Source organism: Thalia democratica, chromosome 3 (genome assembly GCF_965202585.1).
Source record: "Thalia democratica chromosome 3, ktThaDemo2.hap1.1, whole genome shotgun sequence".
Classification (NCBI taxonomy): domain Eukaryota; kingdom Metazoa; phylum Chordata; class Thaliacea; order Salpida; family Salpidae; genus Thalia; species Thalia democratica.
Genome location: NC_139167.1, coordinates 14620046 through 14692134, shown reverse-complemented (window position 1 = coordinate 14692134; position 72089 = coordinate 14620046). Strand labels below are relative to the sequence as shown.

The 72089-nt window shown below is 21.9% G+C and overlaps 1 protein-coding gene and 2 long non-coding RNA genes across 3 annotated transcripts; 2 read left to right on the top strand and 1 right to left on the bottom strand.

The window, feature by feature from the left end:
* Window positions 1-6568: 6568 nt before the first annotated feature.
* On the top strand, window positions 6569-7640 carry LOC145832056 (uncharacterized). The gene is made up of 3 exons (XR_014369721.1): window positions 6569-6670; window positions 7041-7127; window positions 7442-7640. It is a non-coding gene; the product is annotated as an uncharacterized LOC145832056 (long non-coding RNA).
* Window positions 7641-13615: 5975 nt separating this feature from the next.
* Window positions 13616-15135, bottom strand: LOC145831917 (uncharacterized). The gene is made up of 3 exons (XR_014369694.1): window positions 14990-15135; window positions 14663-14749; window positions 13616-14067 (listed from the first exon to the last, which is right to left on the bottom strand). It is a non-coding gene; the product is annotated as an uncharacterized LOC145831917 (long non-coding RNA).
* A 10804-nt stretch (window positions 15136-25939) lies between these two features.
* LOC145832007 (uncharacterized) lies at window positions 25940-27907 on the top strand. The gene is made up of 5 exons (XM_082939367.1): window positions 25940-26027; window positions 26245-26394; window positions 26667-27160; window positions 27288-27398; window positions 27763-27907. Exons 1-5 carry the CDS (start codon window positions 25943-25945, stop codon window positions 27841-27843), a joined length of 921 nt encoding a protein of 306 aa, XP_082795493.1. The 5' UTR covers window positions 25940-25942; the 3' UTR covers window positions 27844-27907.
* The last annotated feature ends 44182 nt before the right edge of the window (window positions 27908-72089 follow it).

Sequence of the window (72089 nt, the reverse complement as noted above, 5' to 3'; positions counted from 1 at the left end):
GCCATAACAATATTGTTTGTGTTTATTTAAAAAATTTTAGATTCTTTAAGATATCACTAACTAGGTTTTAATCCCGAAAATTTAATTCAAATTTATTTTAATTCAATTTAAATTTAATTTAGATTTAAAAGTTACATATATAACGCAAGATAAGCCCTTACTAAATAGCATTAGTTTTTAATGACTGAAGTCTATACGATTTTATTTTTAAATAACGAAAGTTCAACACTTACACTAAAACTAAACATTAGCTGTTTTTTAAATAAAAATACCTTACTTGCCCTTTTGTATAAATTATTTTGATACTTTTTTTTACATAACAGTAAGTTTTTTTTTTGGTTTTTTTTAGTAAATAACATACTAAAAATTTTAAAGATGATTTTTAAACAATTTTTTTAAATTTTTAGTACAGTAAGTTTTAACATATAGTGGTTGTATTAGTTTTGAAATAAAATATTAACAGAAAATAGTTTCTTTTAACTTATACTGTTAGATTATATTTAAATATATACTAATTTAGATTTTAATAAAGTAATAAATTCAATCGATTAAAAAGATATAAACTAAGTTTAGTATTCTATATGTTTTATTTATGTTAGTTTCAAATTACACCAAAATAGGTTATTAGCGACTTATAAAAAGTTTAAACATAAGTATATTCAAAGCAAAAACAACAGCAAAATTATAAAAAAGTGTATAAAAAAGCAAAAATAAAACTGCTATTACTATAGTTCTCAATGTACTTCAAATAGATATTAAAACGATTAACAAAACACAACTTAGATAATTAGCATTAAAAAAAATCATGCAACGTTTAGGCTAAACAAATAAGCAAAGAAAGTAAAAGCAAAAGTTTTTCTTAAATTTACAAAACATATAAAGTTTATAAAACTTAAATTAAAAAAAAAAACTAGAATGCAAAAAACAAAAATTTTCAAAAATAATAGTAAAAGTTTACAAAAAGTTGCAAAAATCGTTATAAAAAGTACTTTAAGTTTTTATTAAATAGAATAAATTGTAGTTCCTAGCATTTTTTTGAACTTTTTGAAGCTTTTTTCAAATAAAATCCATTTTTGTCTACACACCAACACTTTGACTTCCGACACTGTGAATAAAAAAAAAGGATTAAAAGTATTAAAATAAAATGCTTTTATTTTATAGCCTGTTTAGCTTTTGTACGTATACATTCAATTCTAATTTTATGTCTTTATAGTTTTAAAGATTTTTTGGGTTTATGACTTTAGAGCTTATTTTAGCTGTAATGGTTTTAAATACATTACTTTGCTATTCAAAAACAAGTTCTTCTATTATGACTTGATAGGTATTTTTTAAACATAAAATATTACTTAACATTTGTTGCTTTTAGTTAAAACTTTGATGGTTCATAAATGAAAAATTTAACGTAACAAAAAAATTAAAATAATGTTTTTATTTTAATATTTTCTTGAGTTAAGAAAATAAACTTACCACTTTTTTAGTTATTGAATAAAATCCATCTTTCGTACAGTGAGGTTTCCAAGACTTGATATTTTTATTTTTCTTCAAATACCTTCTGTGAGATTTGCAAGGCTTCTGCAATAACATTCAGCTTAAAATGTTCACTTTTTCACAGAGTTAAAATAGTTTTGATGAAACTTTCAATAATTATAAAAAAACTTCCACAATTTTAGTAAAGTTTATATTTAAAAGTTTTACAAGTTTACTACTCACTTTAGATTTTCCAAACTTTTTAGGCAGCTTGTTTAATTTATTAGTTTTATCCTGATGTTTCAAACACTTTTTTCCATTCTTTTTGTTACACTTTTTCTTGTTTTTGTGTTTTTTATTTTTCTTTTGAATTTTCGAAGTACGTATTTCTTCTAAAGTATGTAAATATTACAACTTTTTTTTAATCAGTAAAAGTTTTTATTGTACTAAAATTAACCATTTTTGTGAGTAGTGGATAAGTTTAATTTTTAAAATTTTTGTGTAATTTTAGACTATTTTTATAGAAAACCAATTTAAACAACAAGCATTTATTTCTTGACCATTGTTACTTATTATATTAACTAATTACAGCTGTACGTCAAACAAACAAACCTTGCTTTTGATCAGCTATACTCTGAACCAACTCCATATCTTCCAAGGTGAACTCAGTGCACACATTGACGTCATAATTATCCATGCTCTCAGGCAAACACAGGGTCCCGTTCTCACACGGATCCAAAAACGGATCACATTTACCGCCCACTCTAACCACGCAGACTTGACATGGTTTTAGCGTTTCGTCCAAGGTCGTTTTCACCTCACAACCGGGCCTGGTCAAGTTGGGACAAGTGGAAGTTTCGTTTTCGTACAGTGATAATGCCAGGTCGGTGTAGTTTTTAGAGAACACGACACCGATGTTGTTTTTCGATGTTTCATTTGGTGAGTTTGTTCCTGCATCTTCTAAGGATATGGTCATATGAGTTGATATGGCAGTCGAACAAAGAGCAACAGAGAGCAACGTGAACAGTGCTTTCAACATCTTTTTAATGTTTAACTAAAGTATCTAAAGGCTTTAGTAGTATTTAAAATAAAGTTTTTTTTAAAGTAAAATTAAATTTAATTTAAAAAGCAACTTAAAAATTTAGTTAATTACATATTTTTTTAATCATGAAGTTTTACTTACCCTTTATTAAAATATTTTTGAAACATATTTTGTATATAGAACAATTGGCTTATAAAATTATACAGTTTTATGTATCTGCTTATCTTATTAGTTAACTATTCTTTGTAACTTTGAATGAAACAAAGCATAAAGCCTAGCGACTAATTGATATAAGTTTAAAATGAGAGTTGTACTTTTTTTACAAAAACTCTTCTTTTTTACTATCGTTTAATTTCAAAAAATTCACTCATTTATAATGTTAACTGAATTATAAAAAAACAGTAAGAATTTGTTAGATAGCACTGTTTTTTTTTAATTTTATGTAAAGAAAGTGGAAAAAGCGTAAAAACTACGATTTAGTGCTAAATAAGAAAAAAGTTTTTTGTTGTAATTAAAATTCAGATAGGTAATAAAAAACATTATTTGTGGCTTCAAATTGCTCTGTTTTGAAAGAATTAAAATCAAAACTATAGTTTTCAAATAATTATTAAAATTTTTTTTTTAGTTTTTAGTATCTTAACATTTTAAAAAATTCCCATAATTTATTTTCTGTATATAAGAATAATACTTAATTATATGAAGTATAACTACAAAAAAATATTAAATTATAGTTTTATAAACTTAAATAACAAATTCAAAAATATATTTCTATGTACCTTACAAGTATATATAATGATAATAACAAGCAACGTGTTAAAAAAGACTTAATAGCTTACAATCACTAATAAACAAAACCTGGCGAACAAAAAATAAAACATTTAATCAAATAATAATAAAATTGTTCAGTTATTTTTTATTTCTTACAATGGTCATATAAGAAGTTAGATTTAAATATTTTATATAAGTAATATCAAACAGGTTTTGTTTTATTGTTAAGTATATCTATATCTATTTAAATTCTATTTATTATTATTTAAAATTTATGTTATAAAGTTTTAGTTTCAGTACATTTATTACTTCTTTTTTATATGCTACGAGTATCTAAATTAAAATTTTATAACTTAAGATCCAAAAAATATAACACTTTACTTTTTTTTTTGCCTTTTTTTTTATTGCAATGTAATTTACATTTAGTATGCTTTACCACGGCGCCTTATCAAAATTAAAATCAATCCTTTCTACGTAAAAAAATCGTATTTACTCATTTCAATAATAAATATAAAGCGTCTTATTAAAGGTTGCGTGAACTTTGAATGTATTTTTGGAAAAAGAAAAATTTGTAAAAGATAAAATGCAAATTTAAAGAAAAAATTTTACTCTTTTTAACTTTATTGTAGGGTCAAACAATCTTTTTCTATTGAACTGTTTTTACCTCTTTCTACGTAAATTTGAAAGTCTAATACAAAAGGTTAATCAGTTTAAAAACAAGTTTGTATGTAAACTAAGTAGTTCATTTTTAAATTAAAGCATTTAGTTTAAATGTGTTTATAAAGCATTTAGCAGTTATACGAAAATTTTTAATCAGTATTTTATTAATTTTTAAATTTTTATACTATTGTTTATCTTTAAAAGTTTAATTTGTATAGATTAAGTTACCACTTTCTTTAACGTAACTAATGTTCTATAACCACAATGTTGAAAAATTTAAACCATAGTAGATATAGAAAAACCGTATTCAAAAAACTGATCTAAAGCTTCTTGTAGCAACAACTAAATATAAAATTTTAAACTTGTACACTCTTCAGAAAAACATACTCTAGTTTAATTGATTATAAACTTCTTAATCAAGCAAACCTAATAAACTACTATTAATCTTTTAATATATTTAATTCAATCAAGTATTGTGAACTGTATTTATTGTAAATTTGGATGCTTTAATTATAGATATAAGTATATTATTAACAAAGGAATAATTAACAAAGCCGCTTTATAAAGTAACAAATAACAAAGTCACAATGAAGCTTTATGTTAACAAAGTAACAGTAAACAAAAAAAAAAAAAACAAAAGCGATAGAAATATATTTTTAATAAAATAACAACTAACAGGAAGCAAAAAATATCAAGGTCACAGGGCTTTTCGTTAAGTTTAATGGTATACAATCTATACTTGTGTACTAAAATGCCGAAGTTATTGTCTTGTATTTTGTTTTTCAACTTTTTAAGTACTGAAAAAGCTTCTTATTTTTTGTCAACCTTTAAGTTTAAACTGTTTTAGTTTTGAATTTCGATTAAACTAATAAATCAAAAGAAAATGCTTAATACGTCATTTTTGACAAATAATATAAGTTTAGTATAAGCACATATTCTAAATACGAAAAATATTTATCGCAAGTTAAAACTAAGCGGTTTCCAAAAATTTAAATTCTAGTTTTGTAGCCGATTTTGAGTTTATTTATAAAGTTTTATAGTAATTAATTACTCATTCAAAACACTTTCAATTTTGATAGTACGTTACAGGTTTCGAAATATGAATAATGTTTCCACTTTTGCTTATGCAAACTTTTATAAAACTATAAAAACAGTTTACTGTTTTCAATTAATTATGTTAACTATTATTATTTTGTTTCACATCGTGATAAAACGTTTATTAGGATTTATATTATCAATTATACTAAATAATAAGTTATGCGTATTGTTGTAAAAATTTCGAAACATACATTTATGAACGAAAAATAATAGTTTTATTTAAGTAGTTTTTATTTTTGTTTAAGAAGGCATTAAAAATAAAAAACAAATTTTTGTCATTTAAAGCATATAAAACTATAAATGTTCAAATAAAGCTGCAAAAAATAATGATAAAGTTATGTAAAGTAGTTTTAAAATTAAAAACACAATTTTTGACAGAATACAAAAACTTTTTTAAGCAGTCAAGCAGCAGAAACATAAGTATTCTTTAGAAAAATTACAAATGTTTTTATGGTTTAACATAAATTTTTCTTAATTTTTTATCATTCTTATGAAATGAAATTATGTGTTCTTTATCATTGTCAATAGAACTTGTTGATTAAAAGCTTTGTTTATTAATATTTTACCTAAAAGGATTTTAAAGACTTTTGACTTTTGTACTATTCTGTTTTAAAACTATCAATTTAAAGAATTATAAAGTCTTGAAAATTGCATAAATAGCACTGTTAATTTTAAACTATATATGCGAAATATAATGTTGCTGTTATAACGTTAAAGTAAAGATGTGCAGAAAAAAAAATATTTGAAAATATATTTTTAAATACACAACTCCTTCTTAGAACAAAGCTTAACTGCAATAGTTATAAAAAATGTTATTAAAAGTATTTCGGTTTACAGATTTTTTATTTAATGTGCTATGGTATAATGAAATTGAACAAAACAAAACAACGCGTAAAATAAAGCGTAACTAATATATTTTTTAATTTCAGGAACAAAACGTGATCAAAATGTTTTTATATGTAATAACCTTTTTAAAAATCAGACATGTAAGTAAATTTATCATTAATTTCACACAACCTAAATAAAGTTATTAATTTACTAGAAATTAAATACATAGAATAAAATAATATGTTGTTTAACAGATCTGTTTTGGAAATATAATTATTCAAGTTTACCCAACACTTTTATAAAACTTTATAATGCAGCTTAGTATGAACTTTTCATAATAACTCATTGAATGAAACACACAAAAATTTTATAGGAATACTAACTCAGCAAAGTATTATTAAATAAAATTATTAATCCTTCACCTAGTTTTAACACATGTATTATCTTAACTACGCGTTTAAACGTACATCAAACTGAATCATAAAAAGTAGATGCGTATACTATTGAAACCATTGTATGAATCATAGCTGAAGTTATTTATAACTTAAAACAAGTAAAATTATTATTAAACAAACTTACTATCATTTTTTCTAACTTCAACTACGCGTTTAAACGTAGATTAAATGAAATCATACAGTATATTTAGCATCATAAAAAACTGATATAAGTATAATGGATTTTAAATTATCTTATTTCATACATACCTGCATATCTAAATAAGCTGTAAAACTTTCAAATATTACAAAACAATGAAAATTTTTTGGGTTGCCTCTTTAGTTTTGATGATCCTTAGCTCTAGTTTTGCAAGTGAGTTTTAGTATTTTAGTTTTACAATTTAATTTACTTAAAATACAAAGTATGGCAAAATATTTTACTGTATTAACGAAAAGCAAAATATCAACAGAAAACAAAAATTAATCTATGATTTTACAATATCTAACAGTTTAGGTATAAAAGTTTATTTTAAAGAAAAAAAACAACAGTCGTTTTAGTAAATTTTACTAGCATGCAAAAGATTTTAAACATAACTGTGTTTTTATTGATTCAAAGTAAATTTAAGTATATTTAAGAGATTTTTTTAAATAGTCAAAATAATGTTGTACAGCCGTTTAAATTGAACAAATAAGCATAAGTGTATAAACTTTTATTTAAAAAAAATATATATGAATATTTTTAGAAAAACCTGTTCTTGATGTTTGTAAAATAAATGAACAAACTGGCAAAAGGTTCGATTGCAGCCAACTAAAATCAAAAGTAAAATTCTGTAAGTTTTTATTTAAAAAAAAAATTAAATATTTTTTACTGAATTGATATTTATAGAATTTACAATGTACTTAAGTTTTTACTTTACTTGTTACTTAAGTGATAATTTGATAAAAGACTTGTAAAGAACAGGTAAAACGTGAATACAGTATGTTTATATAATACACCATGACTGGATTATGCAAGCTTAATTCAAAATTGCTTAATATAAAACCCCAAAACTTGTTTAAATGCTTATGATTTTTCAAAATATTTCAACTACTTAGAATCAAATAATAATAATATTCTAACACATATTTTTTCTATTTTAAACAGATATATGCCGATATAAACAAAAAAATTGCAAAAATGAAAATGTATGGGAATTGTTTGGAAAGTAGATAATGCTTAAAAGTTCAGTATCAAAATTTAAAAAGTAAAACTATTTTTTATAAATTGTAACATACTCATAAAGACTGTTCGTAATAATAAAATAATTTAATTTATATTTTTACAACCTTACGTCTATTTTAAACATTTCAAAACTTAGTTAATTACTCAGTTTGTTTTTCAAGATACTGTTGTCTTTTTTACTGTTTTTTTTTACTTTAATTCTGTACTTAACTTTTAAATTTTATTATTATTATCTTTTACAAAAACAACTTTATCTATGCAAGATTTTAAATAGAATTGTATTTAAATTTTCTATATTTAAGTTTTTTACTTTATCTTAAACTATATTAATAAACAAGCACATCAAAAAACTTACTACTAACTGTTTGAGACAGAATTTTATTAAACTAAGCTTTATTTTAAAGACTTATTCTAAAACATAAAAATTTTATAAGTGTTTAAAATCTTTTAAACTTAATTTAATCATAAATTTAATAAAAAAAAAAAAAATGAAATAAAAATACTACAAAATTTCAATAAACTATTGTAGTTTTAAAATTAAACTTAAATCTTTTTTTTTTCGTAAATGTTTTCCGAATGTTTATCGTATCAAACTGAAGAAATTTTCTTTTCCAATTTACCTAAAAACCTTTGGTTTTAAGAATTTAAAGTTTTTTACTTAACTTACATTTGTTTTGTAGTTTATAGAAATTAAATCTCATTTTAATGTACATCGATCGATTGTAGAAGACAACAAAATCCATTACATTTTGGTAACTTAGCTGTTTAAAAGTTTTTTTAACAGAAATTTCAATTGCTTCAAATAGAAAACGATAAAATTTTATATAGAAATTAGCGATAATAGCACAATAAACATTAATCATACTATCATTACAAATTTAAAAATCTTTACTTCATTAAACATTTACTTAAGTGTAAACTGCAAGTTTACTTTTTGTTTTTACGTCACTAAATTGTTCAACGATAAAAAATGTATTTACTAAGTAGCTAAGTTCAATATTTTAATTTATTTTTAAAGTTTATTGCTTGATTAATTGACTAAATATAGACTTTTAATGCATATAAAATGAATGGTTTTTGTTAATCAAAATCGTTTAAAATTATTTGATTAAAATAATTCTAAGGGGTTACAACCAGTCTGAAAAAATTGTTAAATATTTGTATATAAAGATATATTAAAAAAAATTGTTTCGTTGTACTTTCTATTAAGAATATTAAATAGAATATTTTTATTAATGGTATCGTTATTAAATATATAAATGAAGTAGTTTTACCTATTTTTTCAAAAAGCTACGGCTATTACTAATTGCATGAAATTTAAATACATCTTTACCAATATGAATAATTGATTTGGCCTTATAAATTAAACTATAAGTTTAAATACAAAATATTATTTTAAACGAATTTTGTCATAAAATTTAGCTTAAACCGTGTTTACGTAATTCAAATAAAATATATGAATTCGTATACGGCTAATTTTATGTAGCTTACAAACAATTCTAACTCCTACGAAAAACTACTGCAAACTTTTGATAATTTTTCCTATAAGAAAGTACTTCGCTTATGATTACTCAAACTTTTTTTGTACTGAACTTAAAAAAGTTGTAAGTATTTTTGCGAACAAATGTAGTACATAAAGCTTTATTATTTAACAAAATTAGTTTTGAAAGATTAAATCAAGTATTGTGTTTCACTGAGTTTTTTATGAGATTATTATTTTTTATATTTTTATATTTAAACTATAAGTAATATTTTAATAATTTTTGACAAAACGTATACGTTTAATTAAAAGACAGAGTTTTCTACTTAAAATAAAACAAAGTGAGAATTACAAACCAAAAACTAGTTTTTTTTTTACCATTTAAATCAGTAAAAGATTTATAAGCTTTCTTATTTATTTTTTTACACTATTCTCTTAATCAAAATTGCTATCAAACATAGTAGTAAATAATGTTTTGAGAGCTAATAATACTTTATTAAATTTATTTTAGTATTTTTTATGTATTTTTAGTCAATAAATAAAAACAAAACTAGTATGAGGTCTTTCGTAATTTGAAAAAAAAATTGTACAGCATAAAGCTTTGAATAGTTTTGTAAACTATTCAAAGAAACATGACTATACAATTTGTTAATTACAGATTAATATGTATCTCAAATTAGTTTCTTAATAGCTTCTGTACACAACATACAGACAAATGCAAAACTTACAACTGAAAAATATACACCAGGTAAATTTTTAAATAAAAGTATTAATATAAGTAGTTTAAGTTGCTAAGCAAATACATTTATTGTTTATAGAACGACAAAAGAAGTGTTCAAAATAATTTGTCCTACGACTTGGTGCACAAAAAAACCTTTTAGTTATCAAGTTGCACACCACTGTGTCGCACTAAATACATATAAATTTATTACTCTGTTATTTAAAACGATGTAAATATTTCAAAACAGTATTAATACATACACATTAAAGTTTGAATAATCTCATCTAAGTTTTTAATCAATTTGATTTTGTACTTTATAAATTACTGTTGTACTTATTTACCGTTTTAAGGTGAAATAATGTCAGCAGTTTTTTTAACATATAAAAAATTCAAGTTTTAAAATTACAACAAACAAACAAATCGTATTATAATTAAATCAGAAAACATAACTACCTGTATTTATAACTCAATAGATAAACTTATTACAAATATATTAAGCATTTTAATAAAACTGCTTAAAATTTACTATTTACTTTAATTTTTTAAGTGTTTAATGTCAGTAATTAAAATAAAAGTATATAAAAATTTATTGTTTTTTTACAAACTAGATAGACTTCACTATTAATAAGATATTATAGATAATTCCACATGTGATTCAACGGTAATACAAATGTAATTGTGGTGAGGTGTGTTTGCCTAAAGACCTGAATAATCCCAATAATTATGCATGCAGAAATTTCAGTAGGAAACAATTTGATGCTGTTACAAGAGAAAAATCAAAGCTTCTAAGCTTGATTTAAGTTGCTTTTCTAAGTTTTTCTTTTAACTTTAAATAATGTTATATTAAAATGTTAAGTTGTTGTACTAATGTTATATAGTTTAACTACAATATTAATATATTTAAGCTTAGTGAAAATCATTAAAAAAAATTACAAAAAAAAAACAGTTGGTTTTATTAATTTAGTAGAAACATTAACGAAACAATTATAAACTGTTTTTGTTTACTATTTAGAAAATTTTTATCTAAACAATATTTTTTCAGAATTTTAAGAAATAAAATCCGCAATGGAAACTAATGTATTTAGTACAAAAGTTTGATAACAAAGACAGTAAACGTTGGTAAAAGAAAATATGTTAATAAATTACTTAGAATCAATACAATATACAGCAGAAATATGAGAAAAAATATTTTAATAGAACATATGGTAACAATACAGTATTGATTCGAAACTGGAAAAATAAGTATCTTAATAGAACATTTAAAACAACTCAATACTTAGAAAACTTCGGAAAAATAAAAACTTAAGTAAAACAGCTGTAATCAATACAATACTGAGTAGAAAATGGAGAAATAGTTATTTTAATAAATAGTTTAGAAATAATACAGTACTAAGCAGAAGTTTGAGAAAAAGTTATTTCAACATACTGTTTGGTCCTGCTTCTAACAAAATCACTAAAATGTTTTCAAGGGTAAAATTAAATGTTTTTGCATCTAAAAAATTTTTAGTCATTAATTAATTCTGAGCAATTTTTATACAAAAGTTCAACATTAGTAGGCACATTTTTAATACTTTTTAATAATTAAATTTCACAGTTTCCATATGTTTTACACTAAAGATTTCTGAAAACGGTTTATAATAAACAAAGAAGAGTTTGAGAACTACATTGCACAAAATAGGGACTTTACTCAACTAATAAACAATCTGTTAGTGTTTGGATAAGATAAATAACTATTTATAAAAAACAGTATAACAGTATAAAATTTCAATAATTTTTAACTTGTTTACTTTTCTACAGTAAGCTAAAAAAAGATAATGACTATAAATTTAAGTTGTTACTTTAAGGCGCCTTAAGAAAAGCTTAAATAAGAAAAACTTTAGTCTAAATTAGCAATAAAAAACTAAGATTGAGTAATTGTCTTTATTTCTAATTGTGATGAACAGATGTATTTAGTAATTATTTTTATTGATTCATTTTTAAAAGGTATTTTAGTTCAAAACTTTACAACAAAAGCTTTGAATGAAAGTTATTTGAAAATTGAAAGAAAAAGAAAATTTTGATTTTAATCACATTAAGTTCATAAAGTTACTTATGAACACTTATCAACGAGTATCAATTATCTAAATATTTATGTGAGAGTTTGAAACTAAATTTTTAAAAATCGAAATAAAACTTGTATTTATTTATATAACTTTACTCGTACATCTTTTTCTTACACTGATTTTGAAATTTTTATAACATTTTTATTAAACTTTTTACACCAAATAGAATATATCTCAGTGCTGAGAGTCAAGATGTAAATGTGTTGAAGAAATGGGAAATTACTTAAACAAAAAGACAAACTCATTAAAGAAGTGTTAAAATTTCTTATTGTAAGTTATATTTTATTAGATTTATGTTTTTTCGAGTTTTTGTCTCCTTAAACTGTGCTAAAAATTGTTTTTTGATAAAAAAATCATTTAGAATTTTAATTTATTTGAACTAAATGGTAACATATTCACTAAGATTACTTACATTTAAGTTTAAGCACATTTTATTGATCTATGTCTTTTATGCAATAAGTTACTAAACTAAATAACATTTATCTCTTTTAAACCTTTAAATTTTGAAGATTGTGCTTTAATTTTAAATTATTTAATAAAATATTAGTAGACATTTATGTTTATGCATTTTAAGTTACAAAATAAGTTATCTTATCAACTATTTATGTTACATTTTTTTCTACGGTTATTTAAAGAAAAAAATGTTTTAAGTTATTTTTTTTCGTATGTTTTCAATCAAAAATAAAACAACTACAGATTTTTTCATAAACATTAATTTTTTACGAAAATAAGTATTTAACACGTTAGCTGATTTGTACACAAGCATTTAAATGTTTCATATTAAGTGTAAATTACATGAACTATATGAATTGTTCCAACAATGATTTTAATTATCATTTTTAAGTGTAATTTAAGTTTCATCTAATAGTATTAACGTTAGGTAGTAAAATTAGTTAGTATTATCTTTCATTAAAAAACATTCATGATATTATATTTATTCTATAACATTTAACTATAAAAGTTATAACTAATAAATTCTACTAATATGATCGCTGAAAAGATTTTATACCAGAATAAATATCTAAAATTAGCTGATTAAGCAATTGTTTGTTTATTTTATTGTGATGAATACATTACACTTATCATTTTAAAAGCTTTTGCTAAAAGTATACTTTATAATTAAGAAAATTTTGACAAAAATTACAATAAATTCATATAAAATTTGTTAGTAATTTATTTGTTTAAATTATAAATATATATACTAAACTTATTTACCACATAAAAAATTTTGCTAAAAATAGAAAGTTTAATCTAGTAAGAACCACTAATACTCTAAAATAGTAAATATAAAATTGTACTATAAACCGATTTGGTTAGGTTAGTTTATGAATAACATTTTAGAAAGATTTTTTTAGACAACTTTTAAGAAAATAAGTCTAGCTCAGTTATTTTATAAAAAAGTATTTTTTGTCTTTTAATTTTTCTTATATCCACCACAAATTCAATAATCTAATATCATAGATTGTATAAATTTAGGAATAATTAATGTTTTTTATTTGTTTCTGTAGTGACAAGATAAAAAAATCCACTAAAAAGTGTATTTATTTAGTATTTTTTGACTAACTATTTATGCATCTGCATATTTAAAAATGTTTTTTTTTTATTAACTATTCGAAATTACTTATTTTTAAAAGAATTTTTACATTATATGGTTTGTTTCCAATGGAGATCGTCAATGCTGGTTTTAGAAGTATTTTTACATAATTTAAAATTCTTTATTTATTTACTTAAATGTTAACATGAATTAATATATAAATTAATAATGACAGAAGTATCTGCTTAGGTTTGTCAATTTATAAAGTTTATTCTGAGTACAATGTAATAGAAACTTTTCAGTACGTAATTTTCTTTTTTATAAACGTTTTATTTTTAAAGAATGTATAAAGCTTATAACTAAAAAGAGTATAGAAATTTCTTTAAGTAAAGGTTTACAATGTATAAAGAAGCTAACATAAAATACAACATTTCATACAAATTTACCTTTAGGCTTATAGCAAAAAGTTACTATTTTACTTTTACTTTTTATCAATACATAAAATATTTTATACAACAAAGCAAAAAGAAAAAGTATTGTGTACAATATTAATTTTTTATATTTTTATTTCCTTGTTTTATATCATTTTGCTTCTGCTTTTTACTTTTCTTTTCTTATCCTTTTTATCCTTATTAGTTTCTACTTCTTGAACTCTGTTCAGAATTTGATTGTTGGATCTACAACTAAATTGCTGTCTTAAATAGCATTCACCTGTTTAAAATATATACATTTATTATTTTGCGAAATTCAGTTGTTAAATAATGAATCACAACAAGATTCGTATTAAGTGATTAGTAAAATTATAGTTGACTAGATTTTTAAATAATGAATTTAAGTTTTTCTTTTACAACTTACTTGTTAAGTACACACATCTTTACTTTAAAAACAATAAAAATATTTAATAGTGACTTTAAAATTGTTTATTAAGTAAATTATAAAAATTCTTGAAGAAAGACACTTAAAATTATTTTTATTAATTCTACTAAATAATTAAGTTTTGGTTTTACAGTAGTTTTGTAACGTTAGACAATATCAAATTGTATTTGTAAAGTTAACAAGTTTATGCATTATAATCTATTTTATACCAACAAAAAATTTTAGTAGTACATTTAAAATTTCAAAGATTTAGTTTTACTTCTTATAGCTTCAATAATGTTTTAATTATGTTAAACTTAACTCCATTAATACATAAAGAAAGTATCAAATTTTTTATATAAACCTAAAATGAACTAATACGTACACAAAACACGTTGTTTAAATATGTTTTAACAAAAAGTTAGTTTAAACTTCTCTAAAAACAATATACCTTTGTATTTTTTGTTTTTAAGTTGTTCACAATTGAAAACAAATTGACCGTCCCTGTTTCTGTCACATACATTCACCTTCTTTTTACCTTCAATTATTTTTAAAATATCAAATTAATTTTACTGAATAATCGCAGGTCAAAACTATATGAAACTGTCTTAAATAAAACGTTTGTATTAATAGTAAAGTGTTCTTATTAAAAAAATATTAAATACATTAATTAAGTGTAATCGTTTTTTACTTGGTAATAATTTAGCTTGTACTTGCTTTACAAAAAAAAACAGCAAACAAGTTTAATTATAATTGTGTGTATCACAAAAAAACTTACTTTCTCCTTCTGCATAACTAGCAATGGAAACTAACAATATAAAAACAGTCGAAAAATAAAATTTCATGTTCAAATTCAAAACACAATAATATTTTTTTCAACCACCTGCTTTGAAGTAGCAATTGAATGAGTCTTTAAACAACGTTTTTTATACTATGTTTTCTACAGAGTTCGCTAGTTTCTTCTAACTTTTAATTTTATTCATTTTTTTACCAGCAACTTAACGTGTCATTTTTGAATAGACCGTATTATGAAATAAAGTTTCTATAGAAACCATAGTTTCTTCTATTAGAAGAAAGTTGTTTTATTACGTCATATTATATCCGTTTTAAAAGTTTGATCAATTCAGTTTTGTGTTAGTGAATTGAGTGTTTCTATTGAGGGTAAAAGTTTTACCACAGTCAAGTGTTATCATAGTTCAAAAAAAAAACTATACTTGTTTTTCTAAAATAAACACATTTAAGTTTTCTTTTCATAATTTTACTAAAATGCCTAAAGAAGCAGATAACATAATTGTGAAAATATAAAATAAAAAAATTTCTAATTTTACACATTTAACCAATGTAGTCAAACTTAAGTTATTTTAAAGTAGTAAATACACTGTAAATTTAAAAAAACCATATACCTTTTTTTAATAATTATCTAAATGAATAATTTTATTATGAATCTGTAGAACTCATAAACTTATCATACTTTAAGATTTGTTCACCACAGATGTTATACACTGAACTACCTTACTTAGTGAATCATAAAACCAAAAATGTTATTATAAACTTTTATGTCGTGCAGAAAGTTAACTAAATGTAAACATAACTTTTTGAATGAAGAAACTTTAAACAAAAATAAAATCTATTTTCCTCTACATGACAAACAGCTGTTTAAAGTAACAGTATTTATTACTTTGAAAATAATTGAATAAACTTGTTTAAACAATGAATTTAATCCAAATTTTTAAGTGCAACTAATAATTACTTTTTGTCCAAAGCTATAGAGCTATTTTAAGCAACTTCGTTAAAAAATAAACACAAACCAAACAAAAAACATAATTTATTACAAACTGATTAGATAATTAAGTTTTACCTTTTTTTTTTAACCAAGAATACCTAACTTGTCTGAATAAGAAAAAAATTAAAACCGAATAAAAGTTAAATAAAATATAAGCAGCGATTCATAGTAACAGTAACTATAGATTTTAAATAGTTTTCTTAAAGTAAACTTTCTATTATAAGGTCAACAAAAAAGTTTTAATTGCACTAAAAGACTTTATTCTTCAAACCTAGCAAAAAATAACTTTTAATAGTTTAAGTACATGAAATAAAACAAACAGTTTTTTTTTCAAAATTTTACTTTAAATTTATAAGTATTACTTTTAAACTAAGTTTTTAGTTTTAACTTTTTACTCAAACTTTATTAAAGAAGAAATAGCAGTCTTAAAGGTTTATAAATATTAACTAAAAAGGTAAAAACATATTTACTATATTTAAAAAAAGGAATGTTATTAAAATCTTATTTACTATTTCACTAAATCAATAAATGGTTGTAAGTTTTATATATTTACAATTTTTTCAGCTATACAATTTACAGCAAACTTTTGTTACTTAAGTAGTTTCTAAAATTATCCTGAAAGTTTTTAACAAACTGAACAATCTGTTTATATATTGTTACTGATACATAACGCCTATAACTCGTTGAAACGTTTGCTAAAAACAGATAAAAGTTAGTCTAGTGTAAACTACAAATATTTTTACAAATAACAAAACATGGTCATATCTAATTTGTACATCTAATTTTGTTTTACGTTTTAAGCCTTTATCTGCTTATTTTTCTAAAACTAAGTGATGTAGTCTGGAAAAAGATCTAAAACTATTAACATGTATTAAGGTTAAGTCAAATTTGGCTTCTTAAATTTGTTTATTGTTTGTTTGAAAATTACTTACTGTTTAAACAAAACTTAAGAGCTTCTAATAAGCTAAAAATAGCAAAAATAACATTTGTCTACATAACAGACTTGGTCAGATTAGTTTATTACTAACGTTATTACAAACTTTTTGTATATGTTATCAACAAAACGTATTTTAAACCAAAATTAGACTAAAATTGTTTACAATTTGACGTAGGAAGAATTATTTTTTATTTTGACTAGTTGATAAACATAAAAAACTTTTAAACAACATTTATACTAGTTTAATAAGTTTACAAGTGATTTTTACTTTTAGTTCACTTTAACTTAGCCGTTCTGATTATTTAATTAAAACATCTAACATAGACTAACGCATATTAAAGTTTTAGCTAATAATAAAATTCATAAACGTTACTAGAAAATATTTTTTTAAACTGTCTTTATTTCTACCTAAAAAACATAAACATTTATAATTTATAAATGTGAATAAGATTTTACTTAGTTGTTAATAAATAAAACACCTAGTTTTCAACATAAAAAATATCTTTTAAACTTATTTGAGAAAGTTGAGAATAGCAAATTACATACTATTTTTTAATTAAACAAAATTTCACAAAATTTCACATATGTACTTAACAATACAAAATGAATTTGTTTTAAAATATTATGGTAAATTAAAATAAATTACCTAAAAAAATTAATACGTATACACAAAATTGTTTAGATTTATATTTACAATTTGTTTATAAAGTTTTAATGTTACCTTTAACAAAAACTACTAAAAACTTTTTTAAACTAATTTTTATACTACAAAGAATTATTTTTAAAGTTTTACATAATAGAATCAATAAATATTATTTATTCAAGTTAAATATGTGCAATTTGTAAACTTCAAATTTTATTATTTACCTAAAAACTCTTGTAAAAATATTCTACACTAAGATTAAAACTAATTAGACTTAAACATAGATACAGCTTAAAAAAAACTCTAAGTATAATGATTAACTCGATATTGTTAGATGTACAGTGATTAATTATAGAAAACAACAATTCTTTAGTAAATTAACTTATTTAGTTAGTTTAAACATTTTAACAAAAAATACTGTTTATATATTAATTTTATTTGGTTACAAAAAGATTATATGGTACAAGTTCACAACTAAAACATATTTGTGAAAAAGACACACTGAAAATTAAAAATTTTGCTTAAATTAATTTTGACCTTCTGTACAACTTAACAAAAAATCTAAATGGTTACAAAATCTTCTTTTAATTAAATTTGAACAAAAGTACTTTGAAATTCAAACTTTTAAATATCTTAGTATTAGTAGTATGTTGTTTTTTATTTTAAAAGAAGCTAAAAGTGTACTTAAATGTTTTAGAAACAAAGTTAAGTTGAAAAAACTTTAAGAAACGTAAAAGTAACTAAAACAAGAAAAATTTTCAGTGTTATAACTAATTTTCAACATTGATATCGAAGCGTGAACAGTTAGTATCATACAAAACACAAATTAGAAAAAAAGATTGTCAAAAGATAGTTTACACTTACATAACTGACTTTAAAAAAATTAATACTGTAAAATACTTTAATTAAGTTTAAAATCCTTGACAAAAACACGAATATTAACAAAGTCAAATACATAGTTCCACACTATCGATTTTTTACGGCTGTTTTTATTAAATTTTGGTAATTTATAATAGTTACCAGTGGCGTAGCGTGGTATTTTGGTCAGGGGGTCCGCAAAATTTTTGAATTTATATTAATAAATAATTTGTTAAGTAAAATAAGTTCGAAGTAACTGTTTTCAAAATATACTTATGTTTTACAAAATTAAACAGTTAAAAAAAAAGTATAAATTTCATTAGAATTACTTATACTTGCACAAATGTAAACTTACTAAAATAAAATTGATTTTACTACTTACAGTAAACTTTATATCTTGAAAAAGGAATATATTCAATAAAACGAAAGTATCTGTTTTATTTACGATAAAAATATCAATCTCTTAAATATAAAATACAACAGTGATAACAACACCTCATTGCACATAATTTAAATATAACTACACAGAAGTTAAAATAAACCAACTTTATAACTGTTATTACAATTTATTACAACTTTGTAAAATAGTTAAAAGTATACTTTTTAAATTTAATTCATCTGATTGTATTTGTTTTAAATATAAAAATCACAAACTAAGTTTATAATTTATAGGTCGACACACCTTTTCTTGTATGTTTACAAAAATAAAGATCAGAAAACTAGCAGTAGTCTTAACATTTATTGTAACATAAAAAAACTTGTAAAATTGTTTAATTTTTCTTTAATGGTGACGTATTTTTGTAAACTTTTTGTAGAAAAATCTGTCATAAGATTATACTACTGCGATGCACTAGTTAGTTGCGTTCTTTTTGAGTCTAAATTCTTATGAAGTTATTGAAGTTATAAAATTTTTACTTATGGAGTTTTACATCAACATCGGTGCGCACTTTCGCTTGCGCACCGAATTAGTATATTGAGTAATTTTCCTAACTTGTCACTAATTGGTATTCAAAATTTCGTTTAACTTTTGGAGTACTAGATAAACATAATTGAGAAAAGGCAAATTAAGCATAAAAAATAAATAATAAAGGATTAAGATATTACATTCTTTTATTTTTACTTCTTTTCTTTCTTCGGGTGGCACATTTGCGCCAGTGTCCCTCCCCACGCTACGCCCCTGATTGTTACGTCATAGTAATAATGAATTGCAAACATCAACTCGTTTAATCACACTTTGTGTAACTTTAAGAACAAAAATCTAAAAATATCTATACAATTTTTTAACTTAGATTATACTGTGGTCAGTAATAAAATAAAACTGCGAAACTTATAAAAAATATTTAAACTATTACGGAATTTATAATCGCTAAAAACATAAATTGGTATACTGTCCTATAGCTTATACATACGTACTAAACTGGCTTATATGTTCTAATCTATATATGGTATGTAGTCTACTTTGTATATCGAAAGCTCTTAAACTTTTCTATAATAATAAGCAGTTGTAGTTTTTAAGTAAAAACAAAATCTAAAAAATAACGGCTATCTGTAAAACCAGTTTGAGTTGAAAAAGTGTTTAAGTTTAAGAATTTTACGTAACCGCTACAAGTTTGTAAAAGATTTGATATACAAAATATTCATGATCACGTTTTTGTTATATTTATAACCTTGTTTATGTTTAAAATGGCAGTTTTTTTATTGTTACGTCACAACACAGTTCATATTCACATACTCACTACCATAAAGTGTTCGGTTTAGAATAAGAGAGATTTTGTTGTATTTTGTAGTTTTAATAAAAAACTAGTTTTGTCAACTATCTTGAACTTTGTTTTACCGTGATACAAGAACTATAAAATTATATTGAATATTTGGAAGAAGTATAAAAATCGTTTCTATTATTTATACTTAAAATTATGTTAAATATATATAAGTTCATACAAAAAAAAACTTACAATCAACTATCTAAAATTTTGTTTTACATCGTGATGAAACGTTTATTAATGATTATTATCATAACTAAAAATATTTAAAGAACTAAATTATAACTTCAGTTATAAAACTTCGAAGCATTCAATTATAATTGCAAACTTTTCTAAATAAATTTGTGCTCGGGATAGATTTTACAATAACTGTAAGTAAAAAAAACCATATAACAAAAACTTTTTGTTATTAACTATAAGTTAGAAAAATATTAAAAAATAAATCTGCAAAGAATAAGGGTAAAGTTAAATATTATAATTAAATAAAAAATATTGATACGTTACAATATTGAAACTCTCTAAATAAGTAAACTTAACAGAAAAAAACAATATTATATATAAGATTAATGTGTAACCGTCATCAATTACGATGTTGTTAGGTTGGTTTAGCTGCTCTTAAATAAGATAACAAGAAACGGTTATTTAAAGTATTACAGACGTTCAGATGGAACGCAGGCTTTATTTGATATACTAGTACTTACCATGAAAATAATAATAAAAAAACTAGTTATTAGTGCACGTGATTTTATATACAACATTAATAAACACATCGTGAAATAAGTGAAAGAAAAGAAACTAAAACCAATGACTTCTGATAAGAGCCCAGTAGGCACATATACTAACTACTAAACACGCTGTTGAAATGTACAGAAAATAGACTGGACCATCAATTTTCTATCGACATTCTATCAACAAAACCCTTCTCGATTGTTCATCATACGATTCGCAATCCTATCGTCAACACGTCGTTGCGTGCGTTCTCTCCCCCGGCAGTTATCCGCCGACTCGCGTCTCTCCCGTCACTAATCCGCCGACACGCGTCTGCAAGCTAAGTTTTAAACTCTTTCTCTCAAATTTACTTCACGCTTCTTTTTCTCATTTTCTATTCTCAATACTAGTTGTGACGTCACTGAAAACATTGAAATTCTTTAACTTTAACTCTTCTGAAATAAAACGAAACATAAAATGTAATGATTGGTTCGTTACAAATGTACATTTTTAAGGTTTAATATAAATATCTTCATTTATATTAATAAAACTTGTTGCTTTGATTTTTAAAATTTACCTCAAAGCCTTACAAAGACGTTTGGATTTTGTATAACACTTTCTTAAAGGTATCAGTTTAAAAAGACTACAAATTCATGAATGTTGTACTAACAGCATTGTCAAAAGTAAATTACAAATGCAAAATAGCATATTTTTGTTGTCACGTTAAAAGACGTGTTATAATAAAATAAAATTTTATATCGGAATATATTCTTTAACATGCAGAACTCATACATGGGTTAATGATTATTAGCTAAGTAAGTTTAAGTATGTTTCAGAATAGCTTTTAAAAATATTCAAAATAGTGTTGTACATCCGTTTAAATCGAAGAGGTCAGTATAAATAGATAAGTGTAGAAACTTTTATATCAAAAAAATATATACGTTTATATGAAAAATGAAATACTAGATGTTTGTAAAAATAATGATAAAAAACCGGTAAAAGGTTCGATTGCAGACAATAAAAATATTAAGTAAAATTCTGGAAAAATCGATTTTTGTACTGTTTTTATCTATATCAATATATAACAATATTTACGATGTACGTAAGTTTTTACTTTACTTGCTACTTCAATGATATTTTTGCTGGTTTAAAACTTGTAAAAAACAAGTAAATTTAAACTAAGGTACTTTATATAAAATAATATGACTGAAATATATTAGCTAAGTTTGAAATTGCTTAACATAAAACACTTGGATTTGTTTATTTGTTTTCATACATTTTGATTGGTTTTAATTACTTAAAAACCAAAAAAAAAGTAAAAACATTATTGTTTGTTTTGAACAAACATATACCGGTACAACCAAAAAAAATGCGAAATTAACTGGGAAATATTTGAAAAGTAGAAAAATTTTATAAGTTTAATTTAAAACTCTGAAAATTAAAACTGTTTTTAATTACTTAAAAAATTTTTCCTTTTGAGATTTTTTCAAATAATAACAATGAAAAAACAGAGTTTTACAACCCAACTATAACCTTGAATAATTAATATATTATAAAAAGCTGTTATGATAATTTACTTTCTTTTTATTGATATTTTTGTCTGTTTTACTAATTTTACTTTTCACTTTGATTCTGTACTTAATTGTCAAAGTTTTTAAAAAGCAGTTTAAAAAAAGTTGTTTAAGCCAGCAAAATTTTAAATAAAAGTGTATTTGTAATATCCTTTTTTGTGAACTTTTTAAATTTTTAACAAATATACTGACTGCTTCAGACACATTATAAAGTAAACAAAGTTTTATATTTAAATTTGAATTCCATTTAGAAAAATAACAGTTAAATAAGTTTTTAAAAATTGTTAGGTCAAATTTTATCCTCAGGTTAGTTTTAATTTAAGAAAATGTAACTGTAAATGTAAATGTTGTAAATGTTGCAAACTTTCATTAATCTATTGTAGTTTGGAAACGAAAATTATTGTTCTTTTCTTAAAATATTTTATTTTCAAAACATATTTTTCAAAGTGTTTACGGTAATAAACGGAAGTAACAATGCTTGATTTTTAAACTTTGGGTATTTTAAATTTAAGAGTTTCTAATTTTACTTACATTAGTACTATTCTTTATAGTAAATTTAAATCTCATTTAGGTGTATATTGGTTAACTATAAAAAAAGTTTTTAAGTAATGAAATTTACTTAGTATGTTTAAAAACCTGTAATTACTTATTTATAGTCTACATTGCAAAACTTAACTAAATAAACTAATTAGTAACTTCAAACAACAAAACATGCTGTATTTGGGTAACCTTACCTTTTAAAATAAAAGAACAGTTATTAATTTTGTTTTAACAGCGACTGTTATTGCTGCAAAATTGAAACGATCAAAACTATTAGTGTTTAATTACTTCGATATCTGTGTTATAAATATCTGTTTGAATTACTTTACTTTTAAAAACAAAAAGTTATCTTATGATTTTGTTTTAACAACAGTTGTACCTACTCAAAATTAAATGAATAAGGTTTGTATAAATATGTTAATCTTATTACAATACAGCTCAAAGAAAAGTCAATTTAGTTTGAACTTTTATAAAATACGCTTATTAACTTTTGAACCAGTTTAGTAGAGGTATGATTTAAATTTGTTTGTAAAATTGTGGATTAATTTTTGAAAAATAGAACTAGTTTAAGTTTAAAACTTGTAGTATATTTAAATCTCATTGCAATGTACCTTGATGAAATATAGAAAAAACATTTCTTAAGTAAATAAAATTGTTTAGTAAATACAGTTGTTTCAAGAAATTTTTACTGAATTTGAAAATGAAACCCTTAATGTTGATAAAAACAATTTACTAAATACTTAAAAAATATGATATGTTGAGTTTTTGTAACTATTAGTCAAAATTAACTTAACTTTTTTATACTTTTGTTTTTAACAGGAACTTTACCTGTTTCAAAATTAAATGATTAAATTTTTTACTCAAATCAGTTATGTATAATTGTAGAAGTATTTGTGTATAATAAAGTGTAATAAATTGGGAGTTTTTTATCGTTACGTCACAATAATGTTCAACGATAAAAAGTATATTTAGTCAGTAACGCATTTTGTTATTTTAGAAAATATTTGTATTTTACTGTAGGAATAGTTTACTATAGGAACAGTTTTTTTGTTTTTAGTAAGATGGTAGGTTGAAATTAAAAACTATTATTTTACTTATTTTTTATAAAATGATTATTGTTTGTGTTGTATGTAAATATTTTTATTTTCTAGAATTATCAAAATACAGTATATACAAATAAACTAGTGCTTATTTGGCTTATGGTTTAAACATGCAATTATGTTAAATTAATTCTTATTTAGTTAGTATGCTATAGTATTACAACATAGTTAAAAGGTTTTGTAAATTAAGACCTTAAAACCAAAACTAGCAAAAACTCTATTTCAAACTAAATTTTTATAGATAATTTTAAAATTTAGTTTTGTGTGAAACTTAAAATTTTATCCTTTTTCAATTAAACAAAATATATCTTTTAAAAGTTTTTGGTTTAATAACATCAAAATACTTTTTTAAGTATAATTCTAATAAAACGCATTAGGTATATAGTACCTCAATACAAAAGTGTTCAGCTTTAATTAAGTAGAAACTTTTTTTTGTTTAATGTTTAAACTTCCTAGTGCACTACAGTTTGTAATAAAATAAACCAAGTTAGTACTTTTGACTTCGTAGTTTAGGAAGCAATAAACAAACAAAAATTTTCTTATCTTGATCTTGTCAAAAGTATGTTAAGTTAAGTTCGATCTAAAAACAAAAGAAAACTTTGGTACATTTTTAATGTAAATGAGTATTTCATATCGTGCATTTAATATAGAATATGTTTTGTTAGTAAAAATGTTTGAAACTAATTGAGATGAGTTATTATTAAATGATATTATGTTTAAAAGTAGTTTAGATGTTTGTATATATATACTTTTATACAATACTTTGTTTTGTTTAATTTTTTTATAAAACAAATATTTACTATTGTTTACGGAAAAGCTTATAATTTATTATTTCAAAGAACTAAGCAAATAAAACATACTTTAACTACCTTAAAAGTATTGACTTTATTTTTTAGTGAAATTTTTGAGTATTAAATGCTATAGATTTACTAATTAAAACAATTTTTACCAAACTTATGTTTTTTTTATATAAGTTATTAAATAATTAGTAATTTAAGTTTTAATTTTTCTAAAGCGTATTTAGAAATTGGTACTACACATCTCTTTGAATAAAATTAAAGAAATAAACTTTTTTAAATTTTTAAGTTTTTAATTGTATTTTTATAAGTGAAGTAGTATTACGTAAATCTTACGAAAAAACACCGTTTACGGCTAAGAACAATTCTATTTGCATACAATTTTAAATCCTACAAAAAATGCCGCATATAAGCGATAATTTGCATACAGTATTTCCAATAAGGAAACACTTCGCTTATAATCGTTCAAGCTTTGTTGTTGGGCTGAAGTTATAAGAGTTGTAAACAAATGTGGAACATAAAATTTCACAAAATTATATTTAATTTGCAATTTAGTCATATGAGTTTAATGAGTTGGTTTTTTATTATTTTTGCTAGTTTTTTCAACGAAAAGTATTATTACAATTATATAATGTTTATGACAAATTATACATAGTATAGTTATAGAACAGAGTTTTCTGACGATTATAAAATAAAACAAAGAGTAACAGTTATCAACCAAAAGTTTTTTTTTTATATAAAATAGTTGTGAGATTTTATAGATTCTTTAGTTTTTCGTCTTGCTTTTGAAGTATGTCTATCAAAAGTAACAGTAAATGAGTTTAAGAACTAAAGACATATTTTAAATTATTATGTTAGAATTTTTATATTAGTTGTTAAGTGAAAAAGTTTAAAAATTTTAAGTTCAGGATAATAAATACCTAAAAATTTTGAAATAAAACATATAAAAATTATAATAGTTGAGCAAAAAGCTTTAATTTTGTTTTAAACTACTTCAAGAAAGACATTTATATAATTTTAAATACAGATTTAATATGTGCCTCAAATTAATTTTCTTAATAATTGCTGTACACAACGTACAAACGAATGCAAAACCAAAACCAGAAAAAAATATATATGGTGAGTTTTTAATTGAAAGTGTAAACAAAAGTATATATACAAACTTTTTTTTTTAATAACTTACAACTTTACACTTATATTGTTAACAAAGAATTAGCTTATATTAAACTAAAGAATATAAATATAAATAAAGAGGAATTTGATTAATTTAAAAAATTAAAAACAAGTTAGAAATGTTATAAACAATCCAAGATCACTCTTAATAATTCTTTTTTAGTTAATTCAACCTGTGATTTATTGAAGTACAAATGTAATAATGGTAAGCTATGCTTGCCGAAAGACTTGAATAATCCTGGTGATTATGTGTGCAGAAGTTTCAGTAAGAAAAAATTTGATGTTATTACAAGAGAAAAATCAAAGGAGCAAAGTATGATTTAATTGCTTTATATCAAAAAGTATTTATTTTACTATTACTCTAATATTAAATGCTTATTTTGTCTTTGTTAAACTCTTTAGGTGTTGCACTAATGTCAAAAAGTCTAATTTTGCTGTTAATAAATTTAAACTAATAGAAAGAACTAGAAATACTTATAAAAATAAAGTTGTCTTTTTATTTACAAATTATATTGATTAACGCAACTATTTAAGTATATTGTTTTACAATTTTTCCGACACTCGCTAGCTAAATTGTTTTTTCAGAATTTTTAAAAACAAAATCTGCAATGCAATTAATGAATATCATACAAAAGCTCGATAATAATGCAACAAACAGTAGAAGTTGGAGAAAAAAATACTTCAATAAACTACTTAGAAACAATACAATATACAACAGAAACATTAGAAGAAAGTTTTTTATAATGAAACTTGAAAAATATAGAAAACTTAGCAGAAATTGGAGAAATAGAAATAGTAATCTAGCATTTAATAATAACACAATACTCAGCAGAAATTGGAGAAATATGTACTTTAATAAAATATTTGAAAGCAACACAGTACTCAGCAGAAATGGAAGAAATATGTTCTTTAATAAATTATTTGAAAACAAATTAATACTAAGGAGAAACTGGAGAAATGCATTTTTTACTGGATTTGGAAATAATACAGTACTCAACAAAAATTTAAAAAACAATTATTTCAAAATATTGTTTGGTCCTCATTGTAACAAAATAACTAAGATGTTTTCAAAGGCAAAAGTTAATATTTTTTATCTCTTTTTTTTTTGAATTTTAATAAACTTATAGTAGCTTTTTATTAAATGTTTTTAACATTCATATGACTTTAGGCACATTTTTGATAGTTTTTAACAATTAAAATTCACAGTTTCCATGTTTTTTACACAAAAGATTTCTGAGAAAGGTTTATAAAAAAGAAAGAAGAACATGGGAAATACATTGCACTAAAGAAGGACTTTACTCTACTAATAAACAGTTTGTTAGTATTTTGACGTAATGAACAGTTTAAAGTTTTAACTAATTGTACTTTTTTATTTTGTAAAATTGTGTCATATAATTAGTTTAGCGTGTATTAAGGTCACTTATTATCAATTAATTATTATTTTTAATTTAATATTTCTTATTGAAAACAAAAATTATTAACACTTATCAACGAGCTCTTTATATATTAGTACAAGTATTTCAAAACTTTTTTCAAAGTTTAAAACTAACTTTTAAAAATTGAACTAAACCTTGCATTCATAAATTGAAATTAATTTAAGATTTTTAGTTTTTTGTGTCAAAATTGTTATTTATATAAAATAATATTTTTTTTATTAAATAAATACATCGATTATTCACAGTGTTGGAAGTCAAGATGTAAATGTGTTGATGAAAAAGGAAATTATTTGAGTAAAAAACCGAACTCATTAAAGAAGTGTTGAAGTTTTTTATTAAATGTTAAATGTTTCTTTAGATTTATATTTTGTCGTTTTGTTGCCTGCTTAAGTACACTAAAGGCCTCTTTTTTATCAAACAGTTTTTTAGAATTTTTTTTGTTTGAACTAAATGGAAACATTTTCACTACGTTTACTTTTACTAAGTTATTGACTTTTTCATGTGTAAAGATAATAATATTTTAAAACTTTTTTTTATGAATAAAATACTTCACTAAGTATCATTGATCTTTTAAAGTTTTTAAATATTTAAGATGATGCTTTATTTTTAGTTTTTTTCACAATGTATGTTTATGCATATTAAGTTATGAAACTAGCTATATTATTAACAGTTTTTTAAGGTTATTTTTGATAAGGATTGTCTTTACATTTGTTTGTTCGTTTTAAGTTTTCAGTTGAAAATAAAATAATAACAGTTTGCTTTGTAAATGCTGAATTTTATAACGAAAATAAGTGTGCAACGAATGCAACTGTTTTGTATACGAGACTTTTAGAGCTTTGTATCAAATTGAAATTCTCAACAATTTGGCGCTGTTTAAAATATTTTATTTGTTTCGTATTTCAAAAGCTTGTTTTTAGCGGTTTGAAAAAGCTATATGCTATTTCGTGTGTAAGCTATAAGAAATGAAGCTGTATGTAAATGGTATAATGAAGTATTTGTTTAAAAACAGGTTTATGAGTTGAGTGTATACTGAGTTCATTTTTAGAAAATAATGTGTCGATTTTAAACAAGATCTAGAAATGACAAAGTAAAGTAACTTTAGGGTTCAACTTTCGTTATTTTTATAAACAGTTTACTTACTTAATAACTGTTATTTCTCAAAATGAAACATATCGATCGTACTAACTTCTATTAAATTCATTTTAAAGTTGTAACTAATAAGTCAGATTTTATTTACAAATAATTTATCAGATACAATAGTTTAATACAAGTTTGTATCACGTTTAAATAATTTAAACTTTAAATTTACACAAAAAATAAATTTGTAGTTAGTTATGGAAAGTAAAATTAATTCTAAACTTGTTTATTAATTTACTACTTTGCAATATTTTATGATGTTTTTACGAACAAAACTTCAAAAGCTTTGTATTTTTTCTCTTATTAAAGTGGTAAAAACGGTAATAATTTTGTTACTACTACTTAAGTAATTAAAACTATTTTATATAATTAAGATTATGAAACTATTATTTTTAAGTTTGTTATAATTAATTGAGGTTTAGAAGTTGAACTTTTGGTTAAATAATCATTTTGTTTCATAAACTATTAAACATTATATTATTATTATTATTATTTAAATTTATTTTTAAATTTTATTATTTTCATTAACATTAAGATTTCATGGGTTAAGATAGAGACTCGTTTATTTAACTTTTGCAAATTTGTAGTAAAACTTTTGTTATATACACATCTTCTAATGCACTATGATTATACTTATAAATAGTTATGGTGAAAACAAACGTGATTAACAGGCATATTGGTAGCAATACTTTTTATCTTGTTTTACTTATATGGATCGTGCTCTATGTTAAAAAATTTTTATTACAAGTATGATGGATTAAAATTACCACTTCAGATATAGGTAGCAAACAACTGTAGCTAATTATTCATGGCTAGTAATTTGTTTTGATAAGAATATATAAATCTTAAACCTCAAGGTGTTGCAGTACAAATATTTTTAGGTTATAAGTTTTCATTTGATTGATCTCATCTCAAAAAAATCATTTGTCAAACAAAACTGCAGGACTTATGTTGTTACGTCATCAAAATACTTACACGTCAAAAATTTTTTATTGGTTAGTTGAATACAAACCAATTTACTTAAAAAAAATATTTGAGTAATAAATTGAAAGAAATGTTATTATTAATAAAAAACGGTTTGATTGCTTTACATCCTATCAAAAAAAATTATTTATGTTGCTACATCAGTAAGACACTTACCTAAAATTAGTTTCTTCTAAATTTATAATTTGAAAAACGTTTTGCATATTGTGAATACGCACATGCAAACTAAATTTAAACTAAACTATAATAAATTATTAATATTTAGCTGTAAAATTAATTAGCTGTAATTTACGTAGCTGTAAGAGTAATTTATCAACAAAAATTTAAACTAACTTCTGGTTTACTAGCCAACTTTTTGAAAGATAAAAAAAGTTGATTACCTAAAACAATTTTTTTATTTTAAGAGAGAAAAAAGTTTTATTACTCTCTTATTTTATTAAAACTGTTAAAGTATAACATAAATTAATACATAAATCCGTTTAAAAACTTAAAATCAATATTACATTAAATAAATATTACCTCAATAAAATCATACCTATTAATGTTTGTACTCAAAACTAATCATAAGCATAAATGGCATAATTTTATACTTTACTATACTATTTTTAAAATTAGATAAACATGTTTTAAGTTTAAAAATTAAATAGCTAAAAATTAAATAACTGGGAATGTTAAACTTTTGTTTAATTAATGGACTATAAATTAACTATTAAAGCCAACTCATCTTTTTATTATGAACTGTTATACAAAATAAATTTTCGAACAAAAAAAGTTTGAAGTTAAAAAAAAATACTTTTTATTAAAAGCTTGTTGTTTTGCTCACAAGTTTTTTAGCTAAAATAGTTTTTTAACTGTTAGTTTAATTACTTTTCGTATTGTTATTTTATATATAATACAGTTTTTTCAAACTTTAAGACCACTAATTGATACTTCACAGTTTTAAAAAGGTTAAACTATTCATATTTGGGAATTATACTTTACAACTTGAAGCGAGCTAGTTTTGTTCGCTTGACAATTTAGTGACGTAGCAATTTAAAATTTATTGTTTGAGAAAATTGGAAGCACATAATAAGAAGTAGGCTAGGGCAGTAGTAAGAATATTATTAATAATGAAGTCTCTTGTGAAATTTTTTAAGCGAGTGAAATGCTCGTTAAATTTTTATTTTCTTCTAAAAACTTGACTATAAATACGATTTTTAAGATTTATTCGTTACATAAAAATACAGTTCTGTTTTGATGGTATGTAAAAGAAAAAAAAACTAGTTTAAAAAAAAATAAAAAAAAGTATTTGCTTTCGTTTTTATTTTTTAAATAAGTAAATAATAGTTCTATAAAGAACAAAATTAATGCAGCTTGTTATGTAAACGTTGTTTTTTTTTACTTAAATCGAAATAAAATATTAAGCGTGTGACGTAAAAAACATTAAACTGTTTCGTATATAAGATCTTCCATTTTTTATATTAATAGAAAATTGAAATAATTCTAAGCTATTAAAAATATTAAATTTGTTTCGTATTACAGAAACTATTAAAAGCTTTACGGAAATGTTATTTGAGAACGTCAATTAATTATAGGAAAGGAACTTATATGTAAACGCTCTATCGAAGTTTTTGTTTGTAGTTTACGAGTAGAGTTTACGAGTTAGTTAAAACTGAGCTACGTTTTAGAAAATAATGTGTGAAAACTTATAACAATCTATCTAGGAATGAAGAATTAGGGTAACTTTAGGGTTCAACTTTGTTATCTCTAGAAAACCAAAACAATTCAAAAACAATAAAGCTTCAAAACTATTTATTTATTACAAAAAATTTTATTATTGTTCTCAAAACAAAACTTATCGAATGTCCTAACCTACGTTGTAGTAAAAAAAATTATCTTGTTAATTGAAGAGTCCAATTTAAGTTAAAAATATTTTATTTTCATATATTTTGAATCGCATTAAATGATAATAAAACTTTTAATTTGCGAAAAATACTTTCTTTATAGTTATGTAAAGTAAAAAATTTTTTTTTTTATTTCAATTTAATACTTTGTAATTTTTTTATACTAATTATATGTTGCTTGGGCATTAGTACTAAAATCAAGTGTAAACTTAAAAAATTTATACTGTCTTATAATTTTTAAAAGATTACAAAATTTATCTTTATAATTTTGTTTGTTTTGTTTTATTTGAATTAAAAATGTTTTTTTCAAATAAAACCATTATTCAAAAAATAAAAGTCTAAATAGTAGTATACTTTAGTACGTACTGTTACATTTATAAAAAATCAATTTACTTTAGTACTATTTATTAACAATATCAGAATTTCTATGTATTTATAGAAGATAAGAACTTTTTTTTTTTTTAATAAAAAATATTATTTTCTGTTTATCCTAAAAGACTTTTATTTCATTAACAAATCGAACAAATTACTGTTTTAGTTAGTTAAAATAAATGTAAAAAAATATCACATTGATGTGGATAAAACTCGTTAGAAAAAACAGTTTATAAAACTAAAACCTTTATACAACATGTTATTTGCTATCTCATTAAAAAAAATAAAATTTGTTTATAGAAAGTAATTTCTGATTAAAATTCTAAACAGAGCTAGATATTTATATAATATTTTTCATTTGTTTATATAAAAGTGAATTAGTTTTTGTTTATAAACAAAATAATTCGATTTAGTCTGCAGTCTAACTACATTAATTTCCAAAAACATAAACAAAAACTGTAAAAAACGGTTAAACTTATAAAGTTAGTATAACCATGTAAAAAAAAGCAAGTAAAAGCAACAAAAGATTTTCATTGTGATTTAAACGTGCAATTTAATAAATTAATAGACATTTAAAAACAATAGTGACGTAACAAGAGAAATCTTCTAGCTTTACAAATTAGCAAGTAGTAAAAAACAGAAACAGTTTAAAAAATTTTATGAGATACTAACTGACCTTCAAACAAGTTTTAAAACGAGATAAATTCTCGTTTAATATCTAAATATATATATGATCATTACAAACATTACAAACAAACGAATAAGTTTAGTTTTTATGAAAAAAAACATAAAAATAGATATAGAAAAAATATTTAAAGATTACAGTAATTAAAAATATTTTCTTAAAGCATTTTAAGTTTTACGTGTTTCAGAATGTATTACAGTGTGGTTCAATTTAAATGAAAATACAATGTCATAAAAAAAACGTAGATTTATAAACTTTTCCTTCAACAATACAAGTGGTAAAATAGAATACTAATATTATACTTTTATAAACAGCGAAGTTCATTTAAAATTTTTAATTAAGTATTTAAAATCGGAAGGTTTATTCCAATAAAATAAAATAAAATAAAATGCAATAAATCGCTAGTCATATTGTTAACTAAACAAACTTAAACTTATAGTATTTAATGTTTTGAGTTTAAATATTTTTATCATTGTTACGTAACTATGCAGCTCAAACAAATATTTCAAGTTGATTTTAAAAGCTGTTGGTGTTTTTGGATAAAAATATTTTTTTTAATAAAGTTAATTACTTAACAAAACATTTTACAAACAAGTCTGCACAGTGGTGTTTAAGTGATTAAACACCAATGTGTTTATTTTACATTTTAAAACTAGTGAAAGTTAACAATAAACTACAGACATAAAACTAAAATGGCTAAGTAAAACTATTATTATCATATTGAAGTTCTAATTTTTTTAAACATAATTAACTAAAAAAATGTAAGAACATTTTTAAGTATTAAAAATACAATATACTTAATTATTTAGCTATAAGAGTAATTTTATAAACTAAAATGGAAACTAACTTCTCGTTTACTAGCTAATTTTTGTAAGATAACAAAAAATGATTACCTAAAACGAAAGTTTTTGTTTTGAAAGAGAATAAAAATTACTTTCTGTCTGCTTTTACTTAAACTATTAAATCATAACATAAATCAACACTTAAAACAGTTAAATATTTTAAAAACAATATCACATTAAACAATTATTACCTCAATAACATTATACCTATTCATGAATGTAATTAAAATAAGTTATACGCATAAATAGAATAACTTATAATTATTCATATTATTTTTTAATCAATTATAGAAAATGTGAAGATGTTTCTACACGGCATAATTATTGCTAAAAAGTCTATTGCTAAAAACTATTACCGCTAAATACAAGAGTTGTAAACTAATTACATGTTAAAGTGTTTAGAGTTTATAAGCGATGTATTTATATAGAGAATAAACTTATTATTTACTTAATACAATTCTAGAATTTAAAAAAATAAATCATTATTAGTTTTTAAAAATATTTAACATATCGTTTTGTTAAACTAAATTACTAACATTTATTAATTAATAATTTTAGACTTTGTACAAGTATGTTAGCTATCATACGAATTTGACTATGCGTTTTTGATAAAGTGATTATGCAGATACAGAACACATAACAATAACAAAAACCTTTATGCAACAAAAAGTAACTGTATTAAATATTAGCAAATATACATAAAATTATTTTTTTACTGAAGTATTTATGTAATCTAAGTTGGTAAAAACTACTTTAATCTTAATTAACGAGTTATCATATATGTAATCATTATATAATTAAAGTTTTTTTTAATTAACATAACAGGTTTTAAATTGTATTAATATTATAAATAAAAAATATCATGTAGTTCATAGCACTATAAGATTTTCGCCTATATCAGTTCAGACAAAAGCAAGACAAATCATTTATGTCTAATCTCGTTTACAATTAGTTTACATGAACATATCAAATTAAAAACTATTTCACTATCTTTTTTGTGTTTAAACATTTTAATTTGAGTTTTTAGTATTAGCACGGGCATTTAACCCGCTTTAAATAAAGTGCCCGATAAATTCATATCTTGCTTACATTGATTTAGTTATCAAAAAAACATCTTAAAATTTTATGTATGCTCTATTTTAGAAACAGTACATTCGTTTGGTTGTTACGTCAATTTAATTTTCAAATAAAGAATTTGCGGTTATGAGAATATTTTGTTATTGAACAGTTGTTGTATGTTTTTTTAAGTTTGCATAATCTTTTTTTAAACATTGTTTTAAATAATATTAGCTAATAATTTTGCGGGATTGGTTTTTAGATCAAACTGTTAAAAGTAAGTAGCTTATTTATTTATAGATAGGATAAAATAACAAAACAAAAAGTATGTAATTAAAATATTAAATTTAAATAAGCAATTAAATAAAAATATGTTGAATTTGATTTGCAATATTTTTGTGTAAATATATACAAAAATAAGTACATGTTTTAAATATTTAGATGATTTATAATTTATCTTTAGAATTTAATTGAATTTATAATATTTATAATCAGCACTTTATAATAAAACAATGTTGTATGAAACAAAACTTGTTTGTGTTTCGCTTTGTAAAATCACAGAAAAATGTAAGTAAAAGCAAAACAAAATAACTAACCGCTACTCGATTTTTTAACTATTAATTCTCAATTTTTTAAATTTTTTACTTGTTCAAATTTTAAAATTTTCGATTCGTGCTTTTTAATTATGAGTATGTTTAAAACTACTTTAATAGTTTATAAGCTTTATTAGAACTTTATATAAGAGTAAATTCTTTGCTTTTACTTATTATCTGAGTTTAATAAATTAATAAACCATTATACTCAATAGCATATAAAAATGCGATAAAACAAATAATAACGATTTATAGCGGAAGTTTTCACTTAATTCCCCATGTATGTATTCTAAAATTGCATAAAACTATTTTAGTAGTTGTTCAAACAATAATTAAAGCTATCGAAAAATTATACTCAAATTTTATACCACCTTTAAGTATTATTCTAAATTTAAAACCGAAGTTTTAAAAGTCCGAAACTCTAAGTTTGTAAGAAATTTAAAATATATTATGTTTTTGAAATGTTTTAAAGTTAATAGAAATATTTATAGTACTTAAATAAAAAGATAATAATAAATTAATATTGAGTGACAACGACAATTGTTCAAAAACTATTTTGGTTTGTTAAATTTAGTTACTTAATTTAAACTATCACAAACATTTAGAACCAAAACGCTCCACCTTTTTATTGAGTAAGTTTGATATAACTAAACAGTCTGTTGTCACGAAGCGTTTTTCGATTATTACGTCACTATGTTTGTCAGATGCATTGCTTACAACTGTAGCGCGTTTGAAGTTTTAAAACGCTACTTTTATTGTTATGGAGTATTAAATTGTAAACAGTTATAAAAAACTTACCTTTTTTTTTGATAAAGAATCATTAAAGGCTATTTATATAATACACAGGTATAACTTAATTTGAAAAGAGTTCAAGAGTTACTAAAGAAAAACAATATAAGAAACTTAAAAAGTTGCTGACTTTTCAGAAAATTAGTTTAAATACGTTTTTTGCATACATATTAGACATAAATATATTTTTTAAGATGAAATCAAATAGTTTGCCAAGTTAAATAATAAAACTACGGTTGTTTTAGTAGATAATTTCATTGACCAAGGAATTTATATTTATGACATTTGTAATAAATATTGTTAAACATAAGTAGATTACAAGTATAAACAGTAATATTAATCTTTTCTTAAAATAATATGCATCAAATTTCCTAATACACAAAAAGCTTACTTTTCTTTTTGTCTCGTATACATTTTTAAAACTTAGATTTTTACAACGTTTAATTCACTTTTGTATTTAAACGAAGTTTTAAAATTACTACTTTTTCAGTTTACTATAGATACTCGGGTTATTTAGTTATGTGTAATTAAGTAATATTAAAAAAAAGAGTTTAGTGTGAAAGTTAATAATACAAATTTAATATTTTAATGAAAACTTATACAACATTCCTTACCCGATGTAAGGTATTTCAGTTATTGTAAAAAGTAATTAACTAAAAACTTAATAACATTAAATTTAAGTTTCGTTATGTAAAAGTTTATAAAGAATTTTATTATAACTTATTTTAAAATACTACTATTGTGTAACAAAGTGGTTAAAACTAATATTTTTTAAATCCTTGTTGTGTCAAAGTAATATATTGTGTATAAAAAACTTTAAACCTTTTAAGCAATACAATTTATCTAAAGTTTTTCGAAATATACGATGCAACATTAATAGTTCAGTTAAATATAAACTATAATGAATTTTAACGGTTTTAAACCTCTTTCAAATATTATTACGGATACTTAAACTTTATTTAATCATTAAGTACGCACTGTAGGCTTTAATGTCAGTTCTTTTTTCAGTTTAGGAACTGTTTGTTTATTACGTTACAACTTCAGTAAAAAGCATCAATGAACTCATAATAAAACGAGTTTTTTGTTCATTGTGAAAATTTAAAGAAGTCGGTGTTTTACGTGTTAATGTTTAAGAAATAAAAAAAGTCGCTTTAAAATAGTAATTTTTGCATTTAATTTCCACTAAAAATCTAAAATACTAAACTAATTGATTAAGTTGTATTAAGAAAGCAAACGAATTTGTAACAGTTTAAGTACTTTCTGTTTAGCAACATTCTGATTACAAAATAAAATTAAGATGGTCAAAAAAACTTTTGAATGTAGTAAAGAAAAAAATTAAATAACTTAAATATTGTAAAATTGTTAAGTTTATCTAAAATTTTTAAATAATAAGTTTAAGAAATGGTAAACTAGTAAAAAATTTTGTAAAACTATAAGTATACAAATTAAATTTATGATGTATTAGTAAAAATTTTATATTTATAATCAGAATTTTCTGTATCGTAAACAGATTAAAAAAAATGTTTTAATGCTGATATTTAAAATATTCTTGTATTCGAAAAATATAATTTGTCTGTAAAGTGTTGTCTATTTGTAAAAGAATAACACTTAGGATCATTAATTAGTATTTAATGTTTTGTTTTTATTAAAATAGCATTCTAAGAGTTCTGTAGTTTTTAAAATATTCACTTAACAATGTTGTTACTGTTGCTGCTTACACTTTTATTTAGTTTTTTTAATTTGTTAGACTCAAACAAAATACTTATTTCAAACATAAAACTGTTTGATGAGACAGTTATTATGTTACAAGTATATTACTCGCTACAAATAAAAACAGACACATTCATATTTAAACGTTTTTAATAGAAATTAAAAGTGGCAAGCTCTTATCAAACTCCTATTCAAAGTTTTACGGGTTTTTGATTATTACGTCACCATAATCGTCAAGTGGAATCAAACTAATTCAAACCAAAAATTTCAACTGTGTTTGAAATAGTTTACTACTAAGTATACTTTTTTAGTAATTTTAAGATAAGTAAGGTTTTTTTTAATGCTTAATCTTCAGCTTTAGCTAGTTTAGTAATTATTTTAGGTTTTTACAAAAACCAAAATGTGTTGCATACAATATATACAAAACATCTCTAACTTATATCAAAATAACTTAAACATGTTTAATTTTAATTTAAGCAAAGTTTCAGACAAGTAAAATTCACAAATTGAACTCTTTTACCAAAGATAAGTACTTATACACCGAAAATAATCCAACTAAAAGATTATATAAATAATATAAAACAAAAGATGTTTTTTCATTATTTACAGATTTATTTTATAATTAAATACTTTTTAATAATAATAAATAAAAAATACAAGAGTAAAAGCTAAAAACATAATTTTTAACAAAACTATATATTCAAAGTTAAATAAAAAACTTTTTTTTAAAACTAAAACAGACTTTTTTTTTATATAAGTTTTTTTTTACTTTTTGAAGAATAATTTTTACAAATATAATTGCTATTTGATTTTTAAATCAATATTTTTTTAAATTTAATATTTAAGTTAAATATATTAAAGCAAAACTTCATAAAAATATTTACGCTTATTTATATTAAGCATTTTTTTTGTGAAGAAACTAACGAAATATTGTCTTAATATATTTTAAATAGCTGGTTTATTGTACGATACTTAGAATGTAAGTAAATTCTAATTTATAATATTTAAGAATTGCTCAAATTTTATTCACATCGCATGTATAACAAATCAAAATGTAATGTTTTTTGAGTAGGAAAGTTTAAATATATTTTTCAGTTTTTTCCGATTTTTCGTTGCTTAGAAACATGCATTGCACATATTTTTTGGATACATAATATTCTTTTCTCATTAATAAAATAAATTGTCAATAGTTATGAAAATATTTTTTAGATACGTTTTTTTGTTTTTCCTTCAAGTAACGGCTTCAAATTATTTTCAAAGGTTTAATGTTGGATTAAACTTGTTTAAATAATACTAAAGCAAATAAACTTAAGCATATAGATAAAACAAAACTTTTTTGTTTAACTAATATAAAAGTCGATAAATTTATTTTACTGTGAATAAAAAGTAAGTAGGTTATAAATTAGGATTTCCAACTTTTATTAAAATACCAATGGTATTAGGAACTAAATTGTTTTTACGCTTGCTTATCTTTAAATTATTAAAAGAATAAAAAAATTAAAGTTTAATCATAAAATATATTAAGGACAACATATATTATTTTTAGCAGAATAGTTTTGGTAAAATAATTTTGAAAATTACCAAAGTATAAAAGTTTATAAGCTTAATAAGTTTTTTGCTACTTTTGAACGTTACTATTAGTAAAGATAAACAGAACTTCTGTCCTGTATAAAATATAACTGAGCTTTAAAATTTATTTAATACATAGTAGAAACAGATTACTTTTCTCTGTAATACTTATACATTCCTTTTAGCTCGTGAATTCTTCGACTGTTACGTCACTGTTGTTTTCAAATGCAGAATTAATATTTTAACTTAAACTTTTAAAGATTACTTAATTACCCGAGTGTTTACTTTATTTTACTATTTACAATGTTCGTTTTTTTTTTAAAGCAAATAATACAAGCTTAGAACTCTAAAGTACTATTTTATAAATTAAAGTGAACAATAGTGATAAAATTAAAGTAATGAACTGAAAAATAAATGTACTAAACGCATATCTCAACATTCAAAGTATAAATAACATACAATTAAATATTTTAACAATATTGCAAATTTGTAAAAAAATTACAGCTCCGTCTTTTTCTATAAAGCTTAATTTATTATTTAAACTTATTTATTTAATATTTTAAGTAAGAAAAATTACTATATTTTAAGCTTTGTAATTTTAATTGAATTAAGCATAACTTTAATAATTTAACAATACCTAAAATACTTAAACTACTTTGTCAAACTGTCTAAGGGCCATAGAAATGTTTTTTTTTTTTGCTTCTGTGTGTATAATAAAACAGTTAATGTAGTTTAACGTGAATTGCTGCGACAAAAAAATTAAACTATTATAACACTGCTTTATATTTACAATATTATAAAAACTGTACATAAATGTAATATATATTTTTTAAAACTGTTTAGATAACTTTATCCGAAAAAAAAATGAGAAAAATTTCATAAAAAGGATAAATTTCTTACTTAAATATCTAGTTTATACTCAATTTTTTATTACGAAGTTTCTAGTTTCCTTTTTTAAAACAATTTTTATCTTAACTAAACTTATTTATGTTTAGTGTAATTTGTTTTTAAGTATCGTATAACGTTGTATTAAATGTAACAAATTATGAAAATTTGATTTAAAGAAATGTTAAGAATTTACATAAGTTGTTTAAGCCTATAATTTAAACCTAGTTAAAAAATAAAATTCACAACTATTTTATACTTCATTTATTATACTAACTATTCGGTGTTAATATCTAACTCTAACTTTATTATATACTTTTAAGCAGAAGTTTTAACTGCTTTATAACTCACGATGAAAAATGTAACGTAATTAAATCCAAAATACTTCTGAAAAAATCTTTTTTTTTCTGTCAAACAGTTTGTTGAATCGAGTAGTTTTTTAATTACTACGGAACTACGTTAATTAGATAAAATGATAAACTTTAATGTTGAATTTTTTTCTGCTGTTGATACTAATAGTTCTGATATAAGAAAAGCAATGTAGTCCTTATTTTAAAAATTTAATTTATTTATAATTTAAATACATGTTACATAAACAATATAAACTAAAATACAAAATTCAAAATTTTTTTTACTAAAACGTTTATGTTGTTTATTATTACAAAAGTTGGATAATGTTCTTTATTTAAAAAAAGATTTTTACTTCGTATTTTTTCTTCTATTTTGTTTTTTACAACTGGAAAGCAGAAGCGTTTTAAATTTTTTTTACATTTTATTGTTTCAAATTGAAAATATTACACAAAATTTAATAAATATTTAATTTATTATAAAAAAAATTAAGCCTGGATTTTATTGACGACTCTTAACTTTAGATTAACTTAAACACAATCATTAATCAGTTATAAAGTTAAACAAGTTAGATAAGTTATGAAGATTTGTTAAGCAATTCAAAACGAGTTTTTAAAGAAGTTTTTCAATCGTTTGTAATACAATTTATTCAACGAAACATTTTAGTCGTTCAATTAAAATTAAGGTATGTTTATCGAAGTATAGTAGTTAATTTCTGAACTGTTTTGAATTAATTGTGAAATCGCTAAATAATTAAAGTAAAGAACTATTTATCGTAAACTATTTTAAAATATCAGAAACAACATAAGCTAGAATCATTTATTAGATGTTAGTAAAACACTGCAATTAAACTTTATATGTACTATAAAAAGTAAATATCATTGTAACTTACAATTTAACCAATAACTATTAGTATCAATTAACAAATTTGATTCGTTAGACTGATTTGTGTTTATAATGGGGTTATTCAACATGAAAATATAAATTTAAAGCTTTAAAAGACTACAATTTGCTATAGTATAAGTGTATAATAATAAGTTATAATTTAAAACTAATTTGTTATTTGCTAAGGTAATTTGCTTGCAATTCATAAGTTTTTGTGAGAAACTAACTGATTTCCATATTTTTTTTTACCAAAATCGATTGTTGTAAAATATCTGAATATATCTGCTTTTTACAAGTAAACGTAGACGTTTAAGTTCAAAAAATAAACAGTTATAACTAATAAGAATAATATATGTTTTATAATAACTAAAAATATATTGTTAAGGATTTTTCACGTGTCACATGTTTTATTAAAATACTATACAACTTTTTATATGATGCATTGGTGAAGAGTACACATAGTTTTCTAAATTTTCTTATTTTACACTTGTATTATATGTATTAAAACAGAAGTGTAAAAAAAGTTAAATAAAAAAGTCATTTTTATAAAGAGCTTAAATTCCAATTAAAGAATTTTAAATCGGAAGGTTTATTCCGTTTATAAAAATCCTAATCAAATACAACAAGTCACTAGTCATAATGTTAACTAAACACTTTTAAATCAATCATACTTATGTTTTAAGTTTAAGTGTTTTTAAAATTTTAACGTCACGATGCAGCTAAAAAAATACTTCAAATTGATTTAAATACTGTTGATAGTTTTTGTGTAAAAATAAACGTTTTAATACAGCTAAGTACTTAACAAAATGTTTTACAAATAAATCTTAAACACAATGGTATTTAGATCATTAAAAAACTTTTATTAAGTGATTAAACACATATTTCAAAAATAATGAAATTTGTTAATAAACTACAGACATAAAACTAAAAATGCTAAATAAAATTATTGTTATAAGATTAAAAATATAATTTTTCTAATCATAATTAACTAAAAAAAATGTAAAAATACATTTAAGTAATAAAGATACAATATGCCTATTAACTTAGCTGTAAGAGTAATTTTAAAAACAAAAATAGAAACTGATTTTTTGTTTACTAACTAATTTTTGTAAAATCAGAAAAGTTGATTACATTAAACAAAAGTTTTTGTTTTGAAAAAGAATCAAAATTACTTTCTGTCTTCTTTTATTTAAACTATTAAAGTATTATATAAGTCAATACTTTAAACAGATAAATATTTCAAAAACATTAAAAAAGTTTAAACTATTTCGTGTGTTTGGAAACAAAACGCGTAATTTCCTTACTCAGCAAGTTTAATTTGACTAATTAGTTTTTTTTCAATAGGGTTTTTTTTATTATTACGTCACTATGTTAGTAAGATTTAGAAATTGCTCATAACTTAAAAATTTCAAAACGCTACTTAGAATGTTATTGAATAATAAACTGTAAACAGTTATATAAAACTTACTTTTTTTGTTATATAATCATTAAAGGCTAATTATAGAGTGCATAGGTATAATGTAAATTGACAACAATTTAAATATTATTAAACCAAAACAATATAGGAAACATAAAAAATAACTGACTTTTCAGACATAGAGTTTACACACATTTTTGTATACATACTAAACAAAAAAAAATGTAAGCTAAAAATCAAATAGTTTGCCAAGTTAAAATATAGAATTAGGATTGTTTACGTATATAATTTAATTTACCGAGTAATTTTATATTTTTTACATTTTATACTAAAAATTGTTAAACATAAGTAGATTACAAGTATAAACAGAAATCTTAATTTTTTTTTAAATAATATGCAACAAAATTTTAGAGTCCCATTAAGAAAATAAGCATATTTGTACAAATTGAAAGTGTTTTCCATTGAGCAACATTCTAATTACAATATAAAAAGAGGTTAATCAAAAAAAGGACTGGAAAGTAGAAAAATGCAATTTACGAACTTATTTGTAGACTTGTTTAAGTTTTTCTAACTTTTATATAATAAGTGTAAGAAATAGTAAACTAGTTGAAAATATTTGAAACATTATAAATGTACAAACAAAATTTGTTATGTATGAGTAAAAATTTTCTGTTTATTATTATAATTTTCTTTATTGTATACAGATTAAAATAAATGTTTTAATGCTGATATTTATTTATAAAATTCACCTATACAAAAAATATAATTTATCTGTAAAGTTTGTTTATTTGTAATAGAATAACAGTAAGTTATTCATGTAATGATTATTAATAAGTATTAAATGGTTTAGTTTTATTATGATAACATTATAAGAGTTCTTTAGTTTTTAAAATTTACACTAACTAATGTTGTTAATGTCGCTGCTTACAGTAGTAATTAACTTTTTTATTTAGTAAATCCAACTTTAAACAGAAAATTTAGACAGTATATTTAAACTAAAAATAAGTAAAAATTAAGTGATTACTTTTCTATAAATTACAGTTACTAAAAATTTTTATAAATACTGGCTTTTAAACTCAAAAAAGTTGCATTTTGTATTTAGTAAGTGTAAGTTAAAAAAATAATTTAACTAAAAAAGGGAATAGTATACAACATATACTCTTAATGACAAAGTTCAAATCGATAACTTTCTTGCTTCTGAGCAACATAGTGATGCAACGATTAAAAATTCCCACATGGAAAAAATGAAATAATGAATAAAACAAAAGTTTTTCAACTGGTTTTTGTTTTTAATTATTTTCAATGCAAATCTATTTTTTTGTACGGAACTAAACTTCCGTTTCAGTAAAAACGAAAGTTTTAGTATTAAAAATAATTCTTTTGTAAAAAATATGTAAGTAAAACTCATAACAAAATAATATATTGACTTTCTGTAATTAAAGTACTTAAAGCTAATAATAATTGATGAAAGGTTACTTGTTAACAATTTTACAACATCTTTAACTGCTTTTTTCTTTCGATTGACAACTGAGTTTTAAAACATAAAACAAATTGTCAAGATTAATTAAACTTTTGTTAAAAAACTATTTTGACTACTTTTTGACTTTTAATAATTAGAATAAAAGCACATAAAAAACAGCTATTTGATAATGTTACCGCTAAAAATATAAACCTGTTTTAGCATTTAAACAAGTAACTAAAGTTTAAATAGCTTTAGTCATTCATTATTTTAAGAAATTGTAAATTAAATAGAAACCTCTCCTCATTTGAAAAAAAAAACAGATGTATTTAACAAAATACAACTGACTTTTTGTATTAAATAATGGTTTAAATATGTTTTTGGCTCAAATATGCTGTATTGCATAATTTATTAAATATGTACAACTTTATTAAAAAAAATTTTGGGTAACCGGTAGTAGTTATTTGAATTATACTAAATTTTTAACATTTAAACAAATAAAACTAAACTAAGAAAAAAAATTGATATATTAGTATTGATAGTTTTAAATATTTCTTATTTGTTTTATTGTTTTTAATTCGTTTTTTAACTATTTTTGATTCAAGTATTTTCATTATTCAGTTAAGTTTTAAATAATTTAAATATTTTGAAAATAATACTAACATAGAAACTCATCTAAGTTTATAAGACTTAGAATATAAGAACTCTAACAATAACTATACTAAATGTATAAAAACACAAAGTTAGCTGTTAATAACGATAATGTTATTGTAATTTCAGTACTTGAAAAAGTTTTTGAACTAAATCAAGATACACTCGCTTAAAATAAAATAATTTATATATTTTTAAATTGTATAAAAACCTAATTTGGTTTTTAAAATTAGTTTAAAAAAACTATTCAAAGTGTAAACCAATTTCATGTTGCTTTAGTATTGATTTTTTTTTGCATAACTACAACTAGGATAGTGACTTATAAGATGTTATAATTATGTGCAGTTGTAAAGATTTAGTAAGAATATAATAAATATAGTTTAAACCAGGGTTTTACTTTTGTTTCTTCCTTTTAAAAAACCTTAACAAAAAATACCTTACTAAAAAAAATTAATTGTTTAATTAAGATTAAGGTGGTGGTAAACTACTTATGTAATGCATTTAATTTAAACTTTTAGAAGTACAATTTTTTGCTTTGGAATTATAAGGTGCAACTGAATTTTTCTTTTCTTATTTTAATTGATATAGTTTTAAGCTTTGCTGTCATTAAGCCCAAACAGGTTTAAATTACAACAATTCTTAACTCAAATGGTTGAGTAGAACTGTATGTAAACAGTCTTAAGTAAAATGTTTTTAATTTTATCTTTTAAAGCTTTTCTTTTAGTAATAGAGTTTAATATTTCTTAAAGACTAATGAATGGTTCTTCGCTATTAACTTCGAAAAAATTTGTTAAAACAAGTTAGTATTAGATTCAAACAGTTCAAACAAATAGTAAAATATTTGCTATAGCGATTTTTTAACATGCTTTAAATTATGCATCTACGTTTAGTCTTCGGTATTCGAATCTTCTACTGACGTAACAACCGGAATAATGCTATATTTTAAGCATATTATGAACACAAGATTTTGCCTTATAACTTAGACAAAGTTTTTGATACTAAATGTTTATAAACTTGTTTACTTTATTTTTAGCGGGCGAAATGCCCGTAAAAGTGCTAAGACAGGCATTCAACAAAAATGATCACCATCAGTCAAAAAACCTGGATAACTAAGTGTATATTCTAAATTTTCTTTAATTTTACTGTATACATTTTTTTTTTGCTATTTAGTAAAGAACTCAGAATTTCTATATTAATTTTCAAATTTATCTTAAAACGTACCTGATATTGTTTCTTTAAAATAATTCATCAAATAGAAGTATTACTATCAAATAGTAATAGTGTATCAAATAGTTATCTAATGAAACAAACACAGTTGTATTTTAAGTAAAACACATAACTGAATAAATGAAATAAATAAAACGCGCAATTGGGAGCAAATTGTTTTGTTCGTTTGATCACTACCGTGACGTTACAATTCAAAAGTTTGAGCATTATCAAAAATGTTATACTAAATTAAAAAGTTGCATTTAATCGCATATAAAACTACTCTAAAAATTCTAAAACAAAAGTACTCTAAAACTGCTTCAAACTATGTTAGTAGTTGTTCAAACAATACTTAAAGCTATCGAAAACATTTATTTATATTTTGAACAACCTTTGAGTCTTCTTTTAAATTACAAAATTAAAACCTAGTTTACAAAAATCCTAAATGCTAAAGTTGTAAGAAATTTAAAATAGATTGTGTTTTTAAAACGTTTGAAGTCAAAAGAAACAGTTTATATAAAAATAAAAAAATAGCTGTAATTTAATATTTAGTGACATGGAAGGTTGTTTAAAAACTGTTTTCGTTTTGTTAAATTTGATTGCTAAATTTAAAATATAGTGTATGTTTGGAAACAAAACGCGTTACTTCTTTTCTCAGCAAGTTAAATTTGACTTATCAGTGCCACGAAGCTTTTTCGATTATTACGTCACACATACACGAATTGCTTATAATTTTTGCGCGTTTAAAATTTTAAGACGTTAATTAATTGTTTTGAAGTAAAAAATTGTAAACAGCTACAAAAAACTTAATTTTTTTGTTATGGAGTGATGAAAGGTTTTTTATAAAATACACAGGTATAACTTAAATTGAAAATAATTCAAATTTTACTAAAAAAAACAATATAAGAAACATAAAAAATTGCTGACTTTACAGAAAATTAGTTTAAATATAATTTTGCATACATTCTATAAATAATTTTTTTTTTAGCTGAAATCAAATAGTTTTCCAAATTAAAAAACTGAATTATAATTATTTATGTTGATAATCTAATTAAGCAAGTAATCTAATTTTATTACATTTGTACTAAATACTGTTAAACATAACTAGATAAAAAGTATAAACATAAACTTAAATCTTAATAAAAATAGTATGCAACAAAGTACCTAAAACACAAAAAGCTCAGTTTGCTTTTAGACTCGTATATTTTTCTTAGATCTTAAAGAAATTTTTGAAAACAAAAAAAGTGCCTATTTTCTACATTATCAACAGTTTTACGTACATGAGTTATAATTATAATTTTATAAACAAACTGGCATAAATTTTACTCATTAATTTTAATTTTTATATACCCTGACTCTCATTAAACATTTTAGTTTAACTTTACTTATAATTATGTTGTATTATTTTATTAAACACTTTTATAACTTTAGAACATTTTTAATTTTTCTAAAAAGTAAATGACAATAACTGAAGTTAAAACGAGAATAAATCTCATACAAATATATTAGATATTTGCCCCACCAAATGTTTGTAAGTGTTACTTGCTGGCGATTTATATAGTATAATAAAACTTAATGCAGCATTTTTTCAAATAATCGTCACTTTAACTCCAATACAACAATTTCTATTTGTAAAACGTTGCAGAAAACAAGCTTTCGTAGCTAAGTATTAATAAGTAATTTAAGGTTTAGCTAACTATAAGTAAAAGTTAATTAATTTAATTTTAATAAAGTATCAAAAAAATATGTTTTTGTATATTATGAATGTTTTGAAAATGAATTTTTTCTAGTTTAAACTTCGTTGTAATAAAGTTTTAATTTTAATGGCTGTACAAAAAAAATTTAAACAAATATAAAACTGCTCTATGAAAACAATACTAAAAATATTATACATAAATGTGATATTTTTTTTTTTAATTTGTAAGCAGAAAACACACAAAATATATATAAATGCTATTTATGCATGTTTTGATGTTTTCTAAACTGTTAAATAAAAGAAATTAGAGTATTTTTGTAGATACAAAAATTATATTCTTATTATTTTCTTCTTGTATTTTATATACTTTTTATAACGGGTTTTTTATTACAATTATCCATTCAACAACGAAATAAGCCGTAAAATGTTTATCAGAGGACAAAATGACTACATACTCTAAGAATGTTTTTACCAAAAATTTTTGTATTATAAAAAAAATACGAAATCAATTTAGTGCGATTATGAATATTTTGTTTTAAAACGAGAATTTATCTCGTACAAATTAGATCAACAATTGTACTTGGTATGATGACAAAATTTAGCGATTTATAAGCAACTTATAAACTTGTTTCTTATCTTTCCTTCTTCTTTTTGTATATTGCATGTCACTAAACATCTCAAGTGTTAGTTTAAACGTATAAAAGTGCGCAGATAACGTTGTATTTAAACACGGAATTTAAATGTAACAGGCTAAGTTTGATGCTTAGTTTTCTTTACGATCACTGAAGTTTTAAATGTTTTTGCTGTGTAACTTTGAGTACGTGCCTATCAACATTATCGTTATAAAAATTTTGACGTGTTTTCGTTGAAACTTTTAAACATAAGGTGCTTAGAAAATACGTAGATTAACAAAAACAAAAATTTAAATAGAACTAGTTTTCAGTTAATTACTTACTAAAATTTCTAAAGTGCTTTACAGGGGTAAGCAATTTTGTACAAAATTTTATAAAGATATTTTTTTTATTTTCTTTCAGGCTAAAACTCTAAACAAAATAAAATAATATTTTAATGCAACTAAATAATTACTTGAGTAACTATAGTAAAATAAAAAGCTCAAGTAATTTTAAAATTCTCAAATTTGTATTTTAACACCAAAGTGTTGTAACAATGAAAAAACTCACGCTTTAAAATAATAGAAAATGTGTGAACCAAGTTAAAAATATTCCAGTTTTGTTGCAGATAAATTTATGGCCTTATAATAATTCCTAAAAAAAAAAGTTGTTTATATTTATAAATTATTTATGTTTAACCATAATGTGTATTGTAAATAATCTTTGTATATAGTTTAGTTGATGAAAGTATGTGCTAAATCTAGCAAAAAAAAAAAAAACATTTATACCTTTTTTAATTATCTACGAAAACAAAGCTATAACTAACGAAGAAAATGTATTTGTGATTGTTTCCAAATAATAGCCATATAAATATATAAAGTTCTAAACGCTTGATAAGCGATAAATGTAAATTTTCCTTAGAGTTTTTAAATTGACGTAATAACCAAACGAATGATAAATGTTAAACATATGAATTATTAAAGGTTTTAAAAATAAAGTTCATACAAGATTTGTCTACCAAAATATTTAAGTTTCATTAATACTTTAAAACTATTTTACTTTAGTTTTATATCGTAAAATCTTTTTATGTTTTTGTTGCGAGACTTTGAATAAAACTTTATTAAATAATTTACTAAAAAAAATGTTCTTAAGTTAATTACAAAACTTATAAACTCGTACATAAATTTGACTAATAAACTATTGTTTAAGAATTTTGTATGTAAACTCGACTTTAATTCATCATTTTTATTTTTACATGACATTTTCAATAAAATTTCACCCGGTGCAAACTTTCATGAAATAATAAAATGTTTTAAATTCAGTTGTAGTTGTTGCTTAATTTTAGTTTGAAAAATAAAACAAATTAAGCTAATAAACTTTCTAAATTATTCTAAAAAGTACAATATTTAATTACAATATTTGCTTGTTTCTTCCTTATAAATAGTTATTGCTATGAGAAAAAATAAACATTCTTACTTCTATTCAAAAATCGTTTAAGTTATATTTGTTTTCATGTAATTATTTTAATTTTTTTTGTTTATTACGTCAGTTTAGTGTTCAAACTTTAAATTAAACAAAGTCCGTATTGTTGTCATAAGTTCAATATTAATGTTATCACATCTTTAAACGATCATTAGAGTAAACATGTTAGAACTTTGTGACGTAATAATAAAAAGGTTGTAATATTTTAAGAATAGATAGTGAAGCAAGTTGCAGTTACTTACTGTTTTAGCTTCTTTACAGTTCTTTATTTTTTTAGCGGGTGAAAACACCTGTGTAGATAGTTATATATATGTAATACATTATGTATTTGTGGCAATTAATTTTATTTGCTCTTTTTAGTTGAAAAATATAACTCATATAAACAACTTGTATGGTTTTCTTTTCTCAAGGTTTTATAAATTACTTGAAAATTTATTAAGCATCAAAAAAAGTACAAAACATTAGTTAAAACATGTCTGTCTAAAAACTCATACATAGTTATTAAGATGTAATAATAAACTTACTGTCTAAATAACAAAAAGAGCATAGGAAACTTATATGTTGTTTACAAGTAATTTTGAATAACTATTTAAGATAAACTAGTTACTAATGAACATATTATATTATTTAAAAAATGGTTAATAAACTGACAATAGTATACAATCATTACTATAGTTTGTAAGTAAAGTCATATAAGTTAATAAGTTTAAGTTCGTAAATCAGTTAAGTTAAACTATAAAAAACTAGTTTAAGTAAACTTAATCTTATATATCAAAAAAGAATATAAAGAATTACTTTTTATAAAAAAATTTAAAAAAATAAAAGTAATATTTTAAAACTGATCTTTCATAGCAAATTATTAATTATTTTATGTTAGTAATTATATAAGCATTTTATGTTTAAAAGTGTCAATTTTCATCATTTAACATTAAATACAAAACAAACAAAGTTATTTCAAAAATATTCAAAACACTGAAAATTGCTATAAGAAAATTTAGTGTTTTAACAACCAGGCTTTAAAATTTATGAGTTTTCAAAACTACTTTGAGTAACATAGTTACGTAACGACCAAAAACGTCGCCTTAAAAACAAAATAAATGTAATGATAACAAGTTTAAAGTCTAAAAGCTAAAGTCGTAGTTTGGATAATTTAAACAAGTATTAATTTTGTACAGAATTAAGTTTCTGTTTCATCAAAGAAAAAGTTGTAATTTAGCAAATTTTATTTAAAGATCCATTAGTTTTTCTAATAAATATGTAAGTTGAGCTTGTAATAAAATAAAATTTTTAAATTTAAAAAAAAAAAAAAAAAACATTTTTTGACAAAAGGCATCTGTAACTAATGTTATAAATTTTTACCAGTACTTTATGTAATTTTAAACACTTTTAGATTGATAACTAAAATAAAATATTTTGCCGAACTTGTTTTATGTAAAGGAATTAGATTTTTCTTAATTAATAGTTAGAACTTTTTTTGTTTTTATAATCAGTTATAAAAGAAATGCTTAAAATACGTGTTTGCACTCTATTAAAAAAAAAATTAATTATATTTTTGACTTTTTAACAACATTTAAGTGATTGACTACTAAACTTCAGTAAAATTCTAGGTTAAATTAGTTTTATTATTAAATATGTGAAACTTATGTAATTATTACAAATTTAAGTAATATTATAATTTATTACACTAAAACATGTTTCTGTGTGTTCACGGATTAACAAACTCTAAGGGAGGTCCATAGAAAATAAATACTGTAAAGAAAGAATAGAAGCTTAATGGGGTCTATATATTTTTGATGAAAACAAAATAAATAGTATAGTTTGTTGTAAATAAGAGTTCGATTGTAGTTACATTACATTATGTTAAATCCGACTGTTATAAAACTATTAAACCTAAATTGGATAAAGCACAGTAAAATACAAACGAAATAACAAATCATAATGTAAAGCAACTCACATTAAAATTAAGAATTACTGATTCAATAATTTTAATGGTTGCTAAACATTAAAAGAAAGTAACCAATAATTAAGTTATAATTTTATACTTTTTTATTAACTCAAAAAAATGCATTAATTTTACAAAAGAAACTAGATAGTTTATTACTTATGTTTAAATAGAATTAGTTAGACACTTTAGTTAAAAATACTTTTTTTTGCAATTATTAAAAATTAGTAATTTAGTGTAAATAAAAAGACAAAAAAACAACAAAAGTTTATTAGTGAATTAAAAAATTAATCAATAGTTAAAGATAAATAAAGCTATGAATTTGATTTTTCAAGAATTTATTTTGTAAACTAAGTTTCGGTCAAAGACCTTTTCAGTGCTTATATAAATCTTTCTTTTATTGATTTAAAGTTAGATATATACTTGTTTAACAATTTTTAAAAACAAAATGCAAACAACTAAAATTGTTATTAAGCATTTAAAGCCCTGAATATATTACAGCGCCATACATAAAAATACCACAACTTAAGCTGCATATACATTGCATATTAAGTGAGATACTTATTTTTTTTTAGAAAAGAGCAGTCAAGATGTTAAAATTATAAAGACTTTATACAGATATTCAAAATAGATAGTGAAATATGAATTTGTGTTTATTTTGAGTGTAAAATGTAAAACGTTAACAACAAGGAGGCTATGTGCTCAGTATAAACCTGCAGTAAAAATTCCTCTTGTCGATCTATTGGGTGTAGTAGGTAAAAAATCACGGTTAATATGTGATTTGAACACAGGTATCCAATTAAACTTTAAACTTAACACGTAAAAGAACAAACAAATTATATCGATGAGTTAGAGACAAAACTATGTTTGAAAATAATAAGTAATATGTATATAAAAAAAATTAAATGTCAAACTAACTAAATAAATATTATAAATATTAAATTTTTTTTTGTTTATTTTTTGATTTTTAAAATCTATACTCTTTCAAACAAATTTATGAACTTATGAGTATACAAAACTATATATAAATATACAAATTTGTTTTCTTTTACGCTTTGCTATTGTTATTGTTAGGGTTAAAGTAGTACGGTTATGAATACATACACTTTGTTTTATTAAAAACTTTTAACTGAAATTAGTTAACTTTTAAAATATTTAAACTAAATAATCCATTTAAAGAAAGTGTTAGTTTGAAGTAACTTTAAAGCTTAAAAACAAATATATATGTTAAAAATCAGTAAATTAGTATTCTATAAATAAATTTTTGCCAAGTTAAACATTTTCTATTAATAATACTAATAGTGTTCACAAAAAGTTTGTACATTTAATCATTTTTATTATAAAAGTTAAAAGAAGAAAAACATTTTATTCATATAATTATAACCATTGAGAAACAAAAATTGCTCAAGTAGTTTATACAGAAAACTATCTGTGATCGATTTAAATTTAATAATTGATTTACTTGTATCTTAATCTTAATTGTCACTAAATTATTTTCAAATGTTGTTGTTTTTACAGAAAAATATAATTGTTTATTTTTCAAAGTTAGTTTCTACTCTTTGTCTCTGACGACTTAAGGAAAGTATATGAATTTTTTTTTTTTTTTTGTACTTTATTAAATTGTATAACATCTATTTAACATATTCATTTAAAATTTAACACCATTAAAACAGTTTGAACATACTTAAAATTTCAAACGACTAGTTTAGCTTTAACGGAAATTTTATCCCGTACAAATATTCGGATAAATATTTATTGGAAAAAGCTTTAAAATTAAGTAATATTGAAATGTTTATAAGTCATTTGGTAAAAGTTATAGCGAGAGTTTTACAACTGATACGTCACTACCACGCACAAGTTCAGCGTTTAATTTTTTTTTTGAAATTATACTACATAATTACTTTTGTTTTACTTTTATGTCTTAAAGCCTTTGACATAAAATTTATATATAAAATAATAATAGTAATGTAAGAATCAAAGTTTGTATAACTGTTTATAAAAAACTTGAAAGTATTTTGCATGAAAATTATTGATTAAACCAAAATTCTAGGAAAATTACAAAAAGAAACTTGAATAAAATGTATAAGTTCATATATAAAGTATTTGAAATTAAATGTTAATAGTTCTAAAAATATATTGTTTGCAATTTTTTCTATAACTTAAAACTTTAATTTATAAGTTACTAATACAAATTGTAAAAAAAATAAACAAATAGATTTTACTAAGTTTGCTGTAAAATTAAGCGACATACAGAACCCAACAAGTGAAAATTTTTTGTACTTGATCTTTTTATTGTGTTTTAACCTACTGCTAAAAGCTCTGATAGTTAATAACTATATTAAACTATATACTTGTAAATGTAAATAAATTATCAATGATTATACCTAATTTATTATTATAGTATCACACATATAGAACACAGTATATTTTTTATAACAGTTTGAAAAATCGTTATGATTATTAAGAGATCATAGTATTTTATTTCAAAAAGCAACAAGTACAAGTACGAAAAGTTTACTGTAGATATATAAACTAGCATAATTCAATAATCTTTTTTATTCTCAAATTTTTCATTTTTATATTAGTTAATGGTTTTAATAAATCAAATAGACTTTATTATTATTTTAAACGGCTGTTTAACCGCTACAAAACCACAATGCTCAAATTAGCAAAAACTTGTTTTTTAAACAACTATTAGTGCTTAAAACCAATTATCTGTCTTAAAAATATACTATAAAAGCTATTGAAGTATATCTAAAACATTAATTTGTAAATATAGTCAGTTGTACTTGTATTTAAAATAGTACTTTGTAAATACTTGGTTAACTAAAACCAAAGCAAAATATTTTAATACAACAATTAAAGTTAAGTGCTGAATATTCTACAACAAAATTTGGTTTATTTGTTTTTACATTTAAATTCTCAAATCTTTTGATTTTATGTTAACAAATGTAAATTTTAACAACTAAAGCTATAAATTTTACGAAATGAAAATAGTTAACCATTAAATGATTTGTATATCAAACTAAATTTATAGGTAATAAGAGGGTTTGAAGTGGTAAGGTTAAAAAAAAAAAAATCATGTTACGTTAAATTTAAAAACTGTATTATAAAAAAATAATTAAAAGTATTTAACTTTAGTAGCAACTATGTGATCATACAATAACTAAATTGAAGGCGTTTATGTAAATAAAAAATCTTAAATTTTTAGAAACAAATTAAAAATTTGAAGAAATAACGTAATTAAAAGCAATAAAGCATTTTTGTTTAAACTACTTTTCTCATTACAACAGGTTTTTAATAGTCATGCCACAAGATAAACTGTAGGTGTAAATCAAATTAGATTAAGCTGTACAGTTTGACTGCGATTTATTATTACTTTATTTAAATACGTACAAAACAAATAAAGAACTTTTTAGTTTACAAAAGTTCTAAGAATGTTATATATGTTTCATAAATACTTATTGAACATTATATATTAATTTATTAATTGTCAAATTAGTAGCATTTTTTGTGAATTTAAACGGCCGTTTAACCGTGGCAAATATAACCTGATATTCTCAAAAATGATGAAATGTGAGACTTTTAATTACATGCGTGAGTTTTTAAAGTAGTTTCACGGTTTTTTAGCTTCAGTAGTTCACAGTTGTTACGTCACAATATCGTTCAAAATGCAGTTACAAAAATTATTGAATAGTTTGTATCATTTCAATAAGGTTAACTTACTGTACCACAATTTGTTGTAGCTATCATTATGGTTAAATTTTTAAAACATTTGTAGAAATATATTTCAGTTTGCCATCCTCTAGGTAACTTTGGATTTTATATTTCATTAATCTATAACAATTTATTAAATTTCAAACAACATATGTTTTTGCTTATATACTTCTTTAAAAAAAACTAAGTTGTCTTTTGTTTTTTATTATTCAAATAGAAAAAGTATTGCTCTGTTATATACAAAACATGTTTTTAGTTATGGTTATTTAATACACTTTTTTTTTTAATTACTAACAAAATAATAAGAAACATATAGCTATTTTTATTTTAACAAAGTATTTTGTGCATATATTTTCAAATTCTTATATAATAAATAAGAAGCATATATTTTAAAATACTGTATTAATGTTGTATATATATTTAACACAGTAGACTACCGCTTAAGTACGCAAACTGAATTCGACCAAAAAGTGCGTACTTAGCACGGGTAGTGCGTACTTTTTGACGACATAGTATAATATGAAATTTAGTTGTTTGTTTTCTTTCTTACAAATAGACACCAAGTAATTAAGCCATATAAAAAATTCTTTTTATTTTAAATAACATTTAATACATAATTCTAATCTGCAATTTTTTTAATAGATTTAACAAAAAATGATTTTCTTTTTCATATAAAGTTTCTACAAAAATAATACACACATTTAATATAGAAAATCAATGTCAGTCAATGATATAAAAAAGAATATTAAGCCATATTTTCCATATTTTGTTTTGTTATAGGGAAAGTACCAAACTACATTGTGTTTATCAAACATTTTTAAAAAGTCAATGTGTGTATATTTAAATTAAGTTATGACTTAATTATGTTGTGTTTGTAGGTTTTTTAAACCTTGTCGTTTAGATTTATTTACTTTATAGCATTACAGCTTAAATATCATTATTCTTTTCACTTTTTTTCGACCACTACATAAGTATTTAGTTCATTAACATTTAATAACAGGACTGTCACAATCTTAGGCCACTTAGACTACTTAGGATTACTCACCCTAGTTTGAAAGTTGTGAAAGTCTCAGGCTAACTCAGCAGGTTGGCTATTCTACATGGAAACATAAAATAAGCTGAAATGAGAATGGATTCTCAATTTTGTCCTTCTGGATAAGTGCGTACTTAAGGCGGGGTGCGTACCAAAAATTTATTACTACTTAGTCTACTGTATTATTTAAATTAAAAAAAAAAAAAAACTTTTTTTCAAAACATTTATTTGCATTGAAGCTTATAGATTAACAAACACCTTGATTTTATTATCATCTCAAATCAGTATAATTTTGTAGACTAACGTATATAATTTAAGTTAAACACATATTTTGAGTTGTTTATAATCTAAAAACAACGTTACAAAACAAAGCTTAGTGATACTTGTTTTAAAATTTTAGTTTGTTTAGTTAGAAAAAAGATATAAAAAACATAAAAAAAAACATTCAATTTTGTAGGAAGTTTTGTAGGGCAATTTTAATTACTTTTAAGTTTATGCTTTTAACAATACAATATTCTAACGTATTTTAAAAATTAACTTTAAACAAGTTAATTTGTGCTTGTGAACTCGATAGTGACGTATGAGTTAAAAAAAAAAACACTTGTTTATAGTCGTGGAAATGTTCTATTAACATTCCGTTTTTATTGTCTATCAGCACTAACATTTCTCAATTATAAAGCGAGTATTCCTGGTAAATCATACTCTGTATTACCGACTAAACAAATGTTTAATTAAAGTATTTGAAAATATTATGCTTAATAGCTAAAGTAAACATTTACTTATTTAGATTATACAACTAAAAAAAAAGTAATTTAAGTTTAACACAGTTGAAATAAAATGAATTCTTATAAAATATTTTGATTACTAATGCTTTGGAACTAACAAACGAAGTTTGGAAAGTTGTGGCTTTTAACCAAAATGCTTTAAATATACAAAAAAATTTACTAATATGAGAATGTTTGAAAAAAAATACATTAGTATTTATATCGATTTTTTTCTAATTAGAATCAAACAGCATGTAATATACTTTTAACGAAAAAAATAATCACTTAACTGATTAAAAAACACAAACTGTTTATAAGTTTAACAATTAAATATGTATGACAAATTATAAGATTAAGTATATGGTTTGGCTCACTGTCAAAAACTTAAATTGTTTTTTTTTCAAATTTAACTACGTGAAATTACATAACACATTTATTTTTTAGCAATTTAAATATAAAAAACATAATAACTTTAATTATTTTGCTCTGGCAAAAATTATTTTAATGAGATTAGACACCTAAAAAACGAAACTTAAGCTATCAGCAATTAATTCTATGAATAAAATAAAGTATTAATGTTAATACGTTTGTAAAAAAATTAAAAATGTAACATTTACATTTAACATGCCTCACTTAAACTGTTCTCTTATGTCAATTACATTTATTTCAAACGTGTAACTTTAAAATAATTTACGTCAAAAGTAAAAAAAGACGTAACGATCGAAAATCTCGAGTGAAAAAAAGGATTTTATATAAGAATTAGAAAAGATCCTTAGACATTATAAAAAAATAACATAAATAAATATATTTGAAAAAATTTTTAATCAGTAAGTTCTCTTTAATATTAAAAAATTTTTTAAATGTTGCATTTAATGAAAATAAATACATTAAAAACAAAAAAATATATATATAAAGCACAAATTAAGTGAAATTTTTCCTTATTTAAAGTCAGACGTTACTTAAAAGATTTTATTTGTTTTTTTATTTGTTCGTTTTTTCAATAAAAAATTTAATTATTAAAGTATATAAATACTAAAGCTGTTTTAAAATACTTCATAACAACTAACTATCAAAGTTACAGACAGCATGTACTTTTAAAACAGCTATGTTTTAATTTTTATTCTCAAAGAATAAATATACTGTTAAATAAAAGTATAAAAAAAAATGATAAAAATACTCTTTTATTAATTATTCTAAAAATAGTAAGATTTATGGCAAACATATGTCTGCTTCTTAGTAACACAGTGACGTCACAACCAAAAACTTCCGCTTTTTTATGAAGTAGGAGTATAAATAAAAAGTTGCAATTATGTTTTTATCTTATAGCTTAAGGTAAAAGCACTTTTTTTATGCGGAATAAAAATTCTGTTTTTTTTTTAATTTTGATTTTCTTTTTATTAATTAAATTTATTTAGAAAAACTGAACTTGAACCAAAAAATTAAAAAGGTAGAAAAATTACGATATTGAAAAAAGTATATTTATAGAAATTAGGAGCAATTAAGTTTTAAAATTTCCGCCATAAACCATAATTAATTCTTTTTGATGCGGTATTTGTACATGAATTTATTTTGTAATGACACAGAAAACTATTCTAATAGGTCTAATAATAAACTAAATTAGTACGTAAAAAAGATAAAATTGTGGTTTAGCCAAAATAGACATATTAGATTAGTTTTAAAAGCAATTAGTTTTCTTTTTTCTGATATTTTCAACAACTTTTATTTTTACAAGATTTATCATAACATGGAATTAGTTTTGTAACGTTTATTTTTAGATTATTAAAAAACTCAAAAATTGTGTTAAATTTAAATTATATACGTTAGTGTATACAAAATAAGACTGATTTGAATTGATAATAATTTTAAGGTATTTCTTAATCTATAAGCTGCAATGCAAATAAATGTTTCAGAAAAAAGTAAAGATTTTTTTAAAATACTTACATAATATTGAATATATATAAAAAATTAGTACAATATTTTAAAATATATGCTTATCAGCTGTTTTATCAGAATTCGAAAATAAATACTCAAAATTTTTTGTTAACATATAAATAGCTAATAAAATATTTCTTAATATTTTGTTTGTAATTAAAAAAAAGGTGTATTAAATAACCTCAACTAAAAACATATTTTGTATATCACATAGCGATTCTTGTTTCTATTTGAATTATAAAAAAATAAAAAATACTCAGAATACTACATAGAGGGTGTTACAATACAAGTTACATAGAGGGTGGCAAACTGAAATATATTTCTACAAATATTTTAAAATTTAACAGTAATGATAGCTTGAACAAACTGTGTTAAAGTTAATTAACCTTATTGAAATGAAATAAATTGTTCAATAATTTGTTTAACTGCCTTTTGAACGATATTGTGACGTAACAACCGTCAAACTACCGAAGCGATTAAACCGTGAAACTACTTTAATACTCACGCATGTAATAAAAAATCTCACATTTCATCATTTTTAAGAATATCATGTTATTATTGCCCAGGTTAAACAACCGTTTAAGTTTACAATAAATGCTATTCAATTGATAATTGATAAATAAATACATAATGTTTTTTAAGTATTTAGAAAGCATAAATGACATTTATGAATTTTATTCAGAACTTTTGTAAACTGAGAAGTTTTTTTTTTGTTTTGTACGTATTAAAATTAATATTAATAAATTGCAAACAAGCTTAACTTAATTTGATTTACACCTTTTGTTAATCTTGTGGGATAACTATTAAAAACCTGTTGTAATGAAAAAAGTAATTCAAACAAAAAGTTTTTGAGTAAATACAAATTGTTTTTTTATTGCTTTTGATTGCGTTACTTACAGTTTTATTAATAAGGACTTTTGAAACTGTTATAAAAAATATACTCTGTTCTATATTAAGATACTAAATAAGCGATTTGACATAATCATTGCTAATTTGAATACACCTACAAGTATAAACTTTAATATAGTTGTTAACTATCAGAGATTTTCGCTGTAGATTAAAACATAATAAAAATAATAAAAATTTTCATTAGTTAGGTTTCTCTGTTTTTCGCTTAATCTTACGCTAAAGTAAAACTTAGTCTTTTTTAAATTTTAATACAATTTGTAATAGTAACTTATAAATCGAAGTTGTAAGTTATAGAAAAAATTGCAAACAATATATTTCTAAAGATATCCATGTTTAGTTTAAAATACTTTATATATTAATTTATACATTTAATTTAAAATTATTTTTGTAGTATTTTATATAATTTTGGTTATTTCAGTAACTTTAGAGCAAAATATATTCAAGTTTAATACAAACTGTTTTACAAACTTTAATGTTTACATTGTTTTTAAGTGGTAACTTAATATTTTTATAAAAATTTTTATGTCAAAGGCTTTAAGACATAAAAGAGAAACAAAAGTAATTACTATAATGTCAAAAAAGTATATTTTTAAACGCTGAATTTATGCATGGTAGTGACGAACAGTTGTAAAATTCTCGCTATAACTTTCACCAAATGAATCATAAACATTTCAATTTTTCTAAATTTTACAGCTTTCTCTAATAAATAGTTATCCGAATATTTGTACGGGATATTATTTCCGTTAAAGTCAAAAAAGATTTAAAATTTTAAGTATTTTGTTTTAAGAGAGAATGAATTATATAGAAAAAAACATGTTTTGATTTAAAGGTTTATACAATCATTTATGAATTATTCCTATCCTGTTATTTTTATATTTGAGCAACCTACTAAAATCACATTTAAAAACGCGTAATATTTTAAATAATTGAAATAATAAAAGTATATACAACAAATACTTAATCAAATTTTTGTACAAAATATTTAGTTATTAAAAGTAGATGAAACTCCTGTTTAAAATCGAAATACAAAAAACAATTTAGAAAAACAAAAAAAAGGAATTAAAATACTGCATTTTTCGAATTACTTAAAGTGAGCAAACTGTTCATATTAGTAGTATTATTTTTATTAAAGCTTTTAAGTATGTATTTTTTATTTTATCTAAAAAAAACGCGAGTCGTTTATTTTAAATTAATACGTAAAGCATATTTAATGATAGAACGTTTTTAATTTAAAGTTTTTAACACTTTAAAACGTTAAAAAAACATGTTATAAATAATTTAGAACGATTTTTAAACATTAAACTTACTTTTACCAAAAAAATCCAATAACAAAAGTAGTTTTAGATTTTATAAAAGTTAATAAAGGCTGTTGTTAATGTGCTTTGGGCTTTAGATTTTGAAATTATTGGATATTCAGTTGATTCCTAAGCTAGATTTGTGAACTGTTGCTGCCAAATTTTTGAAATGATTTTTGATTGAATTTGCGGCAAATAGTAGCTGAGATGAATGTTCTGCAAGATGAAGACAGCTTCTGAAGATTTGACAGAAATGCTTGTTACAGGGATTTGTTGCTTTCGAACGTATAATTGGAGATTGGTGACTTTGGAATTGTTGAATAGTTGGTTGTGAAAGTTTTAATTTATTCAGTTTTTGCCTTGTATAAGTTTTATGTTTATGTTTATTTAATCACTGTAATTTGTTTTTTCTTTTTATGTTAGTGTCTTTCAGTTTAAGTGGCTTATATTTTAATGCCTAGGTCCTTCGTTGGACAATAAACTTAATAATAATAATAATAATAATAATAATAATAAAAGTAAAATTTTACTTAGATTTTACAATCTGCATACATTATTATATTAATACATACAGTTTTGAAAATTTATGTTAGTTATTTTCAAAATAACAACGTGTTGAACCGAAATTAAGTAACTTAAATGAAATTGATTTGTTATAAACTAAATAAACACTTTTTAAACTAACTAAAAAACAGAAGTACAAACTGAAAGCTTCACGTTTTCACATAAACATATTACTTTTGCTTGACATATTCATTTTTTATTTTAATTATCACTTAAATGCAAAATCAAAACTAGCGACTTGCGTACTATTAAAAATTTTGTTTAAATCCTTTCTTGGGATTAAACTTTAGCTAAAATAAAATAAAGCTATTTACACACAATCAAATTTCAAAGTTATTTTTATGCTCGAACTAAAAGGTTTATATCGTTAGTTGTATTACTAATATTTCAATTTAATGAACAATAATCAAATTTTGACTAAAAGTAATCAGATATCTACTAGAATAAAAAATTAAATACTTAATTCTATAAACTGATTTAAATTAACTTTTTTATATACGCGATTTGAAAAGTTGTTTAAAAACATAAACGGACATGTTTCCGTATAAATAAATGTATAGTGGATTAGAGCTTATACACAATAATTAGACGAAATTCCCCCAATCTTATACATCTGCATTGCTTTAAACGCGTGAAGTTCTCTATTGTTACGTCATGGTTTTGTTTAAACGCGGATTTTAAAATTAAAATTGTTGCAGTTTGCTACAAGTACTCGGGTAGTTTAATAGTGTTTTACTTAAACTGTTTAAAACTTTAGAAATCATCATTTTGAATTTTGTAGTTTATTTCTTAAAGCGGATAATATATTGTTTATAGATAATATATATAAAGCTATGCTTTTTTAAATAAGAAAAATAACTATATAGATAATATATAAAAATAGTTTTAGGTAAACATTTTACTTTACTAATCATCAATCTAAAATAATTTTAAAACTTGAGATTATAATATTAAACTTGTTTAAATACAAAAAAGTTTTACTTTTACAAAATAGGCATAATAATTTATTATTTCTTAAAATGTACCAAGAACAGTAGTTAAAACTTTTATTACTTAGATGTTGTATCAAATTGCTAAACTGATATATATACTTAAGAATACAACTAGTTATGTGATTTATTTTTCATTCAAGAACTTATTGAAGTTATTAGTGAATTTTTATACAAATTTGTAACGATTAGTTTAAAATAAAAGTTTCACACTTGAACAGATTTGTAAAATAAATATAAAATTCGTTAGAGCAGTTTGATAAGATCTTAGAATGACAAGATTCTGTTATCTACTCTTTTGTCTTGAAGACAAATTTATCTTTATTTTAAGTGAGTAAAACACCTGTGTAGAAATTTATCACTTACGTTACTTTCTTTAATACTAGTACTTTAAGTTTTTATGTAAAATCAAACAACACAAACTTAGTATTCATAAGTATTTTTTTAAGAGATAAAGTTATTTTAACTTTAGTTAATAATGAACAGAAAAAAAAAACTTTCCAAAGGTATATCTTAAAACTTAAAGCATCAAACAATAATAATATAGTTAAATAATGTAACAAAAAGTGGAAAAAAAAAAAAGATTTTTTTGGATAAAGCTTTGAAACCTTTTTTAATTTTTCTATAAAAATTTTAAAAGCAAAAATCTGAGCATCTAACAACTTACAACTAATAATTTTAGTCAGTTTAAATTTAAACAGCTATAAAGTAGTTTTAGAATCGAATTCTTAACAACAACTAAGTTTTTGTGGAATTTTTTTATTATTATAGCCTGAATTTCGTTTAAGCCGTAAATTTGTAATCGTAATGTCAAATAATGCACAAACGCATAATTTAGCTCGTTCAATTGCAAAGCTCAAAAATTAAAGAGTTGATTAATAATAATTTCAACTGAAATTAATTAAAGAACTTATACTTTGTTAAAAAAATTGTGTAATTAAATGGTAGAATTTTTACTTCTGTATTATATGAATGAGACCTTTTTTTGATTGTTACGTCATATTATTATTCAAATGCATGAACAAAACTATTGGAAATTAATTAGTAAAAGTGAAATTTTTTATTTTTTTAAATATATTTTGAGAAATGCAATAAGAAAATTTTCAGAATACAAAAATATTATTTTTTGATGTTATAGACAACAGTGTTATACAGCTGTTTATTTATGATGTATTTCTATATTATATAATCCTTATTAAAGCTTTAGTTTATTAAAAGTGTTTTGTAGAAATTTTAAAAACTTGGAATTGAAAGACTTTACAACTATTATGACGTAGTAGTATTGAAGGTTTATGTGCAGTAAGTGAGACAGTACGATGCTTTTAGTTTTGTTATTTTACGTAGAAACTGAGAATTCTAGCTAGTTCAAAAAAATATTTTAATCGTTATTGTTTTTTTACTTACTAGCGTTTTAACACTTTTAAATTATGCCGCAGGTGTGGAATTTTAATGTATATTTTGAAAATTTGTGAACATTAAATCTACGAACAAATATTTTACGAACAAAAATGACCTTAATCCATTTTACTGATATTTATTTTTAGCTTTACATTCACAGTTTAGTAAACTATTTATACTATTTAAAAAAGTTTCTATGTTTCATTTTTTTTTACGTTTTGTACTTTCAGTGATAGTTCAAAGCTTGGTTGCAAATTGTTTGTTTAAGTTATGTTTTATTTATAAGTAATTAATTTTATTAATAGACTAATAAAAGTAATTGCTTTAAAAAATTTTTATATTAAAGAATATGTTGATAACACGAGTATTTTACTCGCTAAAAATATAAACGTAGACATTTGCTTCGATCATAAGTAATGCTGAACAGAAACCATACTATTATAGAACTTCTTATTAAAATTTCAAGTACTTTTTATTACTGCGTCACAAAACTCTTTAAATCCTCCTTCAATTAAGCATTGTGATTTTACATTTCAAAAATGTATTCAGTTTTCTTGTCAACTACAGGTTCATTTTACAATTATAAAAAACATACTTACTCAATAAAAAACTTGTCAATAGATAGTTAAAAGAATCAGCTTAATTTTTTGCAAAATAAAATAGTTTGTTGTATAATTCAAATTTAAAGTAGTTATCTTGATTTGTTTATACAAATATTAAACTATAGATAAAAAAATTAAAGTGTTATTCATACATAATTAATAATTTCACGAGAGTATTTATAACTGTTTAAAAAACGTCTAACAGTATTTTATTCAATAACCTTAATGTTTGTTGCTTTTGTTGCTCAACGTATATATGATAGTTTTTACTTTGCAATGACTATTAACTATACAAACTTTTTATGAGCATTTTAATATTTAAGAAATGAAACCATTAATGTTTAAACATCACGTTTATTATTTCAAAAAAAAACATACTTTTTAAATATTTCTTAAACTACAATAGTAATTGTTATTTTATTAGTTTTCAAAATTTTTTTGATTATTTTACTCATGAAAAAATAAAAAATAAAAGATTAATAAAAATAATGTTATAATTAATACACATATTATTAAAAAATGGTCTTGTAGACTTAAGTTATATTAGTAATAAAAATATAGAAATGTAATCCTATTGAATTAATGCTTTAAAATGTTATTGTGACCTAACAAGCACAAAACTGTTGAAAAGAAAAAAAATTGGCGTAATAAATTGACAGTTGATGATTGAAACGTTGACGCTGTACTTATTTACTATCAGGTTATTTTTGCAGCGCTTTACAACCGTTTATAGTTTTCATTAATTTTCTATTCATTTGATTTCGAAATGGTATTTTGAAATAAAATTGACAGTTAATAGTTATCTTTTACTAAACAATTTTATAGATTTTAACGTTGAATAGATTCTTAAACACACTCTTTATAGAATAAGACACATGTATCATATATTAAAATACTATTACATTGTAAGTAGTAAAATATTTACTTTTGAACTGCAGAATTTAAAAAAAATGTTAATGCATATCCTGTACTGATGATTAAATTGTCATTTAAAATCAATTACATACTAAAAGAATTGTTTCAATAAAAAAGGTTTATTTACTTTTTTTAATATTTTTTTACTAAAACTTTTCACAATTAAAACTGGGTTATTTTGAAAATTTTTCTTTATTGTAACTTAGCAATCAAAAACTTGTTAAAATATTTAAACTGAAAATAATTTTTTAACATTATACAGTATATCAATGTTGCTTTTATAAACATAATATAAGTTAATTTTAATTTGGAAAAATATTAAGTAAAATATTCAAATGACGTAAAAGAAATAACAACTTAAAAAAGTTTACTGTTAAAATTTTATAAAGCTATATTATTTTTCAAATTTAGTGATTAAAAAAATGTTGGTAAATAATTCATAAAAAAAAGTATATATTGAATTAAATTGATATACAGCAGGTAATAAGAATAAAACTAATGCATAAAAAATTGCTTTTTTATTTCATTTTTAAAATGTGATATTGTTTTTCGTTTCTAATATATAAGTAAAATGAAATATATAAATATACACCTAAAAAACTGTTAAATATACACAGTTTAATAGCTACATTATTATGTTTCGTTTAGATAGTCTAGTGATAAATCGATTATTACCTTTTTAAAAATGATTAAATTAAGCAATAAAAATAACTAGCTTTTGAATTTTGTTTAGTGTTCTTGAAAAGTAAATGTTCAATTATAAAAAAAAAATTGATAAAGTTAAATAAACAAGACTAAAGTTTAGTAATCATTTGTAATTAAATTAATTATTATAAAAAAAAGCAATTAGCTCTCCTTAAAATTTACAAACCAATTCTAGACAATTGAACGTATAAAACTAATTAGGTTATTTATATGAAATCAGTTTATGAATTTTTTTAAGAAAAGTTTTGCATTTCTAAATTACTACGCCACTAATTTGTTTATAAGCACATTGAAAATTGCTAGTCATTTTAAAGCCGTAAGGCTTTGAGTATAGATAGTTTCGATTTTTTTCTTTATTTGACTTTAGTAAACAAACATGTTTAAATGATTTGTAAGTTGTAAAGTTACTTAATTTGTAAGTCAAACACAGATCGTTTCAACTTAAAAAAAGCTACACTTAATAATGTTACAGAATATATTTTTTATTCTATAAAACAAAACAAAACATATAGCTAAACTATTACCACTTAATACAACAGTTGTTAATTAATATAATTTTAAAGTGTTTACAGCTTATAAGCTAAATATATAGAGAACAAACTTATTATTTACTTAACACAATTCTAGAAATTAAAAAAAATTGATCATTATTTGTTAAAACTATATAACTTATCGTTTTGTAATAACTTTTTAATTTAGCACTTATTAGTTACCAAATTTGAACTTCGTACAAATATATGATACTTATGATATGTTAGCTATTATCAGAATTTGACAATGCGTTTTATGCTTAAAGAGATTATTTACATACAGAAAACACAAACATTAAAAAATAACATTAATGCAAGAAAAATAACTGAATCAAAAACAAACAAATATACATAAAATGATTTTTTTCTGAAGTATTAATGTAATCTAAGTTGTTTAAAACTACTTTAATCTTAATTAAGGAGCTATAATAAGTGTAATCATTATATAGTTAAAGTATTTTTATATTACTATAACAGGTTTTAAATTGTAGTAAAAATTATAAAAAAATTATCATGTAGTTTATAGAACTTTTAGATTTCCGCCTTTATCAGCCAAGACAAATGCAAGATAAATCATTTACGTTTAATCTCATTTAAAATCAGTTAACATGAATATTCCAAAAGAAGAATTATTACACTATCTTTTTGTGTTTGAACACTTTAATTTAAGCATTTAGTTTTAGAACAGGCGTTCAACCCGCTTTAAATAAAGTACCCGATAAATACACATTTTGCTGACATTGAATTATTTAACAAAAAACATCTTAAATTTTGTGTATGCTCTAATTAAGATATAGTACATTCTTTTGGTTGTTACGTAAGTTTAAATTTCAGATAAAGAATTTGCGCTTATAAGAATATTTTGTTATTTAACAATTGTTGTATGTTTTTTTGAAATAGCTTTATCTTTTTTAAACATTGTTTTAAATAATATTAGCTAAACATTTTTTGGGATTGGATTTTAGATCAATCTAAAAAAAGTTAGTAGCTTATTTATTTAAAGATAGGACAAAATAACAAAACAAAAGTATGTAATTAGAAATTTAAAAATAAAATAAGCAATTAAATAAAAAAAAAATTTAATTGAATTTGCAATATTTTTGTGTAAAAACATATAAAAATTAGTACATAATTAAAACTTTTAGATGATTTATAATTTACCTTTAGTTTTTAATTGAATTTATAATTAGCGTTTTATAGTAAAACAATGTGGTATGAAACAAAACTTATTTGTGTTTTGCTTTGTAAAATCACAGAAAAATGTAAGTAAAAGCAAAACTAAATATCTAACTGCTACTCGATTTTTTAACCATTAACTCACAATTTTTTAAGTTTTTTACTTGTTCAAATTTTAAAACTTTCAATTCATGCTTTTTAATTATAAGTATATGTTTAAAATTATTTTATTAGTTTATAAATTTTATTAGAATGTTATTTAACAATAAATTCTATGCCTTTACTTATTACCTGAGTTTAATAAATCAATAAGTCAATATATGTATTTATATAGAAACCCATCTGTTTTATATTTATACTTTTTAAGTTTTCTGATAAATATTATCTCATTACTATTTTATAATTTTTGTGATGGAAGTTATGTTTTCTGTTTGAAAAATTTTAGTTTTATTAGGAGACTTAAATAAAGTAGATAAATTAAGAAAGTTAACATAGTATGCTATAAAACGATTACTAAATACGAGAGCTTTATAGCTGCTTAAAAACTAATTACTTATGACAAATCTATTAGGTTACAAAAGTTAGTTTTGAAGCAGAAATTTTCGGTAATAGTTTATTCTTTACTTTATCAAACTCATTCATTCAGCTTTAATGAGAATTAACTATAACATCAAAATATAATTAATTTTATAGAGTGAAATATTGATAGAAAAATAAGTTTCGAAATAATTTAAAGAAAATAATTTAGCTAGCTTAAACCGATTAGTATCAAATAATATAAATAGTGTCGTTTGAACTATTATGTAAAACTTGAAACAAACTTAATATAGCTATATCACTATATGATATGTATTCACAAAATAGTGTTTTAATTATAAACATTAAGTATTAAAAGTTGAAATTTTTTTTCTTGTTTTATAATGAAAATAATAGCTGTTTCAGGAAGCTAATTGGTTAAGCTTTAATTTTTACAGAGAATTTTCTAACTTTGAATTTTTTCTTTAAGATAATTTATTAAATAGTACCAGTTATTAAATTTAAAAAAAAATAATACTTTAATGAACACACAATTGAAGAAATGAAATCAGTGTTTTCAATAAAAGACTAAAATAAGAACTAAATTTAAAAACTGATTAATGTAAATAAAATATTTGAATGACATAAAGTTTTTAGTACCAGCAAGTATTGTTACGTTATTGTCAATATATGCAATTTTTAATATACTTTATGTTTGGTGTATTTGTGCTTGTGGTTTTATAGTTTTTGTATTTTTATTATTAATGTATGCTTTAATTTTAAAGCTACTATCTATGATAGCTTAAATACTAGTTCTGTAATAGTTCTTTTATTACTAATCCAGTTTTTGGAACTTATGTTAATTTGATTTTTAAACTTGTTGAATCTAATAGGTAGTAACAAATTACATTTAATTTTAGTATATATTTCCTTGTCAGTCTTGCTATAAAAAGTTTTTCAATTCTTTAATTTAACTACTTCAATAATTACTTTAGAAAACGCGTTAAACTTATACTATTTTATCTTATTTTATTCTTATTTCGCTATCGTTACGTCATTATTCAGTTGAAACGCATTTTTGTAAAACAATTATACAACTTTTACATTTATATTTTAAAACTTTACAATTAAATAGAAAAACAAATATTTAAAAAATAAATCTGTAAAATTGTGTAAAAGCCATCCAAACTTTAAAATGAAAGAATAAGAGCTTCTAATTTAGTAAAAATTAAAAATGTACTACATAAATATCAATTAACGTTGTATTTTTTTGATAGACAAGTCTTATAAAAACACATTTTTGTCTAATTTAAATTTTTTAACAAATAATTAAACTCAATTAAATGTTTTGTTTAAAATAAAAATTGTTTAATATTAACTGTGTTTACTTTTTAAAACACTTTTTTAATTCCAAGTTTCTTTATACTTAAAAAAGTAAGTCACATAAAAATTTTAATAAGTTAGTTTTATATTAACAAAGTACAATATTCGTTGTAACATAGCTGTTAATAATTTTTTTTAAGGTGTAAAAACAGATTTTGTTTACTAGTTTAATCATTAGCAAATGCTGATTACTTAAAACAAAAACTTTTCACACGGAAAAAACTGAAATTTCTTTCTTTTAAGTTTCTTTAAGCTTATAAAAATATAAATAGTAGGTTTATAATCAAAACAAATTAAAAATTAAACAGCGTATTTTATTTTACAATTGTTACGTTTATTAAATTTAAACTGTTTAATAGTTATTAAAAATGATAAATATACGTACTTGAAACTTTTTGAACATAGTTTTGTTCCACCAAAATAAAAATTAAGTCCCAGAAAAAACATAAAAGTCAATTTTCAAATGTATACTTGTTACTAAAAACTTCTTTGTTTTTCATTCCTCAGTATACAAAATAAGAATTATAATAAACTATTTAATATTTTAAGGCTCATTTATTTTTAAATTTCAAATATTTTTTACACATTAAGTATTCAAAAACTAATTTTGTCGTAAAAGGTATCTCCAGCTTGTCTTGAAAAACGACAGCAATATTGTTGCTATTAAAGTTAATGGTTTTAACTTGAGTATATTTCGAATTACCATTAAAAAAAACTAGGTATCTTAAATTAAAATTTGTATAAATTATAATTATAAATATTTAATTTTTATACAATTTTTCAATTTTATTACAAAAAAAAAAGACAATTATAGAATTACTATGGATAAGTATAAACCTATAAAGGTTATTGAAAATAATTTTAAAATAAAGTTTTGTAATTAAGAATTAGATATATACGAAGTATACAATTAATTTTTTGTAAAATATCGTACACTAACTCTTAACCTTTATGTTTATAATTGTTTTAAGCACTTAAGTGTGGTTTTCTTAATATTTTTTTTTAATTTTTTAAACCAGAAAACTAACACTTCAAACAGTTTGAAGAAATATTATTTAAAGTTAAACTACTTACTATTTTACTGAATTCTTAAACAAGTGAGCGAGTATTTTTTTTTGTTGATTTTCATATGCTGTACTAGTAATTTATCTTAAATTTTTTAATGTCATATTTTTAAAATTTAAATGTTTAATCTTTGTTATCTGAAAAATCTATTGATCAATGACTTCACCATTGTCTTTTTGTATAACATTTTGTATACAAGGCAAGACTGCTGGTGCGCTCGTATTAAACATGATAAAAGAAAACATAAACTAATACCTACAAAGCCTAAATCTTTATCTGAAAATAATAATTAACTTATTAACTAATTAAAAAAAAATTGCGTTTTTAATCACGAGAACAGTTTTAAACAATTTTATGAAATAAGCGATATTACTATGTTATTTTTAATTTAGAGATGCTAAAAGCGTCATTTACAACATCATACAACACATAAGGTTATGTCAAAGTAAATACGAATGTAAATCTAAAAGATTACAAATAAAATAATAAAATATTTTATACCTTTTAAAAAGATAGACATAGAAAAAAAAAAATAGCATAAAGTTTTTAGAAAAAATAAAAAGCATTACAAATAATTTTATCAGATTTTGAAGAATAACTTCTTGTCAATTTAGTTTAATAGTTTATTAACAATGTAAAATCTGAAATGATTACAAGTATAAACATAAACACTAAAATGAGTTATAGTCTAATTATCCTACATTCCCTCCAGCTCATTAAATATAATAACAAGTTTAAGACAATGACATAGCTCGTCAAGAGGAGATTTAAACAAGTAACAAAAATATTTTACTAAAATGAAACTAATTTTTATGCATTAAAAAAAAAAAGCCCAATTGACTTAAATAAAAAATCTTTAAACAAGGGATTTTTTTGA

Coding starts and splice junctions, on each gene's coding strand:
- LOC145832007 (XM_082939367.1), top strand. CDS start 25,943: ATGTGCCTCAAATTAATTTTCTTAATAATTGCTGTACACAACGTACAA. Junction 26,028..26,244: donor ACCAGAAAAAAATATATATG/GTGAGTTTTTAA, acceptor ATTCTTTTTTAG/TTAATTCAACCTGTGATTTA. Junction 26,395..26,666: donor AGAAAAATCAAAGGAGCAAA/GTATGATTTAAT, acceptor TTGTTTTTTCAG/AATTTTTAAAAACAAAATCT.